The sequence below is a fragment of the Leiobunum rupestre genome, chromosome 2, assembly GCF_980474605.1.
Source record: "Leiobunum rupestre chromosome 2, qqLeiRupe1.1.hap1, whole genome shotgun sequence".
NCBI lineage: Eukaryota > Metazoa > Arthropoda > Arachnida > Opiliones > Sclerosomatidae > Leiobunum > Leiobunum rupestre.
In genome coordinates this window covers 46900750-46972838 of record NC_143385.1, presented here as the reverse complement: position 1 = coordinate 46972838, position 72089 = coordinate 46900750, and the positions used below count along the sequence as shown (strand labels likewise).

At 36.9% G+C, this 72089-nt stretch overlaps 3 protein-coding genes and 1 long non-coding RNA gene across 4 annotated transcripts; 1 reads left to right on the top strand and 3 right to left on the bottom strand.

The window, feature by feature from the left end:
* Positions 1-44452: 44452 nt before the first annotated feature.
* LOC149957652 (uncharacterized) lies at positions 44453-65048 on the top strand. Its single transcript, XM_090164869.1, has 6 exons — positions 44453-44739; positions 58823-59060; positions 59987-60271; positions 64465-64613; positions 64681-64855; positions 64888-65048. The coding sequence occupies exons 1-5, from the start codon at positions 44565-44567 to the stop codon at positions 64842-64844; spliced, it is 1011 nt and encodes a 336-aa protein (XP_090020995.1). The 5' UTR covers positions 44453-44564; the 3' UTR covers positions 64845-64855; positions 64888-65048.
* Positions 49273-49846, bottom strand: LOC149957654 (uncharacterized). The gene is made up of 4 exons (XR_016478253.1): positions 49786-49846; positions 49613-49722; positions 49437-49538; positions 49273-49370 (listed from the first exon to the last, which is right to left on the bottom strand). It is a non-coding gene; the product is annotated as an uncharacterized LOC149957654 (long non-coding RNA).
* On the bottom strand, positions 51902-53342 carry LOC149957653 (uncharacterized). The gene is made up of 8 exons (XM_090165254.1): positions 53303-53342; positions 53129-53239; positions 52922-53064; positions 52747-52858; positions 52596-52685; positions 52466-52534; positions 52013-52385; positions 51902-51962 (listed from the first exon to the last, which is right to left on the bottom strand). Exons 1-8 carry the CDS (start codon positions 53340-53342, stop codon positions 51902-51904), a joined length of 999 nt encoding a protein of 332 aa, XP_090021380.1.
* A 544-nt stretch (positions 65049-65592) lies between the features above and the next one.
* Positions 65593-67461, bottom strand: LOC149957651 (uncharacterized). Its single transcript, XM_090167118.1, has one exon. The coding sequence runs from the start codon at positions 67459-67461 to the stop codon at positions 65593-65595; it is 1869 nt and encodes a 622-aa protein (XP_090023244.1).
* Between the last annotated feature and the right edge of the window lie 4628 nt (positions 67462-72089).

Here is a 72089-nt window from a genome sequence, read left to right as displayed (position 1 = left end):
TTATTGTTTTAAACATGATTCATTGTTTTTAACTGTTTTTAAATCAAATAATAAAAAACACATAATAAACAATAAAAAACTATGTTTAAAACACGTTTTAAACTTTTTATTATACTTATGAATCAGACTCACGAGTAAACTCATTTAAAGAAATATTACGTATCATTAAACGTATTATCATAAGTGGCATAATTACCCTAAGTGTGTCAATAAGATGAATTTTTCAATGATACCTTGTTTAACGAAAGTGACGTAAATGACGTCATTTTTTCCAGTGGCGAAATTTACGTAATGTGTTTGCGAAGTGGCGTCTGCGGCGCGAGCATTAAAAATACTATATAGGGTAGTTGAAGGGAATTCGCGAGTCCTACGTTTCTTTCGTCTGTTAAGAACAAGCTCAAATTGAAGATTTTCTGTGGGAAAGACTCCTATTGGCACACTTATTGTAAATATGCCATTGAATAAAAAATAAAAAACCACGAATTTAATGCGTAAGTAAAATTAGTTATTTATTTAAAATAACTAATTTTACTTACGCATTAAATTCGTGGTTTTTATATTTTTAATTCAATCAAGTAGCGTAAGGTGTTTCAACTTCAATTTATGTAATTATGCCACTTACGGTATTATAAATACACTCACAGGGCGAAGAACCAAAGAGTACACGCTTATTTAAACGAGCCAAGAATTTCGCTAAGCGTTGTTGACCAACCATTGACGGCCTTAGTGTTTTCGATGCCCCATGCAAATACTACCTAACCTGTAGTAGGGTTTTTAATATAGCTATAACCTTGGAATTTTCGGTCGCATAGTACCAAGAAAAGGGAAAATAGCTAGTTATTCACACATTGTTTTTATTTTTGGTTTATTGAAATGTGCACGTCTGCAGTCATAAATCATCACAAATAAACAATGTAATAAAAAATAAGAACTTGGATACCTCTATAATCTTAAATCTTCCATCACGTCATAAAATTTCTAAAAAATCGAGAAAGGGGACCGAAATCCCTTGATTTTTATCTAGGAGTGCCGCCTAGTCGGTTTTAACCCGATCTGTCCAGACCGGCCGTGTCTCTTGCACAACGCGACTAAACAGCCACCCTACTTTAATCTCGTGCATAGGTAGTGTCCCAAATAGATGTATATTGGCAGCTATATACATTCTATTTAAACAAAAAGACAAAATTCAATGCGTACGTAGGATTTTTACACTGCACTGGTAGAACATTTATGAAATCATATCGAGCCCTTTCAGTCGCTCTTTTCAGAGAATCTTAAAATCAAACTACACGTTATCAATACAATTTACCTTTCTTAGAGCCTTCGAATGTGTTTTTCTACCTTTTCCCTCATATTGAATCACCAAAATCTTACCAAAAAACAATGAAAATTTACCTAATAAAAAACATGTTTAAAACAGATAGTTAAAAACGTTTAAAACAAATTGGTGTTTGTTTAAAATATTTGTTTTAAACATGTTTTAAACACTTGTTTTAAACATTTTGTTTAAAACTTGCCAACCCTGGAGCTGATGAGCACGTGCACGCGCCCTTGCCTGTAATATTTTAAATTATGCCTGTAATGAAATGGCCGACTTCGTAAAAGAGTGTATACTATGCAGTCCATAGGTGGTTCTTATTAACTTAAATAAAATTACATTTAGGTAAAAAAATTAATAAAACACATTTTCATCTCCCAAGTTAAATAAATATCTGCCATTTTTTAATTTACGTATTTTCAATCTATTGTTGAAACATTTTTGAATAGGACGCAAGACTAGTCTAGTTTTTAATAAAACTTTTTTATTGTACACAAAGTAGTTTTTAGTTTATTTATCCTTCCGTATTAATAGTAGTAATTGATCACTTGGAAAATAATAATTACTATTATTATTAAGTAACAAAATCAATACACCTGGTCGTTACATTTGAAAATTGCACGGATGTAAAGCCTGGCATGCACTATAGTTACGAAAAAAAACTAAAACACCCACCAAAGAATAATAATAACTTATTTTATATCACCAAAACAATCGCGTGTTGGTCTCTCGGGGAAATCAATTTCTTCAACAATCAGAAGTCTCCTTGTATTATGAATCAATAACGTTTAAATTGCAAATCTGGTTTATAATAATCGCTATTTTGGGCAATAGGCTAGTCGGTAAAGTATCGTGAACTTGTTTAAATGCAGCTCTGACGTCATGTGCACATTTACCGTAGTTTACGAGCACGTTTTGCTATACGTTCCCCAAATTTGGAGGATTAGAAACTGCGACATTTATGTTGGTACTTTCTTCACGAGCCGTTTAAAAACAGGGTTTGTTGCTTTTTTTAGATTTATTGGATTTAAATCGGATTTTTATTGCTTTAAATTGAATTTATTGCCTATAATAGTTGATTTTATAAAATGTCTTTACGCTTGCCCAACTTGTTGAAATGTTGCCCTGGAATTGTTCAGCCAATGCCTAAGGATGAGTTCATAGACTCTTTAGTGGGAGAGAAAGCGGATACACAGCTGAAGCGGGGAGGCAACATTTCAACAAGATGGCCAAGGTTATTTTATAAAAAGAACTAGTGTTGTAAGTCGGAAAATTACCGAGGCCTTTTTTTCCGGAAAATTTTCCGTATTTTTCCGAAAAATATTAAAAACGTTTTCATTCCATGATTCGTCTAGTATATTGTTTGCAAATTTAAATAAAGCGGCATTTTCACCTCATTTTTTCTAATCTAAAAGTAAAACTAAACCTATAGACTAGTTTAAACTGGTTAACAATGTAACACTATTAATGTTTTGTAGTATGTTTACTGATATTAGTCATTTTAAATCGATAAAAAGTTTAAAACATTAAAAACCCTTGAAAAGTAATTTATGTTTAAATTTTTTATTTTTCCGATTTGCGGAAAATTTTCTGGAAATTTTTCCGCATTTTATTTTTCCGGAAAATTAACAACCCTAATTTAAAGAACTATTGATTTTTGATTTTATGGATTTATTTGATTTTATTGAATTTTATGATGTAATTGATTTTTTGGTTTATTTGATTTGATTGATTAATTTTGATATGATTGATTTTTGATATTATTGATTTTCGATTATCTTAATTTTTTTATTTTATTCTTTTTTTTTGATTTTTTAATTTCCAGAAATTATTTAATTTTTGATTTTTGTAATTTTTTAACGTTTTATGCCATTTTTCTTATATTTCTACTTTAAATTCATTTTATGTTCTATAAACACATATTTAGCAATCCACAATTTTTTTCTAGTATGTGAGACTAATGAATGAACTATTAAGTGTGAAGTGAATACATTTTTCCAAATTAATGTTGAAATTGAAGGTAAGCTACTTCATATATAAACATTCCGAAATTACCATTAAATACTTTTGGGAAATTTTAAATCCCAAACTCATTTTGAAAGATTTATGTTATTTAATTATTGAGAAATGAACTCATTATTTCCTCTTCTTGACAGCCAATAGTGAACTTTAGAAATTAGTAAGTAATTGTTTGTACCTTTCTTATAATTGCTCATCAATAAATTTATTATAATTAATTTAAAATTTCTAAAAGATACTTATAATTTATACAAGGGTCTCCCCTTTGCTGTAAGCTAGGAGCAACAAACAGTACCCCACACAAGGAGAAGCAACCCGTCAAAAGTCATGCATTTTCTTGTGTACAATTTTCATTGGTTAGACGCTTTAGCGCATGCTGCCGTCGGAAGGGGAAAATTCGGAAATTGTCCTCCCCCCCGCCCGTAAAACGTTCAGCGTAAAGGTTTGTCCAATGAAATTAGTACACAACACTGCGTTAGCGTGTTTAAAGGCTAGCTGCGTTCTCCTTGTGTTTGTGGCTCCTAGCTGTAAGGTGGTGAAAGGGGCCACAGAACACTGGTGCTTCTTCAAAAATACATTTTCTAATCAAATAAAAAATGGAAAAATGCTCAATACAAATATTAAATAGAAACTTAACAGAATACACAACCAATTAATACAGGATTTGGTAAAAACCAAACATTACAAAAATGAAATAACAATACAACAAAAACGAAATACAAATATAATAATATGAAACACAATAATAAATTAATTGTATACAAAATATTATCAATATTTTACCAAGGATTCTATATTTTTAGGAGGATAGGAAGTGATGGCGCTTTTGCGCCGGGAAGAAAACGCGTGACTGCCCAGTACCTCCTTCCCAAAATTACCCAGCCAAGGTCAAATATCGCTACCGTGAAGGCGCCAAATCCCATTTCGCCGTTGACTGATTTGGCCTTGGGGGTGAGTAAAAGCGCTAAAAGTGTCGTCACTCTTTTGTAAAACTCCACGCTCTTCCCGCCAGGCCGTTTATACAAGGGAACCTAGTCACTTCATATCCTTCTAAAAATATAGAATCCTTGATTTTTCAAAACTAGAAAGCGATAATGCTTTTAAAGAGAGTAAATACACGCAGGGTCGGCGGATCGTGTTAATCTCGGGTGGGGAGTCAAAAGAAGGGGGGCGGGGGATTTATTGGGTTATCCTACATAAAAAGATAGGCCTATATAATACTAATTAAGAGAAATTGATAGAGGTAAAAACTACAAAAATTTAGTATTATTCAAATTTATTATTACATAGTATTAATTGTGCGCAATGCAAAAACTGTACTGCGCTTTGCATTTTCGGAAATGAACTGATTCAACCATTTTTCCAAATATTTTGACGCGTGATTTCATGTAGCTATTAAAATTCATATGGCTACGTGTAACGATGTTTGAAGGATCTATCTGAGTACTAATATTTAAACTCAATTATATAGAAAGGTAGAGACAACGTTATAAAACGTAGTACTGACAACTGTGGGTACTTTTACTACCCCAATTTGTGGTAGAAGACTTCGTTCCTTAAAATTAGGCACCGATTATTTAAATCACAATTATTTAAAAAATAAATGGAGACTTTATGGCTTTGGTGTCAAATAAGCAGTTTAGGGAGAATCAGTTATTTATTTTTTGAACACTTACATTAGAGCCCACTACTAACCAAATAATCAACTCAATATCATATATGTAATATACATTTAGTATCGTTTACCTTCTAAAATTTATAGTGTATGCATATGCACTTATAATTCCTACTTCACAACGGGAGGTAGCTAATAACTATTTTATATAAATGTTTGATACAAAGAGACTAATGACGACAAACATTAAAGTTTAAATACACTTATGAAAATTATGCTTTTGTTATTTTATGTATTTTTAAATTTTGATTTTGATGATTTACTTTAATCTATTTCAATCGGGGCAGTGCCGCGTGCATAGTTTTCAACAGCACCGATATTTAAAGCATGAGATAAAGATAGTGTTGTATTTAACTTCCGCATCACTTCCCGATAGAAGTCAGTCTTTACCGTATTTTCAGAAATAGAAAGGGGATGGACGCGAAGGAAATGAAAAGACTTGTCAAAGGTCTATGCTTAAGTTGTGATTTGCCCTTTTGGGAAGACTGCATTTTACTATTCACGCTTGTCTCATTAGAATTAAATGAAGCCTTTAAGACGAGACAGAAATGTTTCGAGCCGCCAAACAATTTCTTTCAGCCAAAAACCTTTGTTCACGTAATTTACTCTTTTGAGTCTTTTATACCTATTAAATCGTTTTTGGATTTAAAGGTATTAGTTCAGTCTCGACTTTGATAGTAGATTATCGTACCTGTACGAAAATTGAAAAAGGGGATACAATTTCGAGGGGCATGTAACGATGTCATTTCTGTAATAAAAATTAATTTAATGTTTTCCTTTAAGCCAGCCAGCATCATGAAACTTCGAGTGTTGGTAAATGAGGTTAGTTGCGTTTTTAATAAATATTCATTAAAAAAATGAAGACTAATTTTAAATTTTTTGTACATTTGGTTTTAGAATCTGGCATCTTTGCACGTGACTCTTACCGGTTTTGGCATTACTTTAGAAGGGAGATTGGCATTTTTATTTCGATATTTGGAAAATAGCCTCAATTTTACGTAAGAATGCATTACATTTTACATGGAAATGCGCGTTAGGGGTTGTTTCAAAGGCTACGTAACGGGCAAAAGTGGAAGTGGTTGGTATACAGGCTAGGCGTCAGAAGTGCCAGACTTAAATGACTTCTTGTAGCCCAAATGGAAATAAAACTAGCCCAAAAACCGCCCAACGTGTGAACATTTTCATCTAGCGACTTCTAACGCTTTTAAATAGGTAGCCGGGTTACAATGCCGTTTATGCCACGCGAGCCAACAGCTCCCTACACTCACTATTACTGCCAACAATTACCAATGCCAAAAGCTGGGATCAAACACGGCTCCTCTTGCTGCGAGGCGAAAGTGTTAACCACTCCGCCACCCCTGAATATTAAACTGTATCATTACGCTATGGGTCTTGGATGGGAGGAACCTTTCTATGTTTGACGTCATCACTTTAACCAATCAAGTCACAAGCGTTTGTCCTGGTCTCGACAAAAAAAATTACTCCCGAGTCGTTCAACTGGCAAATCTCCTAGGCGTTAGAGCCAGGTGAACGCTTTCAGGGACCCGCGCTACCAGGGTCCAGCTGTTAAAACTAAATTTAGACATGTTTATTTTTCGTTTTATGAATATAAGACCTTGGTACTTTTTACTTTTAACTAAATCAATGGTTTTTATTCAGTTTTTGATTAAACCTCGCCAATGCCGGATTTAACCAACTGGAGGCCCTGTGCTAGGAGTCATTTGAGGGTTTAGTCCAAAGGCCTTACGAGGCCCCGCCTTTATGCTCCAAGGAGGCTGAGGCCTGTACTGAAGTACATATATTAGTACAATGGGAAATCCAGCACGGAACCTCGCTGTGTAAAATTTCTCGTTATAAATAAATATAATTCTTGTTGCTTTTATTTTCAATTATTTTTCCTTGGTTATTCACTTAAAAAAATCAGTCTTAGGCTTAAATTAAGTTATTTGAGTTGTTTCCCTGATATACATCAGCGATTGTGTACCTTATGTTCAAAAAATAAAAATATTTCATACCAAAATAGAGGCAAATAAGTTAGAAATAAACCTAAATTGCTATATTGGTTTCAATATTTTTGATTTAACAAATGTTGTTCGGACAGTTTTTTGATTTTCGGTTTGGTTTTGAAGTTTTTTTTCTATGGCGGTTTTGAAAGTTAACACATTTTGCGTGTTTTTATGCGTTTTGAATGTAATTTTTTTTACGAAAGATACGATTATCATTATTTAGTTTTATTTCACATTATTTAAATCAGATGGTGTTGGGGGTATAAAATAACCTTTCCAATGGGTGTGTTTTGCTTGCGTCGGCCGATGCTTGTTGGTGGTGCAATTCAAAATCAGCGCCTTTAGCCCTTTAGGGCCCCACTAATCGTTGGCAGCCTCGGGCCCGGCAAACTATCACACCATGCTTCAGATCTTCATACGTGTATTTCTAAATGTTAAGATTAATTACGATGGTTAGTTAATCTTATTTTATTATCTAAAACCCAATTTTAAAATATTATATATCTATTTTTCATACACATAACAGTATTATTCAGTACTTCAAACAATTTGGTTGACTAAATTTTAAATAAGCATTGGTCAATTTAATCTGGAATAAAAGATAAATTACGATTGCTTTGTTATTTTGTTTCTGGTGTGGTAATTTGCCCCACTGACCCTTATTCCTACTTTTTTATTCTTTCATAAGACGCCTCCTATACATATACCCTGTGTCGGCTCAACGCGAAGTAGCCCTTTTTCAACAGAAAGATGTCGCTAGCGTCGAAATCGAAACAAGATACGTAAGCTACATTTTGACCCAAAAGACGGTACATAAAAGTATCCCTCGAGTTGATTGGCTCGTTTGTAAATTTAACAATAACTTCAATTACAGTAATTTTTTACAATATATTTTATACGAGATATATAATTTTGGTTAAAGACCACTAAGTCGAGTATAAATTGTCTAATAATAATACTCTACAATGGTTCTCTGACGACGTTATTGTTTCGCTATTTTGAATTTTAGTTTCCTTTGCCATTAATAGGCGACACCACAGATTGTCCATGCTAATAATACCCTTGGCCTAAGTCATCAATTTACTTTTAAAGCCATTCATTCCGATGGCCGGGTTACAATTCGTAGGATGGTGATGGCAAGCCCTTCATGCCACGCGATCCAACTCACTATTACAGTTAAGTAGGAATACGACGATCTAAGTTGTTTAGATAATACTAAGGCAGAAGAGTTTTAAAGGATAGTTTCAGCGGAGATAATGCTAGACTCAGAGAACGTATCTCACCTTCTTTCTGACTTTCTCCATGGTACTAGCTAAATCAAAGAAATTAAGATAGTCATTGAATCTACCGGAAATACGATGTCTGACGCGGGAATATAATCAGATCTTGTAATTATTTGTAAATGTAAAAATTATGAATAAAGAAGTATAGGTGGTACCATATGTAACATAATTACTCATAAGTATGCCTCTGTATAACATTTCCATTGAAAAAAATTCAATGAGACCTTGTTTCACGGGGAACATACATTAAGCGGACCCAAAAATGCCAAAATGCTTATAATCCTTGCGCTATTGAAAAGGTTACCATGGAAATGAAATCATGTGATCGCGAGGCACGAGCTAAACTTGACACGGGCCAAGCCAGAAACGCGCGGTGAATTTTCACTAACTTCCGTTTCCCATCAGTAAAGTTGATGACGCGTATTTCGTCACGGAGTTGTAAGTGACGTAATTTACGTGATATCTCTTGAACAAGGTTTCATTATCGAAAATGCCATACTTATGAGTGATTATGTTACATATGGTGGTACTTGTGACAACTTTTCTATTTCATTTTTTACTCTGTATATTTCCAAAGTAAAGTACGTTAAATAAATAAAAAACTTAAATTACCGATAACGGGATTTGGGGCCCCGACGCTGTTAGCTGACTTGGGGCCCTAGAGTCCGGCACTGTCCACGCTCTCCAGTAAAGTCGTTTCTTCGAAGAATCGAATAGATTCATTGCCATCTCTAATAACTAAAAATACAAAAAACTTAAAAAAATAAAATATAATTGAATTTAATTGAACAAAGGCCTTATCATATTACAGGTGGCAATGATAAAGCCGAATGTTGTTTAATATTAACGCGAACCACCCAGGCTTAAAAGGAATTGTAAAAATTTATATGCAATAAATTATTTAAAATTATTTTACTTTCAGATCCGAGTTCTTGTATAAGAATGATCTGCGGTTACCCTTGGGCAGCGAAAATCGGCATGGCAACTTTACTGGTGCAATTGGCATCATGCAAAGAAATGTTAGTATCAAAGGAAACAGTTATGCTAACACCTTTAAGAAATGCTGAATATCACGAGCATGGGCTATTTGGCCAATTGCTAGAAACTTCCACGAAGTTTCAGACAGTGTTTGAAAGAAATTCGTAGTGTTTTCTAACATTGCGATTTTAAAAACGTCTTGTGATTCGTTATTTTGGAATGTCTGTTATATTTCTCTTTGAAAAAGGTATCTCTCGTATACTTCTGGAGAATGACTCTTGACCCCTAAATAAACTCAAATCAGGTATCTCATTGGTTCCCTAATTCTGAAATCTTCTATACGTGCTTGAAAGCACACGCTGGTGGCATAATTTTTTCCGGCAAAACATTTCCAAGATGGTGCCACTCTCAACTTAGTATTTATTAATACTTATGGAAAATGACCTGACTATCGATGGTGAAAATAATATTTATAAGTAAATGTCCTTAGGAATATGAACAATTCTGACATTTCAAATTAGTAATTAAATGAGACACTAAAATTATAAATTGTATTTCATTCGTAAACCATATCTTTCTATAAAAATAAGGATTTATAAATTCTGCTTGTACCTCACCATATATATCTGATTTTAAAAGAAAAAGCCCATCGTGTCAGTGCTTTTACAAATTAATAATATTTCGAAAATATAGAGTGATAATTTTTGGAGAGACTTTAAATAGGAACTCGCTAATTATTTCGCAGCGTCAGTTCCAAAACCAAGAAAATTGATTTGCATTTTACATTTTTAAAATATTTTTGGTATCAATGAAAATTGAATTGATCTTTCGTATGACTCGAATAAAATAATTAAAAACTTCATTGAAGCTAAAAATATTTAGTTATATTTTAGTAACTTTAATAAATATTTCCAGTTGATAATTGTTTTACCATTTTACAAAATATCGTGTAATATTAAATTTTTTGTTTCATGAATTAGGTTTTTGGTTCTGGAACTAAGGTAGAGTTTCGGCGTTGGGAAGTGGAATTGTTTTGTATTAAATGTAGACTTATTTTTTTCCAGGAAGCTGATATAGCACTTATTCCGTTCATAATGAATCAGAATCGATTGAGAGTAATGGATTACGCAGCTTATTTGGGGTACAACACCAGATTGTTCGTGGTGGGTCGTGGATTCACCGACTTCGAACCTTTCGCAATTCTTTTTAAGATCAAGTCAGAGGTATGAAATTTTACGGTTCAAGAAATTATTAGCTCTAGTGGCGTTGGGGGCAACCCAGATGATGTACCTTTTAGCCAGTTTTAGTGCTGTTCCGCGATAGGTTATCTGTTACTAACACCAAAATATTTTCAACCTTTTTCGAAATCCGTTAAACCCATTTTTCTAAACATCTTCGGATAACCACTATCTGGTCATAAGTGGTTCATTCTCTCTAAGTATACAAATTCCGGGTCTCGGTCGGGTATCTTAGTCTGGGTTTCGTGACGTCAGAGCTTGTATCGAGAGCAAACTCCAGAGATAAATTTTTTGAAAATATTTCGGCAAGGCGCCACCGAGTGGTCAAGACGGCAACTACAGGGGCGTTTATTGTACAAAACTCTACACTTGGATCTGAAACTGACGTTGAACAAATATGGTATAGGTTTTTTGTGGGTAAAAATTCGACGATCCAAACCCCAAAATTTAACTCTCTCGGGCACTCGAGACACGTTTCAGACGTGAAACGTACCATAAGAGATGTAAGAAACGTTAGATTCGGCAGTATCAATTCAGAGTGAAGTTGAGGTGATACACAGTAAAGGGCGGTTGTAAAGGGCTGCCAGACCGATCCCGACAAAGACTCTAGTCATAGGTAGCATAGCGTTTTGTCTACTTAGAGAGAATGATCCACTTATGATCTGGTTCATACTAATCTGAATAAACAGATATACATAAAATTTAAATAAACGTTGAGTTCGGATTTGTACTGTTCGCTTTTTCGCGTTTCCGGTTTTGACGTCACGTTGCTCGTCCGTTGATCAACGTAGTCAATGGCTGTAAGAGCCGATTTTTTAGTTGCTCAACGATCACCTGACGTCGCAGCAAGGAGGAAGGCTATCTGTGGACATCGTGCCAGACGATATTTTACAAAACTGACAAGCTTAAAACTCGTTATCGTTCAAAAAGATCCTTCGTCACGTTTAGCAACGGTCTCGAAGCAAATAATTTTTCAGATATTTCGTTTAGCATTACTGAACGCAGACTTTTTTGTAAGAGTCAGATGGCACCATCTAGTGAGCGCAATCGAAAGTATTAATATCACAACCTTCACAAATACAAAATTTAGTATACTTTTGAAAAACGCTGTGACGATATTTTTACAAAACTGACAAGCTTAAAACTCGTTATCGTTCAAAAAGATCCTTCGTCACGTTTAGCAACGGTCTCGAAGCAAATAATTTTTCAGATATTTCGTTTAGCATTACTGAACGCAGACTTTTTTTGTAAGAGTCAGATGGCACCATCTAGTGAGCGCAATCGAAAGTATTAATATCACAACCTTCACAAATACAAAATTTAGTATACTTTTGAAAAACGCTGCGACGATATTTTTTTTAAATCTAAGTTCTTTTTATAATATTAATCAATAATGAATAAAATAAAATTTTAAATAAAAAATTACTTATCTTAAACGACTCTTGACACAAACAAAGATGGCCGCGCTGGGAATTCTTGGAACCCCTGTGACCCTTCCACCGAACCCCAGGGTTCCGCGGAACACCTTTTGGGAACTGCTGCTGTAAGGTGTAGCTAGGGTGGGGGGAAACAAGAGCTTGTACCTTTTGGCGGTTCCTTGAAATCTGGGCAGTTCAACTCAGTGACGTATCCAGGGGGGGGGGGGGGCACAAGGGGCACGTGCCCCCCGAAACGTATGGTTGTATGTACAATTATTTTTGTTTTACTTTTTATTGTGTGCCCTCCCCGAAACCAAATCCTGGCTACGTTACTGGTTCAACTAGGCTTACTAGGCTAATACCCAAGGCACCACCTTAGGCCTAGGTCATCAAGCGACTTTTAAAGTCATTAATTCGGGTGTCCGGGTTACAACGCGTAGGAGGGTTAAACTCGCCTTTAAATCAATTTTGAAATCAAATGTTTTTTTTTCGAAATAAAATCATTGATTTAAGTAACCCAAAGTATTTCTGTGGATGAAAAAAATGATTGCAATACAATATCAATACCAAATAAATCTGAGAAAACTAAAATATTGAATTGGAAATTTAATTATACCTCTTGCGTAACAATCAGGCATGCTCCCCCGCCCCTTAGACCAGGGTTCCGAACTGTTATTTAACAGGTGGTAAATAATGGTAAATAACGTTATGGTATGAAATGGGAAAAGCGCTAATTAATGGTAGACAATGGTAAACAATATATTACTATTAATTATTTATAGTATGTCAAACCTAAACCTACATTTATGGTGATAACACCTTGTGGTTTAGCAGACTTTTGCTAACGACCTTGTGTCGCCCTAGAGAATATTTCAACGAATGTGTTTACAATAGCAGTCTCACTCCTCCGAAACGGAAAGTGTCAAGTCATTCTGACTAAGACTTTAAGATTTAAAACAAACATGTTGAGTAATTAAAATAAAGTTTTATATAATTTTCTAAAGTTGATGCTGTTCGTTTTTTGAAAGATTTTCTTGATTTGAGATATTATTATAAATGTATATTTACCATTATTTATCACTATTTACCATATTTATCACTATTTACCATATTTACCACTATAAACCATATTTACCACTATTTACCATTATTTAAAACTATTTACCGTTATTTACTATATTTACCATTATCTACCATATTTACCACAATATTCGATAAAAGTTATATTTTTGGAACACTGCCCCTCACCCCAAACAATAATAATAAATAATAATAATCAGCTAGGCTAATACCCTTGGCACCACCTTATAGGCCCCAGTCATCTAGCGACTTTTATTGCCTTTAAACAAGTGGTCGGGTTACAATATGCGTAGGAGGGTAGTGGCAAGCCCTTCATGCCACGCGAGCCAACAGCTCCTTACACTAAAGATTCCTAAATTTCAAAGATTATTAATTGTCATAATAGGTCAGCAAACTAAATATAATTAATAACCGTGGTTTAGATTTTAAGGTGAAACCATACGAATGTATTGTAACGTTTTTGCCATCATATTGGGTAAGGATTCTATCAACATCGCCCTGTATTGACTAGTGATAGACTAAACTAAATAGTTAGCACTTTCGTATCGCAGCAAGAGGAGCCGGGTTCGATCCTAGCTTGTGGCACTGGGTGAAAACATGGAACAACTCCTTTCGCGTTGAGTTTGCAGGTTCTCTCCCCACTGTTTAAAGGGGCTTTCCCCGAGCTCTTCGGTTTCCCCTTCCACAAAACTACGCTTTGTAACCCGGCCACCTGAATTAATGGCTTTAAAAGTCGCTTGATGGTGGTTAGCCTACAGTGTAGCTGATTATTATAACCTGTGAGCCATATATTTAGCACTCTTAGATATTGAGAATCATGACTAGCGTAATTTAATAGGTCAATTCAAAATGAACTAATAGCCAACTTCCCAAAATGTGTAGAGCATACTCTTAAATGTCGTAATAGTCGTAATTTCCCTAAGATGAAACACTCGGATTTATGAGAGCACAATGTTGCAATGTCTGTTTGTTCTTGAATTTCACAAGACATAATTGTAAGGGAAATTTCAGTGTTCTAGAACAAAAATATTTTGATTATCATGTTTGAGTCGATCAAACTATTACACCTGGATGAAAATAGTTATTCAAACTGTAATTCTCAATACCTTACCTTTACAGTTTTGTTTTTTAATTGCCGCTTCAGTGGTATTCTTCGTTGCATCCTGGATTTTACATAGATTGAATTTCATCTTGCAAAATGAAATCAATCGTTTTCCCGCCTTCGAAGAAATGTGGCTTCTCTATGCTTCTCTTGTACTTCAATGTGAGTGTATAATTAACATTGAATTTTACACGATTACTACTCACAAGGAGACATCCCGAGGTGTTTCTCCCCGATTTTTTTTTTAAACTCGGGGGTTAGGTAGACCTTCATATACCTTGAAAGCTCCTAAAGGGAAATTTTCAATGTATTAAGTTAATAAATAAACAACTTTTCACTATCCCCCTACATTTTAAAGAACAGATTATGAACTATTAAATTTTTTAAATCTATTTATTATCAGCCTCGTAAAGCCTTTATCAATCTAACGTGAAATTTATAGATTTTTTCCCTTGGTTTGTGTGTAACCTATTGTGTGTGTTTTATTTTTAAATATAATGATACTGAAGATCATGGAAGTTATTAGATTCCAACAATATGAAGATTAAATGATGTTTTTTTTTACAAGAGCCAAGGCTAAAAAGCGTTTTTTATATGGTATTTTGATGTACTTTATTATTTAACGTTGAAATTTGGTATATTGGATAGAACAACAGTTGACAGGTAAACGGTGCTTGTCGAATTTAGCGATGTAGTGTGTGTTAGGGGGGACCCTCCAAGGGGAGAAAACTAAAAGGGCTGCCCTAATTCGTCGCAACCTTACAAAGGAACATTTATTATATTTATTCATTTTTAAATTACGAAAAAGGTCTCCTAAAATTGTTAGCAAAGGAACTCAAAAAACACAAGGAGAACGCAGCTGGCCTTTAAACACGCTAACGCAGTGTACAAATTTCATTGGACGAGCTTTTACGCTGAACGTTTTACGGAAAGGGGGGAGATAATTTCGGAAATTTTCCTTCCGACGGCAGCAGGCGCTAAAGCGTCTAACCAATGAAAAATGTACATAAGTAAATGCACGACTTTCGACGAGTTGCGTTCTCCTTGTGTGGGCAGTGCTGTGTTTGTTGCTCCTAGGTGCCTCCTTGTTTAATTGGAGTTTGTTTCGTTTCATTTACGCAGCCTTGTCTTTTTCGAACCCGAAATTTCTACATCGATTGATTCTATTTATCAGTTGGATTTTGGGAAGTTTCATCGTCATTCAATTCATTCTGTCCCACTTAACCGCTTCTTTTAATGTCCACAAACCGCGATTCATTAAAAGAATTCGCGATTTCGAGCATTTTCCGACTGTCCATCCGATCTTCAACAAAATCAGCACCGTCGGCAAATCCACCTTTAAGGTAGTACCCTTTTCATTTTTCACGAAACATTCATTGTTTAAAACAGGAGTGCCAAAGTTTCCTATAGCCCATTCTATAAAATCCGTACAAAACAGGTGAAACATTTCTGAAGAATTTTACACCAAGTTTGTGCCACGAGCAACGTTCTTTAGCTTATTTTCATTCTTTGTGTGAGCCAGACATATTATGTTTTTGTAGGTATTTCTAGATATTTTGTTTTGAAACTGAGCGCAGGTTTGCCAGATAATTAATTTTATCTCCGTCAAAAATCTGGGCAAATTTTCACACCCCTCATACTTTAAAGATGGCCATTTTGAAGGTACAATTTCGATATTGGTATTGCCATAAGTGGATCATTCTCTCTAAGTAGTCAAAACGCTATGCTACCTATGACAACAGTCTTTTTCGGGGTCGTTCTGGCAGCCCTTCACAACCGCCATATACCGTGTATCACCTTAACTTCACTCTAAAGTTATACTGCCGAATCTAACGTTTCTTACATCTCTTATGGTATATTTCACGTCTGAAACGTGTCTCTGGCGCACGAGAGAGATAAATTTTGGGGCTTGACTCATCGAATTCTTTCCCCCAAAAAACCTATACCATGCCTTTGCGGTTCTAATTTTTTTATTGGGTGACTTTTCTCATGTGACTTTAGTTTGCCGTCTTGACCGCTCGCTAGCGCCTCAGCCGAAATATTTTCAAAATGTCTCCCTCTCGCGTTTGTTCCCTATACAAGCTCTGAAGTCACGAAACCCAGACTAAGATATACCCGACCGGGACTCGTAATCTGACTACTTAGAGAGACTGATCCACTTACGGTATTGCTTTTTTTTAAATTTGCTAAGGATTCTATACTATCAGAAATAAATGAACCGAAATTATCGAAATAGCCCTCATAATCGAAGGGCTTTTTCCTGATGAAAATGAAGAGAAAATAGAGTCAAATAAAAGGTAATTTCCATCCCAGACTTTTGACGCTATAAATTGCACTTGGGAATTGTAGGTATAGCTATTTCTATGTATAAAAAGCGGTTTCATAAAAACAAAAACTTTTTTTGTCGGCCTAGGAGCGAGCAAAATTTCAAATTCGAGGATAAAATGTAACTTCATAATAAAAACGTCTACAAACATTGGGTGTATAGCAGCCTTCGGTTCATTTACTTTTGATACTATTTAAGAAAATCCTATTCGACCGAAAACATTTCCCTTAACATACCAAATAGGCCTTTCTAAAAAGTAACATTGGCCTTCTGGTATGGAAGTTGCTGCTTCGTCAGGTACGACGTATCGATGACGTTTCACTACGAAAAGCCCTGGACATAAGCGTAAATTCGACGAGGTACCCTGTTTTTAAGCATAAACTGAACTGAACGACTGAGCTACATAAAAACCAGTTCAGCAAGCTTATCTTATTTTATGGTAAGGTCTATTGAAAATTTAAATTACGAAATTTAATAAAAACAAAAATAATTAGTATATTATTGGACTATTAACTTAATTAAATTTTCGATAAAATGTGACAAACGCCAAATATACGGTTTTGGTCGTATGGGATTCGGTCTATCTTTGATTTTTTTAAATTCATTCCTAATAAAATGTTTGAAATACATTTAAATGTAATGCTTATAGGTAATGAACCTTATGAAAATGTGATTCAAATTTAAAACATTATTTAAAATAATAATGTTTAACGATACCTCACACGAAATAGCTTACTATTCAAAATTTTAAATGTAAATCTAGAACACTCTACAAGAAATATTATAGAAATCTTGAAATATCTGAAATCCTAGCGAAAATCACGCTTCAAATCCCAAATTTATTTTCAGATCTTCGAAATCATTCGGAGATTGAAAATTACGCATATAGCCTAATATTTTTAAATGGTCGTGCTAAATATTTAAATGCATTGAAGTATATCATTTCCTTTGAAATTTATGTTTACTTGAGAGTTGTTAATTTTCCGTAAAAATTAAATGTGGGAAATTTTCCGCAAATCGGTCGGTTAACAGTTCGTTCGTCCAGTTTGTTTTACAGGGTAAGCAAAAACTCGGATTTTTAGCTTCTTTCAATCGAGAGATGGCGCCAATAGTTCCTAAATTGTAGCGAAAACGTACTAGTGGCGCCATCTCAAGAACTTCTGAAATTACAAACAAAATCCTTACATCGCCCTGCCCCTGTGCCTTACTACCCAGTTGTACCTATTGGAAAAATAAAAAAATGTAAAGTTAAATTACATTTTCAAGGGTTTTTACCTCTCCGAGGGGACTTTGTACCCTAGGAGGGGTTATACAACCGCCGTGTCTGTCTGTCTGAGCTGCGAACGCGTTCGCATTTTCGGAGAAAAGTGTAATCGCTGCGTACGCAGTTTCTTAGAATCAGGGAAAAGGTTTTTCCAAAAACGCCCTCTTTTTGCCATTGGGTGTAGTATAATATTTTCTTAGGCTGTGATTCGAACCCGTACCCTCCTGTACGACAGGTGAGCGTTCTACCGCAGAACCACGGATACAGTTACGCTTCATGGAAAATTAAAAACTCCTCCGAGGAGAGGTATATTTTGGCTTGCCAACTTGTTATTCTAGACTACGTCTAGAGGTTTAGTTGTACTTTTGGGTTCGAAAAATGAGGCGAAAATGCCACGAACTTTAAATTTGCGAACAATTGAGTAGTAGCACTCCGTAGCTTTGGCCATGGCCGCCATTGTGGGCGCGAATTTTTTATGAATAGGAAAAAGCATGGGTGACGTCGTGTGACGTAGCTTTGCCATTACTCTATAATAGGCTAATCATGGAATGAAAACCTTTTAAAATTACTTTCTTCGGAAAAACATGGAAACCTTTCCGAAAAAAGGCTTCGGTAATTTTCTGACTTCTACCTTTATTTGAAATAGAACTCTCGGAAACGGCCTTATTCGGAAATATGGCGGAGGTGTGTGTCACAAGGGACCAAATGCTTCGTCTACAGAGAAGACGCCGCTAGAAGCCGGAAATTGGCGTCTGCCGTGTACGACAACTCGATGGCTTACGGCGACGGGTCGTTCTACATTGAAGACATCATCAGTTCGTGGTATTCTAAGCAGTACCCTTGCCGCTTTCGTCTCACCAAATCGTTTTATCGAGGCTGTTATTCAATAACACTCGGCAAATACCTCCCATTGGCGTTAAAAGAACCAATTTCATATAGGTATGAACCATCGATATTAAAAGCAGGATCTTTTTAAGGAGAGGTCAGCGCACTGTCGTTTTTATCCGCTATTTCTTTGTCAGTTTCAGGCCGGGGATGAAAATCGCACTGTGCTGTTTTGCGCCATCTATACTTGTACCCCAAACTACACAATACATTTTATAAAATAAATTGTTTAGTGATTTAGTGTTTAATGATTATTTTTGTAGTACCAATATAATTAGTTTTTCTGGTAGCAATGTGATTAATTTGTTGTGGTACGAATTTGATTAATGGTTTTGTGGTACCAATATAATTACTTTTTGTGTTACCAATTTGATTAATATTTTGTGGTACCAATACGATTAAATTTTTGTGGTACCAATATGATTATTTTTTTAAAAATAATTATTTTGCCCTTCTAATGATATCGAATAATAACCTAATACATTAAAATGTTAAGAATCTGTAGATTCATCATGGTCTTTATGCAGTCTACCTTAATTTAAGAGTTAAATTAATAATGATTCAACTAGTGGTCGTTAGATGGGACGACGAGACACAGGTATATTTTCCCCTTTATGTACTTCCTCCTCCACCAGGATCAGACAGTTTAAGTGACGAAAAGGGTTGCACGGCATTATATGGCGAAGATAAGGGAGATTGTTGACCTCTCCATAAACAAATCCTGTTAAAAGTATGCAAAATTAAAGTAGAACCTGTGACAGTGGTGTAAAAAGTACCCCAGAAGCCCGCGGTACACCTAGTGCTCGGCATTCAATTAATTTTTATCCATGAATAAAATAATATTTATTTAAATAAAAAATAGTTGAATAAAAATTGTAAAATGTTTAAATAATCGAAAGTGAATAAGCCTATTATTTAAATAAAACAAACAATTATTTAAGTAAATACCACTTGTATTCAAATAAATGCTTGGTTGCGTAAAAAATATAATTAAATAAGTTAAAATGATATTCTTTTTACCAACGTTTTTAAATAAATCGGAAAATTTGTGGATAATGAATAAATAATTCCGAGCACTAGGTACACCAGGGGCAAAACAAAAGGACCTTAAACTGACCTCCCAAATGCCACTGATTACAAGGGGAGATAAAGACTAGAAAGAGGGCGGTTCTGTCCCGTTGGTCAGTTCAAACTGCCTTGACCTAACAAATTGCTTACAGGAAACAAACAAACAGAAGTTAAGTCATTACAAGTATATTTTAAAGATTTTATTTCAACCAGATGGCGCTAGCTTGAACCTTTTAGTGGCAATGAATAAATAAAAACCTTCCATTATTTTAAGCAATATTGTTTAATGGTATAAACAGAAGTTCAAATCGGTATACAAATAGAAACCTGAAATATTTTTCTTTGTTTCTGGTAATCTAAAAGCACTAGATTTCTGAACGATGGCGCTATCTGATAAGACTTCGGCTATTCGTTTCTTACGCGTAGCGTCGTTGACATACGTCGTAGCTAAGCTACGCCTTGAAACGGCCGCTTTGACGATATGTAACGCCACAAATCACGATGCAAAAAGGCGCATTATCCGGTGATGCAAATACTCATGTGACAACTCAAGGTCATGGCCGCCCTAAACTCGTTACCATGACTACGAAACCAGGACACTAACGAGTTACGAATTTACAAATCGCGAATTCGACGCTGGAAAAGGATCTCTAACCTTGTAAAATGTGTATCGGTTTATTTAAAAGTCCTTTGTGTACTGACCACTTAGCGATCAAAATCTAAATATACTAGTTACTATCTGCTGGCGACTGTATATTACCAAAAGCAACAATTCTACCTCCACGCCTGCTAAAACCTCTAGCGAGACCTAGTCTTACTACAGACTACATAACCCACTAGTTGGAAGAGTACTAGCCACTTTACATTTATGGTCTGGCACGATTACCTCTCTTCGATTTACTTGCCCGTAGACATACGTTCTAAAACACCTCACTCTGTAGCGCTAGAGTCGCAAAATTTTTCCGAATTTGTTGACGTACTTCGTAATTCACTCTTACCCACAGGCCCAGTTCATTCCCCTCAGTGCCACCTAGGAGCAACAGACCCAAGGAGAAAGAAGCTAGCCTTTTAACACGCTACGCAGTGCCGTCTTTCCCATTGAGCAAAAAGGTGTGACGAAACATCGAGTGCACTCAATTAAAATTAGCCTTTTTCAAAATCATATGGGACTAGGCCAACTTGTTTGCGTTGGGTATCAACTTATGGGCGCCAGCTTGGTGAGGTTCGTCAAACCCCTTCCCCTTTTGTATATATTTCTAGAAGGATCTCTAAAGCTAGTTATTGTTGTATATTTTGCTGTATTTTTCCAAAAACTTTCCAAACTCTCTATTACTGTATTGAAAGCGTTCGGGTATAAACCCGTGACGTACATTCTGTGTGCGCGGGCCAATATCCGGTCAGGCCGTCCGAGGTTTCGAGGAACCATGGCCAAGACTCAAAAAAGAGAGTTGCTCCGAGTGCGGTCAAACTAAGACATATATCTTAAAAGTTAAGTGCGGTATATTTTCGACGTGGTTTAAATTATTTAACATGATAAGCCAAGTACGGACATAACGATGTGAGTTCGCGACTGCAGCGCGTTCCCAGCCGTAAGACCACCGAGTCATCAGCGTCATGCCGTAAGAACCGACCAGCCGTCGCCGCCGCCGTCGTAAGAAACGAGTCAACGAGTGATGTCATCGCATCGAACCTTTTAATTACCCGCTTGCACCAGCCAAGGATTCGATCCACTAAGTGGCGTTAGTCAGGTGCAGTGGGCTATCGGTATTTCGTATACCGTAATTACTAATTAGAAACTATCGTTACGTACGATTAAGACTTGTAAGACTAAACGCTGTCCTCTAATAATGTTTTACTATAAATTTTATTTTAAAGCGGCAGTGCACTGATCAGTTTAAGGTTACGTAACCATAGGGATAAATGTATAGTTATAGGCCCAATTAAACAGTAACTTAGCGGACATTTTTATAGGCTTATATTGTTTGGAGAGCATTACTTAACGTTGTATATATATATATATATTGTTTAATCTTAATTAAATATTCATGTCATTTTTAAAACTTAGAGATCCTTCTCGGTAATTGACCTACAGTTAGAACACCAATTTGATGATATTAATTAGGCTTTTGTCTAGCAGTCTCCACTAAGCTGGTTGCCAGTCAGTTGTGGTTAGGGTAACCGGGGAAATCGCTACAAAGGGCACTGCCCTAGGGCCCCAAGATTCTGTGAAAGGCAAAAGAAATTTTAATTAAAAAAATGTTTTTAACATTGCTCGAAAGTCCTAAACTTCGTATTTAGTCGCGTCTATAGACAGGGTAAAATCTAAAACGAATAAAGACTTTTGGTTGTTGGTATTTTTAAATTCACAATAAGCTTCTTCTTTACTAACCTTTAGTAAGACAAGTGAAACTATTTGAACCGATAGTTGTAGATTAGAGCGACTATGGACTTCGCACTGGAGGTTAGGAACTTGGGTGGAGTTACAGGGGATCGCCCATAGTTTTGCCCAGGGACCTCCAATTAGGTAAAGACGGCCCTGACGCTAAGGCTGTGTTGTGTACAAATTTCATTGGACGAACCTTTACGCTGAACGTTTTACGGGTGGGCGGAAGACAATTTCCGAATTTTCTGCTTCCGACGGCAACAGGCGCTTTAGCGTTTAACCAATGAAAACTGTACACGAGAAAATGCACGACTTTGACGGGTTGCGTTCGCCTTGTGAGTGGTGCTGTGTTTGTCGCTCCTAGGTGCCACAAGCTCGTACTGAACGATTTACATTTGACACACTTTTGGGTGTTATGTCGCTTTTTATATTACCTAAGATATTATTGACCTCGTATCCCAGATTCAAAATCAATTCCTGACTCGTAGTCAAAAGAAATACAAATTAGCTCCATTGTTACTATGGTAACAAATTATAGATAGTGCCATACAGTGCAATCGATGGAGGAAGATTTTTCGGAGGTCACGTGCCGAAAGTAGGTAGTCGCTTCTTTACAAAGCCATAAATCGGAAAGCTCTGTGAATTCGAATCTAGGCTACAGAGTTCTATACGACTAAAGAATGAATCATTTCAATTCTAGAGTTCTGGTCACAGTGGAAGCGGGGCTTTTTGAAAAAGAAAGGCTCTCCGCCAGAAATACCCTGTCCGAGAGGTGCTTGAAATTACCCGCATCACCCTTCAATACTTTGAATGTCCATCAAATAACCGGCATTTTGGTAGTTTACATATGTGGACTTGGCTCATCAGTAATTGTAATTATTTTTGAAATAATATTTAACTATTGAGTTTTCAAATGAAACGTAACTAAGGTGGTCATGGGCGAAATGAATTTGTTGTTTTTGATTGTTTCAAAGAAGCCCTATGCCGGTTCCGCCCGCCTGTGTCGATAGTTGTTTAAGTTAATATGTGAAAATTAAAAACGCAAACTACGACTTAATAAATAAATTTCCAATAAAGAAATTTAATAACTTTTGGGTTTTTATTTCATTGACTCAGAAGTTTATTATTATTTCATATAAGAGCAGGGCCGGATTACCCAATAGGCCGACTAGGCCTGGGCACCAAGCCTACAAGGGGCACCAGGAGGTTTCGAAAAAATTAAAAGTACAAAATATTTATCATTTACTTTTTAAAATATTTTTAATTTTATTAAATGCAAAGCAATCATTTATTAATGTCACTAAAATATGCACAAAGTCTACATTGAAATTGTATTTTCCATCCATTTGTCAATTAGGCTGCTATAAATTGTGGGAACGCTTAGCTCGTTTCGCTCGTCACTGAAAGGGGGCACCAAAATTTGCTTGGGCCTAAGGCCCCACAAGGTCTTGATCCGGCCCTGTATAAGAGGCCGTTAAAATGATTCCTGTACCTTGTTTCAGTAACAGTAGAATTAGGCCGCGTTCACACTAAACACTTTGGAAACGTTTTGAAAAGGTTTCGAAAGATCAAATTGAACCTTTTCAGTGTCAACTGTATTAATACGATAAGTTAAAGTTGATAAAAACCACCTTCCAGCCCTCTTTGGAGCTCATCAGTACCGCGCAGGAAATCTGGCTTGCGACTAACTAAACCAAAAAGAGAAGCTAAGCCGAAACATTAAAATTTCAAAACGCGTTTCTAATCTATTTAGTCCGAGTTTCGCGGTTTCATTTTATTCTCGAAGACCTATTGATTCGTGTATTTCGTATGTTTTATCATTACTTCCTCCTTTTTATTATGGACGTTTCTACCTTTTCGTGTAATTTTATACGATAAATACATTTGACACCACAATTTTATTTTGATCTTTCGAAACCGTGTCTAGGGTGAACGCGACTTAAAATAAGGGGATTTGACCTTGGATTAACAATAGTAGTGCCTAACTGGATGTATCACTCTAACGTTCCGCGTGCATTTCCGAAGTGTTTGTTACGGGTTCTGCCTTGTAGAAGGCTACGTGTTACGGGAGTTTCGGAAATTATCCATTAACTTCGCCGAAGCGGCGCGGCTGTCACAAAAGCCTTTTGCGGGTCAGGTTTTTTCCAAGTGATATATCCAGGTAGGCACTACTATTGTTAATCCAAGATTTGACCATGAGCACAATCCAAAACTGGAATTTACTGTGGATCTTAAAAAAAATTCATACATTTAAAAATCAAATCTTAAATTTTAATCATTTGATATTTAATTGGAAACATCCGAAATATAAATTTTTTAACATAATTGGTTATTATATTAATATTTATATCGTACAAAAACAATTGTTTTAGAAGACTTGTTGAAGATTAGAAGCGATAATGACTTTTTATCAATTAAGTAAATTGTTTGAATATATCAAGTTGGTTTTTCATTTACTGTATGTCTGTATTTATACTCGCCTGCATAATCTATAATAAGTTTTCTTTTCTTAATATGTCGTTATAATAAATTAATCAGTTTATTTTAATTTATTGAGTGTTTGGTTAATTCGTCATATTTTTCTGACGTTGAAGTTTAACTTCAACGATCCATGTCGAGTATTGTAGATATGGAAGACGACTTTATCAGGGACGTCATTTCAGGAGGGGGCAAAAAACGCGTCAAATTTAATATTTTTTTGACTTTTTATTAAAATAGTGATTGCATAAATGCTGTTTCAGGATAATAGATCGAACAAAATATTATCTTAAGATATTCCTTGTACTTAATCCGATTCTGAGTTGATACTAGAACGTGGGGTGGTGGAGTGGTTAGCGCTTTCACCTCGCAGCAAGAGGAGCTGGGTTCGATACTAAATTGTGGCACTGGGTGAAAAACTCGGAACTACTCCTTCTGCGTTGAGTTTGCAAGTTCTCTCCCCACGGGTTAAAGGGGTTTTCCCCCGAGTTCTTCGGTTTCCCCTTCCCATAAAAACTTGTCGAGGTAAACGGTAATAGTGAATGTAGGGAGCTGTTGGCTCACGTGGCATGAAGGGCTTGACACCACCCTCCTACGCATTGTAACCAGGCCACCTGAATTAATGGCTTTAAAAGTCGCTGGATGACGTGCCTGGACTTCATATTTAATAATAATCAGCTAGGCTAATCACCCAAGGCAACACGCACCTAAGTCATCCAGCGACTTTTAAAGCCATTAATTCAGGTGGCCGGGTTACAATGCGTAGGAGGGTGGTGTCAAGCCCTTCAAGCCACGCGAGCCAACAGCTCCCTACACTCACTATTACCGTTAACCTCAACAAGTTTTTATGGAAGGGGAAACCGAAGAGCTCGGTTGAAAACCCCTTCAAACCAGTGGGGAGAGAACTTGCAAACTCAACGCAGAAGGAGTTATTCCGAGTTTTGCCCCAGTGCTATGCACAAGTTGGGATCAAACCCGGCTCCTCTTACTTCGAGGCGAAAGTGCTAACCACTCCGCCACCACCCATGGCAGATCGTAACAGTGGATCTGTAACGAAAACATTCATTTTTGGTGCGATCTAATATTGCTATGCTCAAAAATGGTCCGCCTCAATAGACAATATATTACACATTATATTCCTGGTTAACACCCCCCTAGGTATAGTAATGTCTGAGGTAGATAGACTATAGCATAAGCCTATTTATGACTATAGTGGTTCTGATGATGAAATGGGCTTGGTTTACAGAGGGCATTTTTTTGCTCGTGACGTGCTAAGCTCTTTATCTAAATACACGATTTTACGCGGAAGTAGACCACTTTCCGGAAGAACGGGACAAATTCTCCCAGATCTTAAGTGTGACAGCTAGTCGGGGTTTCATAAATTAATTTTCTGGTCAGTTCATTTTCTTAGCTACGGCAGCCAGTCAATGAATTCTGTAACCTGTAAATCAATTGTGAATCAGTTAATTTATAATCGTGGTATTTATTTTCAATTATCTTTGACTCCTTCATTTCTCAAAGCTGAAGAGTGTCTGCGGATTTCAGAAGCAATTTTAGGCTAAATATTTAAACTACTTTCCTCCAGGGGCTTCTCAACAGGACTGGTTATTTCCTCCGCAAATCAACTTTAAGCGCCTCTTCTGGACTACTTAAATACTATTAGCGGGGCTCAAAGTAAAATGAAAATAGGCTATAGCTTTAAAATTTGAAAGGTTTTACCTGCCATGGCTTTAGAATTTAAAATAAAATAAAATTACGTAATAAAAAGACTGGATACTTCATGGCTAAAATGTATATATTTTTATTTACATGGGCGAGCTTTCGGACCGTGGTCCCTTTTCAAGCCGAGGATTTTTTTTTTTGTAATCCTCGGCTTGAAAAGGGACCACGGTCCGAAAGCTCGCCCATGTAAATAAAAATATATACATTTTAGCCATGAAGTATCCAGTCTTTTTATTACGTAATTTTATTTTATTTTAAAGGCTATAGCTTACCTATGGGGAGCCTATGAAGCTAGGTGCTTCAAGTGAACCTAATTACGGCTCCGCTGTATCATGACAAAACCTAGTAAAAGTAATTTTGAAATTTGAGGTATTTCAGTTTCTTTATGTTCATTTATTTATTTATGGTAAATTTGAAGTTTACTAGGATTTGCCTTTGGACAGCCTATAGTCTGTTAAATGGTATATATTCTTCTGATATTACATAAAATTTACGAAGAAGGATGCAGACACCATTATCAACGCACGCTTCCTAACAACCAAGGATATTAAATATGATACCGCCACAGGATATCCTTTTTCTAAAGATAGTTATAATTTGAAATATTACCGAAACGTTACGCAATAATATCGTACACTTTCAGTCTTTCTAGTTGACGCAAATTTCATCGACGAAAATGAATATTCTATTTTGGATCGTCATTTTGAGTTCGATTAAATGTTTTCGATGCGCTAACGATTCTGAAAATTTCCTTACTTCGTCGTGGTACAGAAAATGTGAGCCCGGAAACCGATACGTATGCGGGTTTCGCGACGAGGAGGAAGAATGGATAGACTACACTAACTGTCGCTGCGATAGTTTGTGCTACAAATTCGGAGACTGTTGCTTCGGCAAAGAACGTATTGATGAAGAAGACCATTTACCCGGCAAAGACCGTATTGATGACGAAGACTTCTCCGGAGACGCTGACGAAGACTCCTCCGGAGACGATTCAGAATTCAAAACATTAACTTGTCTGCCACTGCCATCAGCCTTCACGGACCAATTTGGAATTTACATGCGCGCCAAATGCGACGACACTTGGCCAGACGACGCCGTCAAGGAACTCTGCGAAAGCCCCCTGAAAGACGGACAAAACGTCTCCGAAACTGTCCCGGTTCACAACTTCATCACCAAAACGTTTTACAAGAACGTTCACTGCGCCATCTGCAACGACGAAGTGAGCTCATTGACCACGTGGACTTTGGAGAACGTCGAATGTTTGTCTATATCTTCCGACTTCCATTTAGATTATTGGGATGTCGTTGAAAACTGCGCTTGGCAGGTGGGAGACTTCAACGATTTGACCGAGTTTTTCCGCAGGTTTAGGCCGCGAACTTGTTTCGCCGAAGCAATTTCCACTTGCCACACTGGAAAATTCTTAAAAGAGTGTCCCCGATACAACGCGCCCTTGATTTTAAACACGCCGAAAGGTCCTAGAATTTATCGAAATTACGAGTGCGCCAAGTGCAACGTGATCGATGACGGCCATTATTCATTGGATTGCACGCGCAACTATCGAGAGACTGCCCTTAAAGACTTTCAGTCGTCCATCTTAGAGCATCCCTGTTGGAAATGCGACCACGTCGACGGCTCGTGTCGAGATTGTCGGGAAGGAGGAGATTATCAGAAACAAATATGGGCCATCTTAAACAGGGCGCATTTAGACGGCATTCGTGGCAAGCGATTAAAGGTGGTCACGCGTCGGAAGGCTCACATCTATTACAATCCCAATACTACTTCTAATCAAACCAAAGAATTTGAGCGACTCAACTTCCAACTCAACGAAAACTACTTTACTACGAGCGTGAAATACAAAACAACTTCTCGCGAACATGTCAGTAGGTTAGTTGCCGACCGGGAATCGTGGCCGCTTCTCAACAGAACTCTGATAGTCACCGCGTGGGGCAAAAAACTAAATCCGAAACAATATCAACTCTACGTGGACGCTGAGGGTAAATTAATCTTGCACTGGGCGGAGAAAGATTGGGTCGAAGCCACTTACGTCACTTCAGACTATGATACCGTTACAATCATGCATATTGTCTGTCACGCGCTATCCGTGACCTGTTTGTGTTTGCAGATGACCGTCTACTCCCTTCTGCCTTCCTTGAAAAATTTGCCGGGTAAGATCGTCATGTCCATATCGATCAGTCTGGCCAGCGGCAACGTGGTCTTCGTTGTATCCTATTATCTGAACCACGCTCATGGCCTGTGTTATTTCTTCGGCGCTTTTCAACACTACGCTTACCTGGCTGTTTTCTTCTGGTCAAACGTCTTCGCCATTATCGTCGCCCGCACTTTCAAAGGTGGACGGCGGGACATATTATCTAAAGGAAAATATTTCAAATATTCCCTGTACGCTTGGGTCATTCCAGGGGTCATCGTCTTCGTCGCCATCCTTTTGGACTGCTCGATGGAAGAAAGTGATCAATTCAAACCCAATTACGGCCGAGAATTCTGTTTCATCAATCGGAAATGGCCCAGAATATTTTTTTCAAGCGGTCCCATCGCGACGCTCTTGCTCTTCAACTTGGTGCTCTTCGTGGTCACCGCCAGATACTGGTACTCGACCGCCAAAGACACGCGAATGGTCAACGAGAAGTCATTCCAACTTTTCTTCCAAATGAGCGTCAAGTTGGCGACCGTTCTGGGGCTCAGTTGGGTTTTCGGGTTCGTGGCCGTGGTCAGTGAATTGAGGGAGATCTTCCACCCGTTCGTGATGGTCACCGAACTTCAGGGCGTGTTCCTGTTCGTCGCGCTGACGTGCAAAGGTGAAATATGGAAACGGCTGAAGGATAAGTATACCAAATAGTTCGAGAGCTAAAACCTAAAGGGATGCACTATTTAGAGAAAGTTTAGTTCTTTCCGCTTTCTTTAGATGTGACCCTAATAAAGGACTGACTGACTAGCTGTTATTTCTGTACAACAAGGGTACTCATGCTTCCAATTCTAGAGATTGACAGTTTGAAGGTCTAGAAATCCATTGTCAAGATGAATATCAGCCAAGTCATTCAAGCTCTTTTTTTGTTAATAGGTAGAAAGCCATATGCTTTTAACTCCATCATTTTTAATGCAAATAGAATAACCTAATCCAAGGCTTAATACATTAAATAACGAAACTTAGAAAGTTATATTTGATGATAATTTTGTAGTAAATCGGTGCGAGTAGAATTTTATCTATTTAAAAAATAGATTGTGTTTTTAAAAGTAAGTAGCGTTATGTATTCATTTTAATCCTTACAAATAAATTAGTTTTGTTTCCTATAAGTTGTTATTTCTTTAACTTATCTTATCTTGTCTTAAAGGTTATGCAAAACCTCTAAGGAGTTGTGGGGGGTGAGTTGAAAAGTATGCCTCTTTTTTTTTCCAAAGTAGTAAAATGTTTATTTTTTCCAAGTTACAATAAATGTTCAAAGTTTCTTCTTTCAACTCTTACACAAAGACGAAGGAGGGAATCGAGTACCTGTTGAAATACTCCCGGTGTGTTCCGAATCTGTTCACTTTGTTCTTCTGGGTTTAATTAAACTCATTGCACATTTCTTATTTACTCATTTGTCTTTATTATTTAACTCAATTCCCACGCATTTGAAAATTCATCGTAACCCTAAAATCGCATTTCCCTGGAAGTAGGCAGCAATGACTTTAAATACTGTTTAAGTTTACTTTTTTACGCTGGTTACCTCGATTTGTTTACAAAGTACTTTTTTACCTATCACACGAACCCAAACCTTAATGTTCGCATTTCCCTGCTGCTTGGTTTTGCGCTTGTTGCAGCCTACTTCCAGGGGCTAGTAGGCCACACTTTGAAGCTCTCTGGCACTCTTTTAACTCATCGTAGGAAAATGGGAAATAATAGGCCTACTTCTCAATTCACCCCTGCTTCAAATTTGTGCATAACCTTTTGAAACACCCTGTATAACCACTTTTCTAAATTATATTTGAAATAATCCATTAAAATGTCCATAATCACTTTTGCTCTTATATTATACGTTTTTTAAGAGTAAGTATACTGAAGAATGTATGTCATCATGGTTTTGTCTTCCCCCGGTACGAGAGGGGAAGGAAAAACGTCACCATCATGAATTTCAGCACGACCGAACATAAAACACACACCATTCTGGATGCTATTCAATATTTTGACAAAAAAAAAACGAAATACCTTTTCCCAAGGAAAAAAGGCTTAATATATATTATTTAAGTCATGAGGAGCTGCGCAAATGAGAAAACCGCGCGAATGGGAAACTGCAGAAATGGGAAACTGCGCAAGTGAAACTCGCCCAAATGGAAATCCGCGCAATTGCATATGCGCTAATGGGAACTGCGCAAATTAGAACTGCGCAATTGAACCATTACCCCTTGAAACGCTTAGATTTTAAAACACTGCCAACTTGTTTTCGCCCCGCTAAGTTGGCGGCAAACGGACTCTTCTCGCGACGTATGTTTAGCTGGATAACCTGTATAATAAAAGCCGTGTGTGAATGCGGTGGAAGGTTCGAAATTTCTTCTTGTTTTCGCCCCACTAAGTTGGCCGCAAACGGACTCTTCTCGCACCGAATTTTTAGCTGGATAACCTGTACAATAAAAGCCGTGTGTGAATGCAAATGGGGGTGCTTATACTTTTAAGCCCGCCAAGTGGGAAAGAAATCGCCGTTTAAATGGCATCGAAGGCGGTGTTTAACTTATAGGGTCGTATTATTTTTCTTATGGTAGAGAGGCTTTTAATAATTTATTTGTTCAAATGAGATTCAATTCCCGCATCATTATGAATTAAAAATTTGTCAATTTAGGGCCCCTGATTGGAAAAATATTAAAGGGCGTATTGAAGAGGGATAAGGAGTTCAACCCCCCGAAATGGATCGAGGTAATGTTACATTAAAGCAAGTGTCGGCTCGACGTGAAGTAGCTTTATATTCAACAGATGTCGTTAGCGTCGAAATCAAAACAAGATGCTTAAGCTACAGTTTGACCCAAAAGGCGGGACATAAAAAGTACCCCTCGAATCGATTGGCTCGGAGTCGTTTGAAAATTTGCCAATAATTGAAATTATAGTAATTTCAACAACATATTTTATATGGGATATATAATGAAGATTAAAGTCCACTAACAATTGTACGTAAAGCATGCTGTTTCGCTATTTTTAATTTTAGCTTCCTTGCCATTAATAGATGGCACCACGATCTCCAGAAAAGAATCGGATAGATTAATTGCCATCTCTCATAACAATGGCCTTATCATAATACAGGTGGCAATGATAGAGCCGACTGTTGTTTTAATGTTTAGTCTCAAGGGGTAATTGGTGCAAAACGTAATTTTCTTACAGGTCTAAAAGCGCACAGTTTAAACCCTACCCGAAATCAAAAACTGCATAGGTCCTTGGTACAGGAGCCTAGGGGCGCCACATTTTGAGGGTCACCACATTTTGAGGGTCGCTTCCGATTTGAATAGTCTTCTAAATAAAGTGTTTAAGAGCCCTCGCAATTTTTATTCCTAGAAATTTTAGCGATACTCTATCTTTACTGTGGAAGACATAGAGTAATATTCGTGATTCCAGGGTAGATACAATTCGTAGAACCGTGCAGTCCCGTACGCAGCGGATCACCCTTAGGGATGAACCGATATGGGTAGTGCCGATATATCGGTTATTCGTGGCCGAAATTAACAAAATTATGTGTCATAACAGTAGTGTATATGATAAAATCATTGTAAAAGACGGTTCAGTGCACTGTCATACCATTTTATTCTAATTTTTCATTTTCAAGAGCATTTCCAAACATGTTTCCTTTCATTTTACTTGATCCACTTTTTCTATCATAAATAAAATATCGTTGTTTTTAATTTGTTTACACTCGTAACCCCCTGTCTAAAAAAGGTATGATCTAGCTTCTGAAGTCTGGCTTCCGTGGCGCGGATAAATCAAATCAAATATTATCATTAGTTAGTTTATCGCGAATTTTCTTATTTTTAAAGGTTTTTCTGAAAATATTTTTCTAATACCGGTATCGACCAATTATCGGCTTCGCTTAAGCCGATATTGACTAATACCGATTTTAGAGAAATAGGCCGATATATCGGTGCATCCCTAATCACCCTCTAACCGAATGACTATTTTAGAAATATAAAATAACGCTAAATGGTACACCCCGACGCCGCCGAAGTACGCGCCGGCGCCGATTTTTTTCCAACGCGACGCCGATTAGTTCTGTATAAAATGCTGCCACGTGGTTTTTGCGGTTTTCAGCAGTAGCGAAGCTTCGAATTACTTTGGACTATTGCAACGTTATGAAGACGGAATTATAATTACTCATAAATATGCCACTAGCTCTATTTCTTCACTAACGGTTTGTTTCATCCGTATCCTACGTAATATTTGACGTCATCGAATCTCAAATGCCGATTATGCCATCGCACAATTAGCTCTACGTTTGATAAACCGACGGCCATTACAACAAACCGTTAGTAAAGATTTTTGAATGGAATAAAGATACAGTGACATACTTATGAGTAATTATGTTACATATGCTGTTAATTATTATTCTAAACTAGCGTAAATAAAATAAGCCTATACTAGGAATAAATAAAACCAGGAGCAGGACCACAGGTAGTGTAGCCTTTGCACACATCGGTTGTACGTATCGGGTCTTGGGAAGCTCCTTTAAGGAGGAAGGAGACAAATCATGTAAGGACTACATCAATAAATTATGGCCCGGGTACTCGCTCAACTTTCACTATTGGGGTTGGCGAGTTAACATAAGGAAATTACAATATATGGTCAGTTTGATGTCTAGGGGATTTCATTTAAATTAAATTAGCTTAATAGATACTAGTGAAGACTCGGATTGAGGTTTGCCATGACAATGTTTAATAAACAATTAATCATAGATAAAGTAAAACAGTTAATAATCGATTAAATCAAATTGAACACTTTTAGAAACACATACCCACACGAGTGGGGGGGGGGGGGGCGAGCAGTAGCTGCGCAGCTTTATAGGGAAATTAATAATATTAACATCTTTAGTCCAGGTGGCGCTCATCAGGATGGCGTTAAGTTCCAACGGAGATTGGTGTGGTGACAGTGGCGCTCATCAGGATGGCGTTAAGTTCCAACGGAGATTGGTGTGGTGACAGTGGCGCTCATCAGGATGGCGTTAAGTTCCAACGGAGATTGGTGTGGTGACAGTGGCGCTCATCAGGATGGCGTTAAGTTCCAACGGAGATTGGTGTGGTGACAGTGGCGCTCATCAGGATGGCGTTAAGTTCCAACGGAGATTGGTGTGGTGGCAGTGGCGCTCATCAGGATGGCGTTAAGTTCCAACGGAGATTGGTGTGGTGACAGTGGCGCTCATCAGGATGGCGTTAAGTTCCAACGGAGATTGGTGTGGTGACAGTGGCGCTCATCAGGATGGCGTTAAGTTCCAACGGAGATTGGTGTGGTGACAGTGGCGCTCATCAGGATGGCGTTAAGTTCCAACGGAGATTGGTGTGGTGGCAGTGGCGCTCATCAGGATGGCGTTAAGTTCCAACGGAGATTGGTGTGGTGACAGTGGCGCTCATCAGGATGGCGTTAAGTTCCAACGGAGATTGGTGTGGTGACAGTGGCGCTCATCAGGATGGCGTTAAGTTCCAACGGAGATTGGTGTGGTGACAGTGGCGCTCATCAGGATGGCGTTAAGTTCCAACGGAGATTGGTGTGGTGACAGTGGCGCTCATCAGGATGGCGTTAAGTTCCAACGGAGATTGGTGTGGTGGCAGTGGCGCTCATCAGGATGGCGTTAAGTTCCAACGGAGATTGGTGTGGTGACAGTGGCGCTCATCAGGATGGCGTTAAGTTCCAACGGAGATTGGTGTCGTGACGGTGGCGCGAGAAATGGACACGCGGCCACGTTGGCTACGGATCCGAAGCCGTTTCTTTTCTCGGGATAACTTCTCGGAAAAACACCCTAGTCCGACAAGTTCCGCGCGAACCGCGGTGTCTTAACACCCGTCTTCAATTTTATTCTCTCCACTCTCCTCGGTCGCACTTGTAAGAGCACTCCAAAATAGTTTGAGTCCCGTTTTAAATATGAGTGGGGTCACGTGGTCTCTTGGAATTGCATCCTTTTTGGACCAATCAAGACCCGTGCCCCTGGGAATCCCGGGACGAATCCCTACCCACGAAGTTATTTTTGGGATCGTCACCAAGGTCCGGCATCTACAAAAGGATAAATCACCACCACCCGCATTTCGCCCAATCGTTCACTTTCAAAGTTGGTTTGGCGAAAGACGCCAGCTGTCCACCATAAAATGAAACACTTTCCACCCATTCGGGGTGACCACCATAAAAGAAAACACTTCTCACCCATTACGGGTGAGCGTAAAATCCAAAAATACAACAAGATTGGTAACGCGTACACAAATAAATCTAAGAAATAAACATCTGTTGGCAAAGTCGGCAAACCTCAATACGTTCTTTGTCAATTCGACAGGGGTTATAAAACTAAAAGGGGCTTCACAGAGAAGGAGAGCGAGTTGGATAATTGGGCAACGACACAAAGATGAAATTAAGGAAGGCTCGGTGGAAACGGAGGAGATCTGGCCAGTTACAACCCCCATTCCCTTTTCTGTTTATCAAGCACCATCTTGGTGTGCTTGTAAAACCAGAGCCATAAAAGAGGGGTTAAAAGCTCGGGCGTCCAGCGCACGAGCGACCCCCAGCTAAAAGCTCTTTGGGAGAGAGCGTAGGAACAAATATGTCATAAAATAGCAAAAGTATTTTTTCATTATCAAAATTATCTTGAGATTTAAAATCATCAAAAATTTAACGTTACAGTAGGTTGATTTGTACTTTCAAGTATAAAAATATTTTTTTTATAAAGAAACGCCGGCTCACGCCGCCGCCGCCGATGTATTTTAAGCCAACGCCGCCGCCGACAAAAAATCGGCGCACGCCGTTCACGCCGCCGTCGCCGACTAAAATTGACCGGCTCGCCGCCGCCGACAAAAATGGGCGAACGACCAAGAAAATATGGAGACGAATGTAAACTTTATCTCCGGATATGTTAGAGAAACGTTCGGTAATGCTAAGACGTATTAAATTATTGTGAACGGGGAATTTATAATCATTAATATAAGTGAATAGAAAGTGTACTTTATATCATTATCCAAATCTTTTCTAAACATCTTTGTCTCGGAAATTTGTTGGAAATAGTTCAACACTCATACTAAATGCGCATTCAGTTACAGTAGTCGCTTAGCCTCGAGTATTATTTTTCAAATAGTCAATGTTTTGGTCGATTCCAGTAATTTTAAGACAACAATTTAAAACATTTTTGAAAAAAGTATATGAAGAATTAGTGATTAATGTACTTTTCCTAAGAGTCAAATGCAAAGTGAATGCAGGCTCCGCAATTGATTATTTTTCATTTAGAATAATATTGCAATTGCGGAACCTGGATTTAATTTGTATTTGATTAATTTAAAATAATAATCAATAAAAATCAAATAAATAATTTATAACCCCGCTAGTGGAGTGTATTTTTTTGCATAATTAATATTGTCTAACCATTGTTTCTGTCTTCGTGTATAAATTGTTAACCAAAGAATTACTAAAATATAATTGTTAATTTTGTCAAACAGTTAATCTGTGCCTATGCTCGTGGGCCTATTTTTTATAATAAGTCTTTGGATAATTATTGGCAGTTCATTTTGGGAGGGGGAGGTACAAATACATATATTGTACCCAGGAGCGGATCCAGGCCATCAAGTAAGGAGGGGCGATCATGGACATTCAAAAGTCGTCTGTTATTTCTTCACAAATTTAGTTGGCAGGTATTAAAGTAGATGGCGCTATCGTTTCTAAGCTCGAAGACTATATGGAGCGTGAAAATGTAACGTGGAGCTCTCATTTTCGTTTGCTTAAACGAAGTACTTTCTACAACTAGAAAGTCTAGTATACTCTAGTCTCTATAAATATATTTCAATAACTTCAAAAATTGTTATGTTTTTTCAAGTATTCTAAGGGGGGGGGGGCGATTGCCCCCATCGCCCCCCTATGGATCCGCCCCTGGTTGTACCTCCTAATTAAATTTGGGGGTTACAATGTACCTAAGTTCCCCCTATTCTGCCGCCACTGGACTACTTTTGAGACGAACCGTTGAGTTAGGCCCTTTTTTTGAGTAGTTTTTAAAGTAAGTGGGACATTTCAGTCCACTAACCGCAATGCGATTATTCAGGAGTGAGAACGGGGAGATACTTGGGGATAGGGATGGCACACCGGTGGCGGAAGCATGACAACCACCGGTTGGGGGATTGGTGGTCGTCCTCACAAGGCCGTCCACATTTTCTGCCTCTCAGACGCTTGGGATTACAAGACTACGCCAATAGTCCAGGCCACTACGGCCTTTACTTTCATTTTCGCGCTAAACATTATATTCGTTTGGTTAGCAGTCAATAGATGGCGCAACGAGACACTATAATATTTTGTACTATATTTACAGCCTTCATACCAATTGCAATTTTCTATATGTCTGGGAACTGCCAGTCACTATGGCCTTTACTGTAAAAATTAATTTATTTCTAGTAGCGATCGTTAGATGGCATGATGAGACAATGACATTTTTCTCTTTAATTACAACCTTTTCCTTCACTAAAACAAAATTGCAATTCGTTATACAGCAGAGATAGGCCCTGATAGGGGAGTGTGTTGACCTCTACATAAAAAGATCCTGGTTTAAAAAAAAGGGCAACATGATGGCGCTGTCGAGTTAACGAGATCAACACGTAAAAGAAGAAAGGTGGTGGCCAATTTGAACAGTGCCGGTTTCGTGTGGATTTGTTTCCTTTCTGGCGAACCAAGCAACGCCGAACAACAAAAGGAACTAAGAAAAAGATGCCAAATAGAAAGAGAAAACGGTAGAGACTCTCGTACGCGTACACGAGAGGAGCTTGTTTCGTTCATTGTTCGACGCTGAAGCCCTGTTTCGTAGCCAGCTATACAACGCCTTCTAGCGAGGAAAGATCGAAGCTTTGTGGCCTTGATTGAGAAGCTTCCGAAGAATAGAAAGGAGAAAGGACCAAAAGGGTTTTGAAGACTAATTGCCGGTCAGTGTGTCACCGCTTTCCCCTCCTTTAATCAAGGAATTGAGTACAATCCTATAACGTAAAAACATTTCCTGGTACCGTCTTACCAGTAACCGACACTAGATGCTATCGCGATTGATTTACGTTAACCATGGACTAAGATTTCTTTAAAGGGACTAGAGCTACTTAAAGCAAGTTTTGGCTCGACGTGAAGTTGCTTTATTTTTAAAAGATGTCGCTAGTGTCGAAATCCTAAAGGCGGAACATAAAAGTATCTCTCGCGTTAATTGGCTCGTTGGTAAATTTGACTACAACTTAAATTAAAGTAATTTTATATGGGATATATAATTTAGGTTAAAGCCCACTAACATTGTAAGTAGAATATAAGTGGTCTAATTATAATAATTATAAATGTTTCTCTGACGACGTTATTGTTTCGCTATTTTGAATGTTAGCTTCCTGTGCCATTAATAGATGGCACCACGCTCTCCAGTAAAGTAGTTTTTTTGAAGAATCGGCTAGATTCATTGCCATACAGAGTTGATCAAAACTCGGAGTGAATTTGTGCGAGTTATTTCCCCCCACTCTTGTCTCATTCCCCTCTCTAATAACAAACTCCACTCGTAAGATATGAGTTTTTACTTTTTATGTTTTATGCGGGAAAAAAGTTAGTTAAGGTCTGATCTTTCACTCTTATCGATTTCCAAGACTATTAAAAGATGGCGGGGAATTTGAATATAAATTTAATTTACTGACTTTATTGGAGAGCGTGGTGCCATCTATTAACGACAAAGGAGGCTAAAACATCCTTATTGGACTGAATTAGAATTTCCCGCCTTAAATATCAAGCTTCCCGCCAAGAACAAGAGTGCAAGCAGTGACTTTGACTAATCTCACACTTTGGGGAAGAATGCACTCACCGAATGACGAAAAACGAGGGTGGGAAAAACTAATTTTTTTTATTATTTCTCTAAAAATCACTATCGATTTTGCCCATGTAATGTTTTCCCAAAACACCAATTTTTCGTCATCCCACTTCAAAAAATACTTATCTAATTTATTTATATATAAATAAGTTTATTATCTCCAAGTCTGAACTCTGAATATCGAATTTCAGAGATTGCTATACATTTTGATTAGTATACGTATGACCTATAAAAACTATCGTTTTAACGACAAAATAACCTAACTAATACGTAGAAAAAACTAGGCGTTTTTATGGCATTACTTAGGCCTAACTGTAGGGCGCTATGCTTAGCAAATAAAGCGGAAAAAAACAAATATTGCAGATGTAGTACTCGACCTAATTTGAGTTTAACTCTCTCAAGAGTGAGAGTGAATCTCTAAAAATCATCAGCGATTTTTCCCATGTCTGTTGTCGTATCTAATAACAAGGGCCTTATTATAATACAGGTGGAAATTATAGAGCCGACTGTGGCTTTAAATTTGGAAAGGATTTAGATTTTACGTACGACCAAAAATGCGTTTATTTACTACTGTCGGTTGCGGGTTAAGAAAATCAAAATATCTAGTACATTTGGCAGAAAGAAACTAGCACCAATTTCCGGTATATCGGCGGCGGGAATTTCGAAATCGCATATTTTCCGTTGAATTCCGAAAGGTTCCTACGCTTATTATATTAATCCATTTTACGAATGTCTATTGAGTAAATTTCAAAGGGATCAATAAATATTTATTGTAGATTATTATTATTATAGCGTATTTTTAGTACTAAGCTCCTAAAATAATCATCAAATCACGCGTTTATGTACGTCATCGTGGTAGTCTCGGCATTACCCGTCCTATACTTACCCTGGACGGAATTTTTGTAGGTAGGCCTAGCTTGTAGAACTATAAATTAATGATTAAAACGGTTTTTAAATCTCATCTTTGTTAATAAATTAAAGGAAAAGTTCAGGTTTTGTAAGATTTGGATTTATTTGAAAGATCGTGTTTAAATAAACTAAAAAATATCAGTCGTAAATTGTATCTTTTTTTAATGACGAGAAATTAATTTTTAAACGAGCCAAATTTACCCGCCAAGCGATCTGCCATTTTGTTTCCCGGTGACGTTTTAGGACTTTATTCATGCGCTGTTCGCGCTATAACAGCGCTCTGTTCCCTGCGCGCGCTTGCTCCGCTAGTGGTCTGCGGAGGGAAGGCGAAAGAAAATTTCAGCTCGCTTGTCTACCCAGCGACCGATAATTAAACTCGGGACCTCCCGCCTGGGAGCCGAGTTTTCAACCACATAACCACCGGAACATAACGTTGCGAATATATTTATAGAAACAGCTTCGGCGAAAGTCCGTATTCCGTAACGTTTTTAGAAACGTATTAACGACAATTTATACTATATTATTTTTAATATTTATAAATTAAATTAAAAGTAATTTAATATAAAATACGGTCATGGCCGGGAATCGAACCCAAGTCACAGTTTTAGCAGGCCCACTGTTTACCACTAAGCCATTAAATTCCATGTTTCCTTATAGAAAATAAAAAAAACTATCACAGGCTAACTCTTACGAGGAGAGGTATATTTTGTCTGGCCAACTTGTTGTGTATTGCAGACAAAGACATTAGGCCCAATTAAAGACCTTCACCTCGTCTGCCTGAGCGCGAGTAGGGAGTCGTGACAAGGCGTAGGACTAGCGTGTGATAATTGGTTTTTAATTATTAATATGCAAATTTTTGGAAGTCATGATTTACTAATACGTTAAAATTATTAAATACTAGCTGGGAAGCCCGGCCTTCGTCCAGGCCCCAGCTAGAACTAAAATCCCGTGAAGACTGAGTCATAAACAAAACCCTATCCAGCGTTGCCAGATGGAAAATCTGAAATTATCGTATCTAGGCCAAAAAATTATCGATTTTCCTGGAAAACTATTGCACATTTCTTTTTGGCGCAAAATTTGAATTCATACATAAATGCGTTGAATTTAGATCATTTTTTTGAAAGCACTACAGGAGTTTTTTTTAATTATTTCAGGGAAATAAACAAAATGCATATTATCATTATTAACTGAACTTAATATGTTTAAAAATGTATAAACAAAAGCGGGAACAGCTAGGAGTAATAAACTCATACTTAGGACTACCCAGCACGTTCGGCAAAAAATGTATATCATTCCTTTTTAAGTAGAAGTTATATAAATTAATAATAAAATTTAAATCATTCGTAGGTATTTCAAAAAATCTAAAAATTCTCGTACATTATCGTGCGTTGAGGCAGAATTATCGAAATAATGGTACGATATCGTACGCCATGAAAATTATAGTAGGCATTAAAAATTTCGATGAAATTATAGCACTGTGCGATAATTATCGTATGTCTGGCAACGCTGACCCTATGCCCCCCCCCCCCAAGCCTCCATTCTCCAAGTGACAATGACGCGAAAATGACTGAGGCAGAAAAATATTGAAGGTATAGGTGTATGTAGGTTGCTGGATTCACGGCACCTTTCCAGGGGCAAAAATACATAGATTTCGACTCGCTTTATAACATTATTAAATTAATTAATTTAACCCAAATTGGAAATCGATGAAAATAACGCGACTCGCTGTCTTTGCGCCATAAGAATAGCTGTGAGAAATTTGGAGGTCCTAGGTTGAACGGCTCGGACGCCTATAGAGAAACATACACAAGACAGACAGACAGAAGACACTTAGGAATATAGCAAGGATCCTATATGTTAGAAGGATATGAGGCGAGGGACGAAAAATGGCAGCGCCGTCGGTGGGTCATGCGCGATAGAGAATCCGTCTTTAGATTCCGTCAAGGACAAAACATGGAGGAAGCGCCGCCATAATTTGTCCTTGGGGAAATAGAAACAAGACGTCCCACATTTAGAGGCATTTTGAAAACACGGGCTGGTCGGAGGGCTACCTATCCTTCTAACATATAGGATCCTTGAATATAATATAGAAGATACGATACTTCATGAGTAAAAGTTGGTTTTATTTTAAAAACATTTAACATTTTTGACTAGCTTGCGAACCGTAGTTCCTCGTCAGTTCATTGTCTTAATTACATCAACTGAGAGATTCCTACATTTTTTTTTAATTTCCGACGAATTATAGTTTTTATATAATTTAAACTCCCCACCAGTTTTTTATGTCCATTAGTCTATTATCTAGATTAATTTTATATTAACAGATTCTTCGAAATACCTTTTAGTTTTCGTTTGTTAATTATTAGATTTTCCCCACTCTATAATATGATTAGAATTTGAATTAGATGGAACGCTAGTCCATTATTTAAACAAAATTTGCATAATGGATTAGCTTACCATATAAAGAAAAAATCTAATCATATTATAGAAGGTGGTTTCTTTTCGCCTGTTCTCGGACTAAAAGTGTACTCTTTTTACCCTAAACCGTTTTATTCGCCTGTTCCGGGTATGATAAACTATTCGCTTGTTCCGAAGTATTAGATCTACTCTTTTTACTCCTTCTGAAAAGGAGGTGTAAAGGACTAAATCGGATTTTTGTCGTCTGCTAGCTAGAATTTATCTGCTAAAAAGGCCACAGGCAGCCATTTTGGAAAAACATTTTTACTCCGATTCGAACTATTCGCCACCACAGAATCGGAGTAAAATGACGTCATAGCCTGACTCTTTTTACCCTACTCCGAAATCCGGGAAAAAGCGAAAAGAAACCACCCAGAGTGGGAAAAATTGAAAATATTAACAAAGGAAAACAATGAGCTAAAAATGAATTTCAACGCACTACGTTTTCATTGAGGTAGGAAACACGGAATTCGCAAAATCCCGATTTCGCTCTCCACGAGGAGCCTTTGCGGGTACATGTTTTTAGCTGTTTTAGTGACTTTCAACCTTGACACAGGCTTAGCCCGAAACAAACAACCCGCTAGCTCTATTTCTATCGCAATTTAGTCGAAAGGCCGAAATAAATTATGTTTCGTCCCGATCAATAAACAACCCCACATCTCCAACCAAAAAAAAACTGGCGTTTCCAAGCTTAGAAAAATTGGATTATCTGAGAAAATACGGGTCTATTACCCGTGTTAGAGAAAACACGTGTTAACTCCAACACACGGATTTCGAAATTCGATTTACACCAAACACGAATTTCCAACCTCCATGAAAACGTAGTCTATAGAGAGGTAAAATTAATCTAGATAAAATAGCAATGGACATAAATAAAAACTATAATTCATTGTCGGAAAAAAATATAAATCGCTCAGTTGATGTAAATTTTAAATGTTTAAAAAAAGTAGTCATGAAGTATCGTGCCTCTTATACAGGGTGTTTCAAAAGGTTATAAAAACATTCTGAGGAGTTGTAGGGGGTGAGTTGAGAAGTATGCCATTTTCCTACTATGAGTGAAAAGAGCGCCAGAGAGCTTCAAAGTGTGGCCTACTAGCCCCTGGAAGTAAGCAGCAAAACCAAGCAGCAGGGACTTTAAATACCGTTTAAGTTTACTTTTTCACGCTGGTTACCTCGATTGGTTTACAAAGTCCTTTTTTACGTATCACACGAACCCAAACCTTAATGAATGAATTAATGAATATTTATTTTCACTTTGCAATAAAAATCCCTTACTAAATACGATAGCACTTTAAAAATACAATTATAAAATGCGCCAAAAATAAACCAATGAAATTAAATTAACCAATATACTGACTATGTACAATCAACACAAACAGAAATGTCAAGAGATAAACTTGTCCTTTTTAACCGTAAGCCCCAACTGCTTGATTTTGCGCTTGTTGCAGCCTACTTCCAGGGGCTAGTAGGCCACACTTTGAAGCTCTCTGGCGCTCTTTTTATCGCATCGTAGAAAAATGGGAAAAAGTAGGCATACTTCTCATCTCACCCCCTTCAACTACTTGACATTTTTGCATAACCCGGTATTTAATAATTGTAACGAATTTGTTTATAAGTCACGGATTTCCCAAAATGTGTTTATCGTTTTGGATATAACGTCAATTCCACGTCACTACACACATCTTTGTCCATGCTTTCTGTGTCAACATATTTCAAGTTTTGAGTCGTTCTGAGGGCGTTATTTGTCCATGACCCTTCACAGATGGTTTCTAATCGTACTTTGCCGTAAATAGAATTAATAAAAGGTCCGACCATTAATTAAATCTAGTAACAAACAATGTTATCTAATTGTCTGAAAAAATGATTTCCGTGACAGACATATTTGTGATTAAATTATATATCACTAAAAGAGCCGATTATAATAGGCGCTAGCATAAATTCTTCATGTCTTGTTCAAACTTGTTAAAATGTTCCACGCGCTCTTTAATATTTTATCGTAAAAGGCTCGTGCATTTTTTTATTTCAGGGAGCACGCGGTAAAATATCAAGACGCGCGTGTAACATTTTAGCAAGTTGAATAAGACATAAATAGAGTTTATGCTAGCTAGGAGCAACAAACGCAGCTAGCCTTTAAACACGCTAACGAAGGGTTGTGTACGAATTTCATTGGCCGAGCGTCACGAGCCTTTACGCTGAACGTTTTCGGGAGGACAATTTCCGAATTTTCCCCTTCCGACGGCAGCAGGCGCTAAAGCGTCTAGCCAATGAAAAACGTATAGAAGAAAATCCACGACTTTTGACGGGTTGCGTTCTCTTTGTGTGGGGTGTTGTGTTTGTTGCTCCTAGATGCTAGCGTCTATTACTTTAGACTTAAAATTAGATATGGGTAAAAATTTACTTTTTTAAAAATAACCAGGGGGGAAAGCCGGTAGAAATTACTGGCGGCCTTGCAGACTAGGGGCCCGGGTAAGAGCAAATGAGGTATACTTATCCCCAGCTTCTTCGCGACAAGGTAAAGCCTTCTCCAGTAGTAATGGCTCTCTTGGGGCCCAGAACTTATAATTTACCAGGGCCCGGGCCCACTCTTGGTGGCCACAAAGCGGACTTAAAAAGACATTAGTGAGTTTTTAAAAAGATTTTGTGATCCTCAAAACTTTCACGAATAAGCCGGGTTCAGATAAGACCAAAACAAACGCCTTTCACACTTCACTTCGTTATCAATTCGACGAGGAACAATCCGTAGAGGTGGCCTTTTAATTATTGCGGCAATAACGGTGTATTTACAAGAATTGATAAGGGCCCTAATCGAAAGTCAAGTACTTTTGAAAACCCGCCATTCTGACGGAAGCGATCGTGGCTATTAGGAATCGTACGAAAGCGTTCTTTCAGTAAGACGCCAGATTTACTAAAACCTTTCACAAACTTAAAATTGACAATGTCGGCGTGGTCAGTGAAGTTGTGTTTGATATGGTTCGCGGTATTTTCGACTGCCACAAGCACTCGAAATTGCGTTGCCTCGATGACGCAGTTTGATTTCATTCCGAGGGAAGTGGTGAAATGTTATGCAGATACGGATATGGATGAAGATGATCAATTAATCGATTTTCAAGGTAAGTGGATTGCGTGTTCAAAACTTCAAACTAGAAGTAAATATCAATATTTAAGATTAAAAAATTGTCACACCATTGTCATTTTACCTAACAAGGAGACATCCCGAAGTGTAAGCCACCGATTTTGTTCAAACTCGGGGGATTGGTAGACCTTCATTTATCCTGAAAAATCCTAAAGGGAATTTATTCAATGGGAAACCGTTTTGCCATGGCAACCAAAAATGTTTTGACAACACAAAATATTAAATTTTCCCATTGAAATTAACATGGGATTTTGACCTCAAATTGATCAAAAGTTGATAAATTTTGATGGTTTTTTTGTCAATTTATATCTATTTTTTCTATTTTTGGCATTTTCGAAATTTTGAAATTTGTTAAAATTTTTCATAGGGGGGGGGGGGGTGTCCTATGAATCGGTCAGAATCCCATGTTATTTTCAATGGGAAAATTTCCATTTGTTGTTGTCAAAAACATTTTTCGTTGCCATGGCAAAACGGTTGCCCATTGAATAAATTCCCTTTAGGATTTTTCAAGTTACATGGAAGTCTACCAATCACCCGAGTTTGAACAAGATCGGTGGGTTACACTTCGGGATGTCTCCTTGTAAGTATAATTAAATACATTTTTGGTAAAGGTGTGAGCCCACTTTCAAAACAAAGGTTAATAATGAAAAAAATATAATAAAAATACAGACAGACATCTTAAATTTTGTTGATAATTTAAAACTTTGTAACCCTATAAAATGTAGGAACATTATCTTACAGCACCTTATTATAACATAAGGTTATTATATATTTTACCCTTAGCTCCGGTTAAAATACCTTTTGTAATAGTAAAATAAGACAATATTAAGGGGTCATCCAGTGACCGTAATTACTGTATTCGAAGGCATAAATCTATAATATCAATCGTAATTTATATTGGAGAAATTCCTAAGTAGAAGATTTTGTTTTAAAATTACCTAAATTTCTGCCTGGCAGTTTACGGACGCAGCCTTAAATCGCAATGTTGCATAATTATCACATATTTTGTCAACGATTGTTAAGAGCTTTTATTTAGTAATATAACCGTAGAGCTCAGACTTCTACGCTGAATCAGGGAAATTCAGGCACAGCCTAGTTCCAGGGATAAGAGTAAATGCAGCGCGTGAAAAGCGGGCCCAGACTCCTTATCTGCCTATGGGCCCAGGATCTCTAAGTCCGGCCCTGGGTATACAATAGTTTAATATGGTCAATGTAGATAAGTGTGATTAGGGTAAGTGTGATCACCCCGTATTATTTCCCCCAATATTAAAATAATAAAATATTTGATGAATGGATATTGAAATATACTTAATTATACACATTTTATTTATTTTCCATATTAATTTGAATCAAATTTAGTTATTAAAACTTTTAGTTGAAAAAACGTTATACTCTTCTACTTGTGTTTAGAGATTTTATTCCCAAAAGAAAAAATCTCTAACTTTGTTCCAAAGACTATATAAGCTATCGCTACATAGACTGGACTCTCAGGCCTTCAAAAAGGTTGACAACTTTAACCCCCAGTGCCACCTAGTATCAAGGCAAAGAACTAAAAATCCTGACATCTGTTGGTCGCTATTGACAATTTTAAAACGCCAGCGCCACGTAGTTTCGAGGCAAGAAACTAAAATAAAAATTGCTGACACCATTCCGGCAAATTATAATATTATCATAAGTAACATAGAATTTATGTTATTGGCCTTGTAAAATTTCGTTTAAATTATATTATATAAATCAGAAATATTTCCACTTTTAAAGAGTTATTTTATTCAAAACATATATTTTTTTTTTGCATTATGGTTTAATGCAAGTACAAAATAAATTTATTACTTTTATGTAATTTACACATAAATTATTAAAGGAGATTATAATTGGAGGTTTTTTTTTGGTAATTGTTTAGTTAAATAATATTTTTTCACTAAAATCTTTCATAAAAACTCCCAAACGCAAAGTGTATTTGTGACGAAGCCAAAATTATGATATTTGTTGAATTTATATAGGTAGTTTTTTCTTTGATCTTTACAGTATTGGAGAGTGCATTTTATTCCGTCCAAAGTTTTTTCATTCTCGTTGTTTTCTTTACTTCATTCCAATGGTTTAAAATGGGCAGGGTAAGGCTTTGTAGATAACCTCTAAATAAATAAATAAATCCAAGAGGTTATGGGTAGCAAACACTCATTTGTATTATATATCATTTCTCCAACTGTCAAAGATTAATTGACTCAGATGACTGACTTCAGACTTCTCATTTCAGGTGGACAAATGAATAGTCGGGTTTATGAACAGTTGGTTAGGTCAATTCGTCCATGGTTAGGTTAAATAGGTTAGTTACGGTTGTTTAGGTTAGTTTTGCTAGGTTCAGTAAATTAGGTAATGGTAGGTATACTATTGTTAGTGTTATTAGGCTTCAGAATAAGCAGTAGGGCTTAGGAGCAGGGGGCAAATGAGTAGTTGAGTGACCAGTTCGACAAATTAATTGTTTGAGACAAGGTGCTGAATGAGTAATTGGCCTTATGAACAGTTGAACAAATGAGACTGATCAAAAAACTATTGCCAGTTGTTTTAACCAACTGTAGACACCCAATATTTTCTGGAAGAGATTGTAAGACTTTATAAATACACACACTAATCGTGGGATAAATTTGAACGACCCATTTCTGATATCCTCTCACCAAATTAGAACGAATGATTATTTCTTTCTTTACATGTGTTTGCTGTTACACATATAACATATATATAAAGATGTCCTTTTTCCTATAACATGCTGTTACTGTTGATATAGAGATCAAAGTCTTCCTTAATTTTTCAAACACTAAACCGTTAGTATTAATGCAACCTAGTAAGACTGGTGATCCCTGGGACGTTTTAGATGTTGATCTGAAAGGCCCTTCCCTAGAAGTCGAAAAGGCCATACATATATTTTGATGGTCATGGATTACATTACTAAATGGGGGGAGGTATTTCCTACGAGGCATCCAACCGCTAAGCTTATTGTCGATAGGTTAGTCCAAGGGTTGTATTAAGCAATAATGGAAGCCAGTAGTACGTTAGAAACATTAGAAGTTAAGCAACGGTTTATTGCCATATACCACCCACAATCCCATCAGTCAGAACGTGTAATTAGAAACTTGGCCTTTATGATTTTAACATATGTTAAAGAACATCATGATCTTTGCGATGCTCATCTCCAACAGTTCGCCATGGCTATGCGCTCCGCGATCCATGAAATTTTAAATCAGTGATTAATTTTTTATCGTTTGTCAAAAACTATTTTACTGTCAGTCAGGGAAAAAATTCCTGTATTTTTTTTTAAAAACTGACGGCATTGCAATATTTGCTGCTTAAAGTGTTTTGGAATGCAATTTTCTTTGAAGAGAGCCTTTTCAATAGAGATACTGCCATTCTTTGCTAATATATGCAAAATAGTAGCTATTTCAGCATAATTAAGATAGTAAGCAGTCCTCTTTGTTCTTCGGGTATGTCTTGACATTCAATACTTCCATCAGCTGTTATTAAATAAATAACAGTACCTCCAACAGCTTCTAAAATATCATCTATGTATCTTGGATCAGTTATGCCTCCAGTGTTGAAGTGACAAAAATTCCAATGACCCAAGGTTTGAAATAAAAATCTGTCATCCATGATAATAATTCCTGAAGTTTTGTCCTCGTAATAAGGAATAAGTTTATTTCCAAGCCATTTCCACGATTTTACATTCATTTTGTAGTTTAGCTTCAAATAATGGTTTAATGAGACGATAAAAGCTGCTGGTGCTTCACATCAATGAAAAGAGTAAAAAAATTATCCAGCGTTTAAGCTACTGGAGACTAGAGGGAAATTACAGAAAATTTCATAGAATTTGTACTACAGACTTGGTGCTCTTAAAGCTTGTATTGCACCACTGGTTATGTGAGTGAAGGATTTCTGCTCTTGCCATTCAGATGGTTCTTTATCACTCAAACAATCTTTGTAAACTTACAAGCTGCCGTAATTCATCTTTATACCAGTCATGCAAGGGAGGAAGTTTGTCAGGTTCTCTGGGATCCTTTACAAAGTCAAATTTCTGGTTAAACATCAACTCCGCTTTATCTTCAGATTTTCACTGAAATGTAACTGTTAGTGAAAGCTCTTCTACGTTGAAAAGCTGTTTTTGCACTTGAAACTGGTTCATTCCTACGATAGAGGCCAATGTGGTTGAAATGGCTTGAAACTTAGAACCCGACACTCCTTGATTCGCCGATTTGTTTTCCATGGAATTGGTTGACTGAGAGAGTCTATTAGCGGTTAGTTGAAAGATTCAATGCAAAAAAAATTATTTAAACACGTGACGGTCAATAGGTTAGCATTTCTAACAATAACAATTTCTGGTTGAGCACATTGCGTCACTAGGAGCACATGATTGCTTCAATCCTTCCAAACAAGCGAAAGCCGTGTCCATACTGAAAGGCCACAACTTGTCTATAATCGGTAGTTAAAGGTTTTCTACACAAATTACAGATCATCTGGTGTTGTTAGATACTCGAGAACCTGCTTGAATAACATCCCATTCACGATAATAGCATGGTCCCGTTTGGCTAGGAATGTGAAGAGCGCTCCAACAGCCGAAGGCTAATGAAAAAATATTTGTATTACTGGCAATTATGAAAATATTTCATTTTATCACGACATAAATACCAAAAAGGCTTCACTGACAACCATGATTTGCAACAACATGTCAACTAAGCGTTGCTTCATAGCAGTTCCAGACTCGGTGTTGAATTGATGTTCTTCAAAAGCCTTGCAAACATTTTATTGTATACAATATAAAATGTTGCAAATAGAAAAATAAACAAAATTAAAAAAGGACTTACAATAACCAGAACATTAGAGATGGAGGAATCCCCATTATTGGTATCTACTGGTGTTTCAAACCATGGTATTGGAGAATAGCTTGATAAGGGACAACTCACTGAACCCTTGACTGTTATAAACAAAACAAAAAATATTATTCAAGAATATAATGGACATAACACAGTACACACACCATCTTTAAAGTAATTGAGCGTTCCTCTTTTGATCTCGAATCATTTGATCCTTTGTATCCATCCTCTGTAATAGTTGATTTCTTTTTTCATCCTTGAGAAAGCCGAAGATTGAACTAATTAGAAAGATGGAACTTCCTTTTATCAAATTGTCATTTGTAATGTCAGTAGTCAAGCTTGAAGGTTGAAAAGAAATTACCGCAATCAATCGCATCCTGAGTTTTTGTTAGTTGCGTAATTAATTGCTAGTGATGCAACAATTCAAAGATTGAAGGCCATAACAATAGGTTGCAAGTGTACCTCTAAAGTTTCAACAACCTAAATGTGCTACTTTTAGCAATTTGGTATTTGGTTTTTTGCCCTTTTTCTTTTTCTTGTTTTTTTCCCGTTCCTCGGATATATCCCAATTGATGAAAATAACCGCATAATAAATTCTCATTCTTAAATAACAAGAAATTATTTTTCTTTTGAAACCTGGACAAATATCATATCCATCAACACCTTCTGTTTCTTGAATTAATTTTCTTAGGATATCAGGTTCATGCATTTTTTCATTAAAGACTTTTATGAAAATTTTTTCAATTTGTAACATGAAAGCGGTCACAACGTCAGAGGGAGAAATCAAACCTCCAAAATCTCCTTTTTTATAGGAGTATGCCTTTAGATGGGTGAATGTTTGGCTTTGAATTTCCAAAAACTCTGATTCGGTAAAAAAGCGGCAAATGCTTTTACCAGATTCGCACTTATGGGAATCTCTCACTTTCTTTATAACACTGCCTGTCACGTATGACAAAGCATTCATGTCCACCGTGGTTCCAAAAGCCTCAGCCACTGCCTTCCCATCAATTTCTTTAATACCAGAAACCCTTTTCTTCTTTTGAAGGTTTGAGCCAGTGTCTTCCTCTTCTCCTAAATCCTCTCTTGAAACCGTATTTGGTTGTTTATTCAACGACTTTAAACTGAGAAGAATGTCAGCAAAGTCTTCTTCACAGTTTTGGCCGTCGCTGCTCAGCAGAAAAGACTGTGTCAACAACTGCTTAAAAGCGTCCCTGAATTGCATGGCATTTGGATTTTGGCGATTTCCTACTTTTTGCCGTATGCTGCAAAAATAATTTTCAAGAGGGTCCTGGTTAAACCGCCTTGTAAACAAGAAATTTGCTCCTTCTTGATGGAGATCGTTCCATAGCCCTTTAACGGCTGCTATGGTGAGTAACCAGCCACCAACACAGAAAATCCTGATGCTTGGTTTAGGCAAGATAAATTTGATTGATCTGAGCATTTCCACTGACTCATTTAGAGTTTTATGGTGGGCAGAGTTTTTAGTCATCATTCTCCGAAGCTCCTTGGTAGAATTGTACTTTGAGGAATTGACTGCATCAAACATTCGGTCTACTTTGCTGATAAAGTCTGCTGTGTACGCAGCTTCTGCTTCAAGTTTTCCTAAAGTTTAATACACAACAAGGATTATAATGAATACAGCTGAAATTTATGGTAGAAATTTAATTGACGTACCAAATGCTATGCAAGTTGACATTCCTGCCGATACAGTGTGGGAGAAAATTTGGGCAGCATCTTTCACCCTCATCTTAGAAAATGATGTAGGGTGGATGTGCCTTTTCTTTAGTTTTGGAGCTAGGCGCAGAGGTCTTGTGCGGTCGTACTGATAGAACTGATCGACATGATGGAACCTCACTGGTTTGCCAAACACTTCCATCAAATAGGTTCGAAAGTTGGTTCTCAGGCTTTTGAGCAAATGGGGAGGATCATAAAGTCCATAAATATTTTGGCCATGGGGCATGAAAAAAGGTTGTTCCTCGGATAGCTTCAGGCGGTTAAAAAGGGACCTATTCGCTGGACCTTGATCAGCAACAACAGCTCTTACACTGATACCAATTTTTTGCAACCTTAATAAGCATTCTTTCAGAAATATTTCCATTTTTCCTGAGTTTGTTGTGCCTCTGGCAAACGAATAGCTCAGGACTTGTCTCCAAGGCTTAAAGATCCCTTGAATCATGATTACAAATGCTTCGTTTGCCAAAATCTTTTCTCGATCACCATTTCCATTATCAATGAAGCCTTCAACCTGGTCCTTGGCTGGATCATAGGATAAACCAGACATCAATAAGCAAAACACAATTTCGGTTTCTTGATGGCATGTTCTGAGTTTTCTTTCTCAGAGCTTCAAAAATGTTATCATTGAAGCCTGGTTCAATAATGACACCTTCTAACCATTTTCTCAGAGTTCTTGGATGCGGTAAAACGAACAGTTTTGCCAAAAGACGATAGGTCCTCGGGCTCTGATAAAAAATGGCCAAAGCAATTTGTTTGTCATTTTCAGACCATCTTCTGCCTTTTTTTAAGCGGTGGTTATTAAGTATTTGAGACTCAAAAAAGGTTCCCTGTTCTTTAGTCAGAAATTCTTTGGCAGATGAAATCAAATTTTTGATTTTTGCTGGTATAGTTTTTGGGAGTTTGGACTTTAACTCCACTATTCTTTTTCGGGTCCGGCTTAGTAAAGTGGATTTCACCCTAAGCTTCTTTTTCAATTTTGCTTTGCGAGGAGTATCATCTGCTATTGGTTTCGAAGACTGTCCCATTTTATCTAAAAATAAGGGGTTTAAGTTAATTAATTAATGATACATCCAAATGTCTCATAACTTAATGTATAATAATAATACCCACCAGTAGGAATCATGGTTGTAGATGGAGATTGAAAAGAAGTTCGATTAACTTCAGTTGAAACAGCCTCATCTAAAATATTTATAATAAATACACTAAGGCCTCAAATTACCTCTATCAGTGTTTGACTTACCACTAATTTGTGTTGAATTAAAACTTGAATTGTCAATTCTAGCCAAAATGTTGCGACCTCTGAGATATGACTGTTCAGGTTTTCTCAAGACTATAGGCAAAAATTTTATTAAAAATGATACTAGTTATATTGTTAATATTAATGACATTACAGTTCTCTTGGTCTTTATTGGGCTTGTTACTTTTTAAGTAATAGGCCACAATGTCTACCAGTGGAGGTGGGCGGTGCTCCATGTCGTTTAGATTTAACCACGACTTATATTCCTAATACAATGTAAATATAAATTAGTTATATAGTAATAATTACTGAAGAACTCATGTTTTTACTTCATCCTCATCCATTAGCAGGTTTGCTGTTGTACGCATGCCATTACTGAATAAGAATTCGTGAACTAAACTTTTAGACAGGTTCAGGGTTTCGAAATCAATGGATGGTTTTGAAAATGACTCAATGCCACTTAAACCATGATCTAAGGAACAAAATTAATAATTATAATAATGATATCTTCTTTAGTATGTTATTAATGTTATTACCCATTCGGAGATCCTCACTCAATTCATTGTCCAGTTTCACCTTACTGGCCGGTGAATACTTGGTCAATGAACTCCCTTCATTATCATTGATAAATATATGATTAACTAGCCCTAAAATACAATATATTATTCATTAATTAATATAATTTGGTTTTTTATGCATAAGAAAGTTACTTGTTAAATCAATGGATGATTTTAAAGGTGTAGATGACATAGGTATTTCTTCCTGAGAAATTTCCTGGATGTTATCTATATTATTGAAAAATTATAAAGGGATATTTAATTAGTTCTATATACTACATACTCAATGATTTACAAAAAATACCTGTCAAACTGTCAGACAGAGAGTGTACTGGTCGGTTTCCAATGCCACTTAAATTATTATCTAAGGAAGATACTTAATGATTAGAATAATAATACCTCCATTAATATGATATTCATGTCATTACCAAATGGGAAAAGATCTCTTCCACTCAATCCATTGGCCAGTTTAACCTTACTGGCTGGTGAATACTTGGTCATAGAATCTTTAGTTAACGTTCTTTTCACTTCAAGTGATGCTGAACTCCCTTCATTACCATTGCCAAGTTACAAAAATATAATAAATTAGTTCTATATACTCTATACTCAATTATTTCGGAAGAAATACCTGTCAAATGGGCACACACAGGAATTACAATTCCAACTAAAGTTGGAACAGCGTTCCAAACAAGACTTTTTTTAGAGTCATTCATGAAACAGGTAGTTTCAAAATGATTGGCACACACAGTATATGACTTATTTAACAAGACATAACTTTTCTCTTTTAAGTCGATCACTACGACCAGAGTTGGCCACCCAAAACTCAGATCTATAAATTAAAGCAGCTACTTTAGTTTTTGGTTGAATAGAGCAATTTATTATCTCAACAAATAACAAGCTTACCTTTGTTCATCTTTAGGAAATTTAAAAAATGACAAAGATTCCCTATTGTTCCTGGCGTTTTTACAACTTATAAAAGCGCAAAAAGAGCTACTGCTATAGGGTTCTAAAAAGTTCTTAGCCATTGATTATTTTAAGTTTTAATTTCAAACTTAACAAAAAAAATTATTTTGGAGCTTAGCAAAAGAAAACCGTTGAAGTTGAAGAATTTTGAATCATGAAGAGCTAAGTAACTGACAACCAATTTCTTTTTTTAAATGAATATTTCTTTGCCTCAATACTTGATGGCGCTGATGCTTGAAAAAAAGCCATCAACTTATACTCCATAGACCACGCCAGTCTATGTAAGCGTAGCTTTATATAGTCTTTGTTGGGTACTTAGAGTAATACCACTTATGCCTATAGAGTAAGAATGCTTCCGCAAATGCGAGATTGATAAATACATTTCGTTTACTGTATATAAAACAATGGAGTAAATAAGGCTTACTTTGGTAAAATAATAATTAATTTTATTGAAAAATAACACTTTACACTTGTTTACAAAGCGAAAGGGGAAGCCCCTGGAAGAAAGGCGTTCAATATAACTTTTATAGACACTCGCTACATGGAAACTGGTCCTGGTAAGTGACTGACAACACAATAAAATAGTACTCCAATCAAGAAATAAAAATTTAATTTAAAAAAATAAGAAAATATACCTCAAAACAACAATTATCAATAATAAAATATTTCATTGAAAAACAAATTCAAAAATATTCCCTAGGAAACCTCAATATCCTAAGAAAGATCATCAGAAATATAAATTGAATTTCATAAAAATACAAATTAAAAATCAAAATGTTATAGAAATACGAATAAAAAATTAAGACAAATCCAAAAATAATATTACAACGTAAATGACTTCTTTAATCAATCTACTAAAACTATAAAAACAAAACTACCTGTTTCAAATGAAGTAAGCTATTACCGTACTTCCTAGATAAAAACCATAAGCAATATTACACAACCTCAAGCGCATACTCCACCGAGCTCGCGCCTTTACGAACACATCGATGTAATCCTATCACCAACACCCGTTTCAGAGGGAAATGATAATTTCGTTTCCCCCTTTTAGGGGCAACGAAATAAAAAAGACACGAAGTAGTGAGGGGTCCCAAACTTTCACTACGGAGGGCCTGTAAAAAGGGAATTGCCTGGGATTGGGAAAATCCAAATGTTTCCACTTGAGTTCATTCCAAAGACTATATATACGATTCGCTTACTAGACAGGCGTGTTCTATGGCTCAACTTGCATACCGATTGTGGCTCCATCTCGACGCTGGTCAAAATTTTCCCCTAGCTTGAGCTGTGTTACTAGTGGCGCCGCGGGTTCAAATATTAACCCAGCTTTTACAGTGCTACAGAGGTGGTAACAGGTTTTTCCAAGGAACACGCCTATCTAGTAAACGAAGCGTATATATAGTCTTTGGTCCATTCGATGTTTTTCGAAAGGGTCATTTCGGTCCCACGTTTCAGTGGCGTAGCCAGGATTTTGTTTCGGGGGGGGGGGGACACCCCATTGAAAAAAAAGTAAAAAAATAAAAATATTTAAACGTACGACCATACGTTTCTGGGGGGCATGTGCCACGTTTTGATATTGGTTGGCGAGTCTATAACCATGGATAAAATGGAAAATATGCCTTTGGATATATTAGATGGAGAATTAATCCCGTGAAAATGTAGGAATTCGTGTAGCAGAGCCGCTACTCGAGACATAAAAACAATGTTGCCATACATACGGGAGGGGGACTGGCTTAAGTTGTATAGTGTTAGCGTAAATTTCAAATGTAAATACCTAATCTTTGCTATCTATCTATCTATCTATCTATCTATCTATCTATCTATCTATACTAACTAACTGTCTTGCGTCTGTTTCTCTATAGACGTCCGAGCCGTTCAACCTAGGACCTCCAATTTCCTCACAGCTATTCCTATGGCGCAAACGCAGCGAGTCGCGCAATTTTCATCGATTTCCAATTAAGTTAATTAATTAAATCATGTATTTTCTCCCCTGGAACGGTGCCGTAAATCCTGCAACCTACATACACCTATACAACCAATATTTTTCTGTCAATTTAGCGGCTGCGCTGGGTGGGGGGGGGAGGTTTTTGTTTATGCCTCAGTCTTCACGGGATTTTAGTTCTAGCTGGGGCCCGGCCGAAACAGTCTTCACGGGATTATAGTTCTAGCTGGGGCCCGGCTGAAGGACGGGCTACCCAGCTAGTAAATAATATTGTTAAAACAATCATCACGCCTGTAAAATATTTTATTCATTGTACTTTACAGCTTCATGCCTCAAATTAAAATCTAGATGTTGGGCTAAAACGTCTTTTTTAAACGGGATTTGTTCTTGTAAACTTATATGTTTACAAATATAACGAGGATCGGTTTCATCCATTAGTTTTGGATCAGAAATATTACCCTGAAATGAAAAAAAGTACATAGCATCTAACTTTAATATAAAAAAGTGTTATAATATTAAGTGTTTAGTAACCATATAATTCTTTTTGGCGTCAAACACCATCTCCGTTTTTTTGCTTCATACAATTTTCCAATATTGTATGATTTCGATTTTTTGCTCCAAAACATTCTGTATTGAAGTTCGCCAGATTTCGAAAGGCTTGCGGTCTATTTGAATGTTCGTTATAATCAATGGCCGCTAGCAATATTCTTGATTCTTGATTGGTAACTATCCCACCTAAGCAAAATCATTGAAATTGTATTATTTTTGAAAAATACATATTTTGACAGAACCACGGGCCAATACTGCTACCACCTGTACGGAAAATCAATACGGAATTTAGGGCCCGGGGCAAAAGTTACTCGACGGCCCTGTAGCTTTCGGTTATGGTCACCTTTCTGACTGCAGTTTTTTTTATAGTTACGCCAAGTTACGTAACACCGATATTACTCTATTATATCTTGGATTAATAATAGAAGCTAAGCGTTAGCTTCTATTATTAATCCAAGATTATATTAATAAATTAATAAGGGCGAGAAAACCGCATCTTCCTCTTTCCCTACGAGCAACCCGTAATATTTATAACTCTGATCATATATTAAAACTTTAATATTGTGAACAAATTAAAACTTTAATATTGTGAAAAAATTAAAACTTTAATATTGTGAACAAATTAAAACTTTAATATTGTGAACAAATTAAAACTTTAATATTATGAACAAATTATAACATTAATATTGAAAACATATTAAACTTAAATATTGTGAACAAATTTAAACTTTAATATAGTTATAGTAGGGATTGAATTGAAATTTAAGAAATCAACGAACTGATTTGCCTTGTAAATAAAAGTTTTGGACTTACCATTTATCAAAGAAATATTTTATAAACTGCATATTTGTGAGAGATAATTAGTTACTGTCCGTTGACCAACGCTAAAACCCTTAGAGTCCTAAATTCACTTCATATTGCTTACTTTTTACGCTTTTCTCCATTTTTCGGCGGACAGTATTTATAAGCTCCTTACACTGTTCTACTCAATGAAGCAAACTTTTAAAAACTCGGTCGAAATTCATGGTATCATTGGTATGACCCTACCCTTTCAATTTTCGCCACGATCCCCCCCCCCCCCCCAGCGTTGCCAGATGGAAAAATCTGAAATTATCGTATCTAGGCCAAAAAATTATCGATTTTCCTGGAAAACTATTGCACATTTCTTTTTGGCGCAAAATTTGAATTCATACATAAATGCGTTGAATTTAGATCATTTTTTTGAAAGCACTACAGGAGTTTTAATTATTTCAGGGAAATAAACAAAATGCATATTATCATTATTAACTGAACTTAATATGTTTAAAAATGTATACACAAAAGCGGGAACAGCTAGGAGTAATAAACTCATACTTAGGACTACCCAGCACGTTCGGCAGAAAATTTATATCATTCCTTTTTAAGTAGAAGTTATATAAATTAATAATAAAATTTAAATAATTCGTAGGTATTTCAAAAAATCTAAAAATTCTCGTACATTATCGTGCGTTGAGGCAGAATTATCGAAATAATGGTACGATATCGTACGCCATGAAAATTATAGTACGCATTAAAAATTTCGATGAAATTATAGCACTGTGCGATAATTATCGTATGTCTGGCAACGCTGCCCCCCCCCCCCCCCTCCGTATCTCGCCCATTAATTCTCGACCTGACAAATAGGATTGAAATATACTGCCTACAGCTATCGGAACAAGTAGAGAGAGAGAGCTTCAAAGTGTGGCCTACTAGTCCCTGGAAGTAGGCTGCAAAAAGCGTAAAACCAAGCAGCAGGGAAACGCTAACATTAAGGATAAAAATTTTACATAACCTTTTGAAACATCCTGTACATTATATTTGATTTTTACTATGTTATAAGGGGCTCTCATAGCTATTTTGACCGTAGATCGGTACAATTTTAACGAAAGTAATCATTTAAGTAAACAGGTATCTAAATTTATTTTCTGATCCCCTTTAGAATAATTTTGGGGCCTCTTTTAGTGGTGCCAACCCACATGTCAATGCCATTTCAAGAAAAATTATTTTTCGAGACTTAATTGGCTCCGCTTCTCTCAGACCTGTATTTTATTAAAATGTATACTCCGCCCCGGTATAAAAATATTAGTTATTTTTCTCGTTTTTATAAAATCATCAAGTTGGCAAAAGTGAAAAAAGTTGATTAATTTTGAAAGAATTTGCATCAACTTGACGTGACTAACGCTAGCGCATTAAAAATTTTGCAGAAGCGGTTAAGGACAACCAGAACAAAACCGATTTTCATTTCGTGAATTTCGCATTCGCCGCTTTGAAAGGAGATACTTTTCAAAACCTGCAAAATTGTGGATTGAAATCCCTGGTTTTGGACAATGTGAATGTGGACTTATTATTGGAGCCGCCCTACGCCGCCAACGGTTCTTCATACATCTCCGGTTTGGAAGAGCTCACTAGTCTCATTATAACTGGAAGTAACCTGGTCTATGGGTAAATGAACGCTTGTTTCGCTAATACTGACTACATCCACTCCCCATTTTTAAACGACACACGGAAACAATTATCTGCATGTTTTAAAAGAAATTAATACTATTTTATATTGGTACCATAATTTCTATTGTTGTACTATAATTTTTTACCCTTTGTATATAATAATTCGGTCAGAAAAATCTGGCAACGCTGACTGACGGGGCTATTTTAATCGGGGGGGGGGGGGGGAGGTTTTCCATGGAGTTGGGAATATTAATCTAGAGATCCAATCAAATCTGCTCCCCGCGAAACAAGTTTTTGAAAATTACGAATGTGTCGTCTCCTCTAAAAGGACGATAAAACTTTATCATTTGACCCGTGGCGCTATCCATTATTTAAAAAAAAATATTATGGCCGGAGAACGCGTCTTATATGAATGAACCATTGAGAGATAAAGTTTTCTCGTCATTTGAGAGCAGACGGCAGTATTCTTATTTTTTTAAAACTTGTTTCGCGAAATAGTGAAATGCGACGTTTTGATTGGACCTCTAGATTAATATTCCCAACTCAATGGTTTTTCCGACCAAGGCTGAGCTTCAAAAATTTAAATCTAATAATTTTCCTACTCATTATTTTAATTACGCCAAAGTAAACGATACTTTTAATAATAAATTCCTTGATTAATATAAACTGATATATTTTGTAGTACTTAGAAGAGGTATTTTTATTAAGAATTTAAGCTAGATATCTCAGCAACATTTCGCTGGAGCATTTTATTGAAAACTTAAAGTGTTTCGCGATCCAGAGTCGAAAACTACGATTACCAACAATGTTGATAAACAATTTTGGCTCTTGACTGCGAATAGACCTTTACAGTAGGCTGATTCTGTAGAATATGTTCCCAAGCATGGTAGTTGGATCGGCTTATTGAGACATTTCGTTACTAGATGGAACTTCAGAGAACTGTACGAAACAGGATCACAGACGGGTTTGGAGCATTTGGAGAACATCCACATGAAAGAAAACAAGCTATATTACGTCAGCAAGCATCTACTGGAATTGAGCGCGCATCCACGTTACATTTCTATAGAGAAATGCGAAGTCTATTGGACAGAACCGATTGAAAATACCGACAAATTGGAATGGCTCAGTCTGAGTGATAACAAGCTTGAAGAAATTCCTGATAATTTCATCGCAAACAAAGCCCCTCTTCTTTGGTATTTAGATCTCAGGTAAACACGGGCTTATAGATTACTAAAAGTCTATAAATCTCACCATAAGTAATCTTAAACGGCAACTAATGTGGCGAAAGGAAAAATTAATGTTAGGACCTATTAAACTGCAAAGGGTCACTTGGTAGGTTTTGACCATTAGGTTTCCCTACGTCACTTTTGTTGTCCTATTCTTCCGACCCTAGATAGTCTGTTTCGTCAATGACCATATAAATCATTACTGGCCACTCTCAGCGAACTATTACTAGTCTAGAATCTGTCACCGACAGCTTATTTGAAAGATCAGCCAAGACTTATTGAAAATTGAAACGTGTTCAACGATATAAATATCGTTTGGAAAAACAATTAAGAATTATTGAATCGGAACATAAAATTGACTATTATAAACACTCGTCTCGTTTCTGAAGGTATTAATTTTCTAATTTGAGTCCTAAATGCGTTTTCACTACTAATTTTCCGCCGACTAACTAGCAAACTAAGCGAGTACGGTGTGAAGGAAATCCTCATACGGAACTTTCGATCATGAAAACACTTTCGGACAGACTAGACAACCGAAAATCGTTCAGTGGCATACTTATTGTTATTATATTACTTAAGGTCCCACTCTTCTAATATCCATATGTGACCCACTCGGATGTTCCTCGATTGTCCATAGAGAATGGCCCATCTTTAACTAACTATATTCTTTGAAACCAAGGACATATTTAGGTTACCGAGAGCGTACGGGTAGACTACCAAGGCCAGACTGAAAATCGGAATGCAAATTGCAACAGTAACGCCAGCTTTCAGGGAACTTTTAATATTTTTTGAAGACGATAATAGAAATCTACGGACTATTTTTATAATAATTAAATTGAATAAATTAATCAATACCGCTATTATTAAAATAAGTTCAATCTAATTTAATAGTTAATTAAAAGATGTTTCTATAAAATATTTTCTACACACTCAAAACTTACTGTTGAAAAAAACAGCAAATACGGTTTATAATTTACAGCAAGGTGCAGTTGAAGTGGGTTAACAGCAGTTTGTCGTAAAATTAACAGCTTTCTGCTGTATTTTGAAGAAAACAGTAGCGACTGTAAAAATTCATATTCGTACTGTTTTTTAAAAGACAGTTATATTAAAATTAACAATATGAAACCGTGGTTGACGTTTTACTTCAAAAAGGCGTAAAATTTACCACACGTTGCTGTTTTTTCTGTTATAAACGGCAAGCACTAGTATATAAAACAACTAATTATTATTTAGTTGTTAAAACATTTTTTTAAATCGCACAATTAAGATTCATTTTAGTTTTAAAAATAATAATATCCGATAATAATATTTTTATATAATCTTTTGCATAAGTAGCGCCCCACGCAAAATGCTATACTAATTACAACAATTGTTCGTCGTGTGCTTAATCATATGAAACCAAGTTAATAGTTTACTTTCCCTTGGTTTTCCCTATAACTCTAAACTACAAAGGCTCAAGCTAAACATGATCAACTAGAGTTGTAGTCATTTTAGATAATTTCGATAAAATTTTTCTAAAATAATGTTAATAATAGGCGTTTAAATAAAAGATCATCCATCGCCGATTATAGAGTTTGTGCTGCTGCGACTGGACTTCTAACGGGGGGGTCTATGGTTTCTCTTTATACTGCCAAAGCGGAGAATTTTCTATCCATGGATCTGGCAGCATTTTTCAACAGGGGGGCAAGACAGTCAGAGAGGGGTTTATTTAACCGCCTATTGATAAAATCATTTATATTTCTATCATGAATTGATTAAAAAAATATTTGAAAATTTTTAGTTAAACAAATATGATAATGGTTTGATCCGTAAAATGTTTGATGAAAATTTAAGGTTGTGAATAGATTCTGTACTAAATACGTTTGATAACTAAAACCTAAGACCATTTACACCTGGACTACAATGCCAACGTTATAACTCCGATTTCAGAGTGTCCGCTACAAAACACCACTGTTTTCTCGGACTCGGGGAGTCGGGGTTCTCTTCATTTCTAGCGGGGGTCTAAATAAATTTTCGGTGGTCTGCAACTTCTCGGCCGTTAAGTGGTTAAGCCTAGGGCCCTAGGCAACAAAATAATGCCGGCTATTCGGTGCTCTTATTATGGTGCATGCAAAAACGATAAGCGGTATATTCAAGACAATATTAAGTTAATTAAGTTTACCAGTGTAAAACTGGAACGTGCCGAATGTGATAAGTGCGTCAAGGCTTGTGGTATGTTAGACCTTACAATGAAAGATTTGGAGAGTCGATACTCGAACCACCAGCCTAAACGATTTTACGTGTGCTCGTCGCATTAATAATTAATTCATAATTAAACATACCTTCAACAAGTTCCCAAAACGTTTTAGTTGAAATTTCAATAAACTTTGCCATGTGGTTTCCACTTAAGCCTTGACGCCGTACATAACGGGCGAAAATTGGTCACGACTCGCGGGACGACCGAGTAAAATGTCGCCATGTGTCGGGAGAGGAGGGCGACGCTATGAACGAAAGGAGCGCGAAGTGAACGCGTTTTTTTAGCCCGAATTCTCTTGTGGACGATAGTTGCCTCTAAATAACGATGGTGGCGTTGGGGTAGCGGCGGCACTAGCCTAACAACAACGCCTACCTTCATTGCAGTCCAGGTGTAAATGGTCTTAGCTAAAACTACGGCAAACACTGAAATTTTACAAACATTGGATTTTACTGTAAAAACTGCATGCATTTATCGACCCAGTAAAATGTCGCCGTATGTCGGGAGAGGAGGGCGACGCCAGCGTTGCCAGATGGAAAATCTGAAATTATCGTATCTAGGCCAAAAAATTATCGATTTTCCTGGAAAACTATTGCACATTTCTTTTTGGCGCAAAATTTTAATTCATACATAAATGCGTTGAATTTAGATCATTTTTTTGAAAGCACTACAGGAGTTTTAATTATTTCAGGGAAATAAACAAAATGCATATTATCATTATTAACTGAACTTAATATGTTTAAAAATGTATAAACAAAAGCGGGAACAGCTAGGAGTAATAAACTCATACTTAGGACTACCCAGCACGTTCGGCAGAAAATGTATATCATTCCTTTTTAAGTAGAAGTTATATAAATTAATAATAAAATTTAAATCATTCGTAGGTATTTCAAAAAATCTAAAAATTCTCGTACATTATCGTGCGTTGAGGCAGAATTATCGAAATAATGGTACGATATCGTACGCCATGAAAATTATAGTACGCATTAAAAATTTCGATGAAATTATAGCACTGTGCGATAATTATCGTATGTCTGGCAACGCTGGGCGACGCTATGAACGAAAGGAGCGCGAAGTGAACGCGTTTTTTCAGCCCGAATTCTCTTGTGGACGATAGTTGCCTCTAAATAACGATGGTGGCGTTGGGGTAGCGGCGGCACTAGCCTAACAACAACACCTACCTTCATTGCCATCCAGGTGTAAATGGTCTTAGCTAAAACTACGGCAAACACTGAAATTTTACAAACATTGGATTTTACTGTAAAAACTGCATGCATTTATCGTATTAAATACGTCTGGAATGAAGGTTAAATAAACAGCAATACTCTGTAAATATAACTTTATCTTGCTGTATTTTTAAACAGCAGAGTGTCCAGTAAATTTAACAGGAAGCATGACAATAAAAAAAAACAGTCAGAGTTGGTTGTGAAATTAACAGCATTCTGCTGGCATCTATGCTGACCGCAGCTTACTGTAAAATTTACAATAATATTTTTCTGCGTGTACGGGCTTGTGGGCGCTGGCGTAATGATGAGGCCACCGGTGTAGTAGGCTTTATGAGCTATATGCTTTGCTTGGAGCACTGTTTTACAAATATCTGAAGGGCAAGGCGATGGGCCCCTTTCGCACCGGGCTCCTAAATAACACGCTTTTTGGCCCATTTTTCGCCTGGACATGGGGATTTTTCTACCCCCCTTTTTCTGTTTGGCCCTCATGATGATGAGGCAATGAAGTCCAGAAAAACGTGTGGTAGGATTTATTTAAAAAAAATCGTGCTCAGTAGATAGATATTCCTATTTCCAAAGGACGAGTAATAGATTTCTGAAAATACTGTCTGTCAACAACGGAAAATGTTTGACCTTACATTATTTTTGACCAAACAGCTCAGGCTAATTAATGGGTATATCTTTTAAGTGTCTAACAAAATTCTTTGATATTCTAGCAACAACCAATTGAAAGAAATACCGATAAACTTAACGGTCAACACTCCGAAATTGCGAGAACTAGACTTAAGCCATAATCAACTGACTACCGTAAGTCCAAATGTCGTCGAAAAAGTGTGGGACCACATGGAAGCCCTTTGGATCAATAGTAACCATGATAATTTCAATAAAAGGTGCGCTTAAATTACCAATTCCATTTGATTTCTCTACGACAGACAACCCTCTCGAAATGGACGATGATGACTTATGTTGGTATCTGACGAAACTGAAAGATTCCAAGTACTTCTTGAAGCCCATGTTCTGGTATATGGCCAAGACCAAAGTGGACGGTAACGACGTCCGGATTTCCCTCATCGATCAAAACAGTTGCAGATATTAGAAAGCGGAGTTGGTACACTTTGACTACACTAATGCATTTCGTTATTTAACACTCATTGATTTCACTTCCGCGTTGAAAACCTAACGTGGGTAAATTTTAGGCCTACCGTCTTTAATCCTTGATGTGTTCTTAAATCTTGCCAATTAATTTTATTGTCTGGTGTCAAAAGTAAATGACGTAATGTAATAAAAAACTAATCTATGATTTGTGATATGGTATTTATGATGATTTGGGTACATTTGTCCGAACGGTGGTACAAATGTCCGAATTATCATTTGTGCGAATGCCGGAAAACAGGATCGAATGTCCGAAAACGTATTTTCATTTATCACAACTTTTGTTCGTGATTTAGTCGTTCAATTTATGTTAACTTTACTGGCGAATTTCATTTGTTCGAATAATCGTTTGTCCGTTTTTTTCGAACTTTAGGAATTAGTTGTTTTTTTTTTTAAATATTGTTAATATAAGAAAATAGTAACATTAACGTGAACCTAACCTAATCTAACTTAAACGACAAAACTGGTAAAAAAGACCGTAAATTTAATAAAAATAAATCGCAGTACTTCGGCAAAATATGCCTTCAAGGCGGTACAAGATTTGAAAGAAGACTAAGATTTGAAAATTTAAAAGCACGCGTGGTGGAATGCCTAATGAACGCGATCCGTAAAAAGAGAGCTAGAAATAACTATACCGAAAAACTAAAGGGGGAAAAAACTAAAGGGGGAAAAATATTACAGAAAAAGAAAATTTAACGGAACGAAAGCTTTTCGATCAGTCCGGCTGGGAATTCCGTTCCGAATTTGAAAATCAGTCGGTTTTCTTCAGTAACTCTAAAAGGTCGGTCACCGTTAAGAACCTTGAGAACGCGGATAGAAACGGCAGAGATGGTGTGGACGTCGTTGAAGTGTCTAGTTACATGATTTTTGTCGCGGTTGCTTCTGATATCAAGTAAGTGTTCGCGGAAATGATCAGCGAGGCGTCGACCAGTCTCGCCGACGTAAACTTTGTCGCAAACTTTACAAGACAAAGAGTAAACGAGGTTGGATGTTATACAGGAAAAGGATCCTTTAATATGATAGAACGATTTAGGGGTTGTAACCACCAAGTCGGAACTAACATAAGCGCATGTGTTGCAACGAGGGCGATTGCATCTCGTGGTGCCAGAATGAGTGCCGGATGGATCATCTTCGGGTAACGAACTAGAAACGAGAATCGACCGAAGATTCTGGTCGCGACGGTAACAGAACCTGGGCGGTTCAGTGAAAACATCCCTCGTGTCTTGGTCGATCTGTAGTAGGTGAAAATTCTTACGAAGGATGTTTTCGACCTGTCGAAATTGTGGATGGTAAGTTAGAACCACCGGGGGTTCAGGACGAATTTTGTTTGCGAGAGCTTCGTTTCTAGTTGTCTTGGATGCACGATTGAGAGCCGATGTTAACACATTCTCGTTGTAGCCTCTTCTCATAAAACTATCGCGCATTTCCAAAGCTTGGCGTTGAAAATCGTCGTTGGAGGAGCAAATACGTCGAAGACGTAAAAACTGGGAGTACGGTATGGACCTAGTCGAATGTCGTGGGTGACAAGAAGATGGTAAGAGGTAAGAGCGACTATCCGATGGTTTGCGATAAATGCTCGTGGAAACGCCGTCCCCATCGACAGAGATAGTCATGTCCAAAAAGGATATTGAGACGTCTGATACGCTGATAGCGAATTCCAAAGAGGGGTGCATGTGGCAAAAGGCATCGAGAAAAAGATCAAGCTCCTGGCGGCTACAAGAGGCGAGCTGGGCGATATCATCGATGAAGCGGGCGTGAAATTCAGGAATAGGTTCCAAGTAACTAGAGAAGAAAAGTTCTTCCGCCCAACCGACAAACAAGTTTGCGTAACTTGGGCCCATTTTCGTACCCATCGCGACACCTCTGACCTGCTTGTAGAACTTTCCATTGAAAGTGAAAGCGTTAAGAGTCAAGACAAGCTCAGCCAATCGTACCAACGTTTCTGTAGGAGGGTAACGGTCGGGACGACGGTCGAGGAAATGTTGAAGCGCTAGTAAACCATCGTTGTGCGGAATAACGGTATATAAAGATTTTATGTCCAAGGTAATGAGCCACCGGTGAGCCCCGATGAATGAAAATTCCGATAACTTACGAAGAGCGTCACTGGTATCCTTCACGTAACTTGGCAAGGCAGCGACAATTGGCTGCATAATCTCGTCCAGGAAACTCGAAATTAGCTCTGTCGGGCAAGAGCAGGCCGATACAATTGGACGTCCGGGGTTCCCTGGTTTGTGAATTTTTGGAAGGAGGTAAAACCGTGACGTTCGGTAGTTTTCCACAATAAGTTTCTTAGCACCGGTAGGTAACTCATAACTCTCTATACACTCGTTAATATGACTTGTAACCTGATTTTGAAAATCGGGAGTAGGATCCGTCGGTACTTCCAGATAGAAATTATCATCGGAAAGTTGATGAATGGCTTCAGCGATGTATAAATCTTTACTCCAAAGGACGACAGCGCCACCCTTGTCAGCTGGTTTGATTACAATGTCCGATCTAGCACGAAGAGAACGGATAGCAGCTTGCTCTTCTCTTGTCACGTTCTGGCGATTCGATTTCATTTTTGCAAGAAGCGGTGTACAGGTCCAAGGATTTATGTTTCGTTGTTACAGGATTGAACACTGATCTTACAGGCTTAATCTTCTGAAAAACATTAGGAGGCGCTGGCGGAGGAGGATGGTGATCGTGAAAATGTGAACGAAGACGTAGACGTCTGTAAACAGCTTCAAGGTCATGAAGTATCTGGAACTCATCAGGTTGACGTTTTTCTGGTACGAAAGAGAGGCCCTTCGAAAGGACGAGTCGCTCACTTTCTTGTAGAACGAGATCACTTGGTAATGTTACCACGAGTCTATTCAACTGGCCAGGATCGATATGCTCGGTTGCGAAGTCTGGAACTAGTCTGGCGGTTTTACTCATCTTGATTTCACGCAGATAATTGTAAATAGTCCGATTGAAAGATCGGACAAAAACAATCACTGTGTGGTAAAGAGCCTCGTTAAAGCCACAAAACGTTTTTAAGTTAATTTTCTCAGCGACAAGATCCCGTCGAAGTTGAAGTTTCTTTTTGTCAAGATCACCAAGGAAAGATCGTACAAGTCGTTTCGATGTAGCATGAAGAACTTGAGAAGAACGTCGTTTAAACTGATTGAGGTTTGTACCGTGACAACGTAAACGGAAACCGTTGGGAACAACGTTTTTCATTAGGCTACCTAAAATATCCCCAACATTCAACGCAATTCCCACTTACTATAGCAGCAATTAAGAAAAAACAACTTGAACAAACAACGATATTTACAATGTATCAAAAGTCAAAATTTTAGCCAGATATTCCAACAGTAGACCGGTTTCGCCCTTTTGGGGCTCATAAGTACTGTGCAGGAACTCTGGCTAAACTCGGAGATCTGCCGATATCAGTTAAACTAATAAACAAATAGGGCACTCTGAATGTTTATTATTTACAATTTAGTTTATTAGTTTTAATTCTTGCACTAATAAAAATTCGGACAGAATTCGGACAAGTGAAGCTACCGATTCTGACGAAAGAAACAAACAAGTTGTCCAATTCGAACAATTGAAACATTTGTTATTTCGGCGGTTCGGACGAATGAAATTCGAACATTTGTTCCACCGTTTGTACCTACCCCTTTATGATACGTTTTTTAACCATTTTAAAATAATCAGTGGAATCAGGGGTAACAATACTGAAATTTAGTAGTCGATACGAAAACTATACTTAGGATATCCCAGTTAAAATTACGAATCCTTGGCGTTTTGCTTAACTTACAAGGAGACTACCCGAGGTGTAACACACCGATTTTGATCAAACTCGGGGGTTTGGTAGACCTTCATGTAACTTGAAAAAATCTGAAGGGAAATGTCTCCATAGGCAACCGTTATGCCATGGCAACCAAAAATGTTTTTGACAACACAAAATGGAAATTTTCCCATTGAAAATAACATGGGAATCTGATAAATTTTTTGAAAATGCTAAAAATAGAAAATGTAAATATAAAAATAATGAAAAAGTTCGAATTTGATTAAAATTTTTACAGGGGGTACCCTTAAAATTGGTCAGATTCCCATGTTATATTCAGTAGGAAAATTTTCATTTCGTGTTGTTAAAAACATTTTTGGTTGCCATGGCAAAACGGTTGCCTATGGAGACATTTCCCTTCAGTGTTTTTCAAGTTACATGAAGGTCTACCAAACATCCGAGTTTGATCAAAATCGGTGTGTTACACCTCGGGTAGTCTCCTTGTTAGTTCGAGTTTATTTATTGTTAACTAGATTACTAGAATATTATATTAAAAATAACTTTAAGAGGCACGATACTTGTTGTTGTAAATTTTAACGTCGCTTGAAAAGGGGGCTACGGCCCGAAAGCTCGCCAAAATAATTTTAAATTTCTTTTAATAAAAGAAAAAAATTTAGTCATGAAGTATCGTGTCTCTTTAAGTAATTTTTAATATTATACAAAACCATGACTTTTAAAACTATAAATGTCAAAGATTAGAATATTATATTTAGCTTCTCGGCTAAGCAATTCTACATTATTGGCTAACTTAGCTTTCGTTTAAATATTGTAAACTACAATCTTTTATTTAGCTTCTCGAGTAAGCAATTCTTAATTTTTGGCTAACTTAGCTGTAGCCTTTAGTTTAAATTAGTGTTGTTAATTTTCCGGAACAATAAAATGCGGAAAAATTTCCAGAAAATTTTCTGAAAAATAAAAAATTGAAACATAAATTACTTTTCAAGGGTTTTTAATGTTTTTAACTTTTTATCAAAATAAAGTCTAATAACAGTAAACTACAAAACATAGTGTTACATTGTTAATCAGTTAAAAGCTAGTCTAGAGGTTTAGTTTTACTTTCAGATTAGAAAAAAAATAGGTGAAAATACCGCTTTATTTAAATTTGCAAACAATATATTAGACTAATCATGGAATTAAAACTTTTTTAAATTTTTTTCGGAAAAATACGAAAAAAAATCGGGATAAAAGGCCTCGGGTATATTTTCCGCGAAAAATTTTCCGACTTACAACTCTAGTTTAAATATTGTACACGACAATTTTATATTAGCTTCCGGTAACAATTTCTGTATCAGTAAAAATTCTTAAGACTTTTTTGAATGAGGGGGAGCAGCCTTCGAAATGTTTAAAAAATTTAAACTTACTTCATGAATTTGTCTGTCCCCTCTGTACTGAATTCCCAGGCTTTTGAAATTTGCTTCGTAAAGTACCATTAACTATAGTAACACGCGTAACTCCATGCGAATTAAAAATATGTTAAATTATATTATTATTAAATTAATCACTATTTTATTAATAGTTATAGTCTTAACGAAGAATTTGTTTTATAGAACGGAATATAAAACTTTGTTACCTCATTTTGTAACTCATGTTTGAAAATAAATTGAAACTTTGAATGAGGGAATACATCAATAGACACTTCAATAAATGCAACTCTCTTTTAATTTCCCCCCTACGCGCATGTGCGCGAGTCACTGAATAGAAGAGTCACATGTTTATGTTAGTTTTATTTGTAAGGCTAAAGGTGATAGCGCCCGCGCATTTTGTGTTTAAAGAAAGCGCATGCGAAATTGAAAGGGCCCTTCTATATTGAAATGTTAAGCAACACTCTCTTTAAAATATAACGCTTTTACAAGTATGTCCTGGCTCTCTGTATTACTACTTCTAGGGAAATCGTTGAACAGGTTTTATTTAAGCGTTTATTATCAAAGATCAGCTATGACAAGTATGTATTGGGGTTAACAGAGAATACGAAGCTGCGACTCTACCCATCTTTTTATGATGATTCTAGACAGATATTCTACGCCTACATTGAGAGAAACCCTGCGAATATTGCTCGAGTAAACGAAGAGAGGCGTGGTTTTTTCTTCCTGGAATAATGTGGCGAAGAGGTTGCTGCCGCAAATATTCTCTGTAAAGCTGAATACATTCTTGATAAAAGTCAGCCTACGGTTGTTAAATAGTACCAGTACTTGAAGTTGAATTCGTAACCGCTATCTAGTAACAAAAATCGGTTCCTAATATCCAATTTCGAAAAGAAAATTGGGCCTGTTTTTGGTCGATAAACAAGCCAAAATATCAGTATAAACAAGTTGGCAAGCCAAAATATACCTCTCCTCGTAAGAGTTTTCCTGTGATAAGCTTTATTTAAGTCGTTAGCTTAGCGGTAAACAATCCACCTGTTAAAAGTATGACCTAGTTTCGATTCCTCACCACGACCGTATTTTATATTAAATTAATTAATTAATTTTAATTTTAATTTTATTTATAAAAATTAAAAATATTATAAAAGAAATTGACGTTAATAAGTTTATAAAAGCGTATAGGAAAACGGACTTTCGCCAAAGCTGTGGTCCTAAATATCGTTGGCGCGTAAAATGTGTTGGTGGTTCTGCTAAGAAGGAGGGCCCAATCAGAGGTTTTGTTTTTATTCAATAGACAAGCCACCACATTTAAACTTCTTCTACGCAATAATTTAAATCGAACATGAAATCTCGTTATATTTTAATAAGAACCGAAACATAAAACCCTATTATTATACGCTTTTCGTAAACTGAATTTCCAATTTTCAGTGAATCGTATTAAGTGTCGGTGGATCTATGGTAGAACACTCGCCTGCCGCGCAGGAGCGCACGGGTTCAAATCACGCCCGACGCGATCGCAAATTGATAATAAAACAGATAACGTGAAAACCTGCCATTTAAATGCTAAGATGTTTAACGTAACACTTAGCACTCGGTCCGTCCCTAAAGTCAGTGACTAGTACATTCGAATCACGCACAATCATTCTAACCAACATCACCGCACAACACACACTGTCACAAACACCCCAACATACGTTCAGTTCTCGAAATGGATATATTCACGAACCTTTCTAAGCTTCCGATTATCCTGAAAAGCGGGAGCTGTGTAATAAGAAATAATCTTTACGAACAAGAACGATGTTAGGAAAAACCTTTAAGGAACGGAACGGCGTTCTGGTGCATTTCGAGCACAGCGTACGTCACTTTACTTCAAGCACAATCACAATACACAAAAACATACGACACCCAATGACAAAAAGGACGGTTTTTGGAAAAACCCTCACCATAATTTCAAGAAACTGCGAACCTAGTGACTACACTTTGCCCCGAAACGTCGCACTCCAGACAGACA

What these genes read in the sequence shown, in the direction of transcription:
- LOC149957652 (XM_090164869.1), top strand. Translation starts at nt 44,565, where the DNA reads ATGTCGGCGTGGTCAGTGAAGTTGTGTTTGATATGGTTCGCGGTATTT. An exon ending in CTTTGGTATTTAGATCTCAG is followed by an intron (nt 60,272 to 64,464) that starts GTAAACACGGGC and finishes TTGATATTCTAG; the next exon opens with CAACAACCAATTGAAAGAAA. An exon ending in GGAAGCCCTTTGGATCAATA is followed by an intron (nt 64,614 to 64,680) that starts GTAACCATGATA and finishes TCTCTACGACAG; the next exon opens with ACAACCCTCTCGAAATGGAC.
- LOC149957653 (XM_090165254.1), bottom strand. Translation starts at nt 53,342, where the DNA reads ATGTCATCTACACCTTTAAAATCATCCATTGATTTAACAA. An exon ending in GAGTGAGGATCTCCGAATGG is followed by an intron (nt 53,065 to 53,128) that starts GTAATAACATTA and finishes TTTGTTCCTTAG; the next exon opens with ATCATGGTTTAAGTGGCATT. An exon ending in TACAACCATGATTCCTACTG is followed by an intron (nt 52,386 to 52,465) that starts GTGGGTATTATT and finishes CCTTATTTTTAG; the next exon opens with ATAAAATGGGACAGTCTTCG.
- LOC149957651 (XM_090167118.1), bottom strand. Translation starts at nt 67,461, where the DNA reads ATGAAATCGAATCGCCAGAACGTGACAAGAGAAGAGCAAGCTGCTATC.